General features: G+C 37.8%; 6 protein-coding genes and 1 pseudogene across 8 annotated transcripts; 5 read left to right on the top strand and 2 right to left on the bottom strand.

The window, feature by feature from the left end:
- The first annotated feature begins 32,725 nt into the window (after positions 1-32,725).
- On the top strand, positions 32,726-34,036 carry LOC113350607 (L-type lectin-domain containing receptor kinase S.6-like). Its single transcript, XM_026594746.1, has one exon. The coding sequence runs from the start codon at positions 32,726-32,728 to the stop codon at positions 34,034-34,036; it is 1,311 nt and encodes a 436-aa protein (XP_026450531.1).
- A 577-nt stretch (positions 34,037-34,613) lies between these two features.
- On the top strand, positions 34,614-40,498 carry LOC113300183 (translation initiation factor IF3-1, mitochondrial-like). 2 transcript variants are annotated; one of them, XM_026549385.1, is made up of 8 exons: positions 34,614-34,938; positions 35,021-35,111; positions 36,059-36,117; positions 37,135-37,239; positions 37,990-38,046; positions 38,945-39,013; positions 39,292-39,354; positions 39,523-40,498. In XM_026549385.1, the coding sequence occupies exons 1-8, from the start codon at positions 34,732-34,734 to the stop codon at positions 40,342-40,344; spliced, it is 1,473 nt and encodes a 490-aa protein (XP_026405170.1). In that variant the 5' UTR covers positions 34,614-34,731; the 3' UTR covers positions 40,345-40,498. The 2 variants fall into 2 exon arrangements, with proteins under 2 accessions (XP_026405170.1, XP_026405164.1); XM_026549379.1 differs by having other exon boundaries at positions 34,615-34,938; positions 36,047-36,117.
- A 218-nt stretch (positions 40,499-40,716) lies between these two features.
- LOC113300199 (uncharacterized protein C57A10.07-like) lies at positions 40,717-44,106 on the top strand. The gene is made up of 3 exons (XM_026549407.1): positions 40,717-41,704; positions 43,181-43,305; positions 43,533-44,106. Exons 1-3 carry the CDS (start codon positions 41,110-41,112, stop codon positions 43,848-43,850), a joined length of 1,038 nt encoding a protein of 345 aa, XP_026405192.1. The 5' UTR covers positions 40,717-41,109; the 3' UTR covers positions 43,851-44,106.
- A 287-nt stretch (positions 44,107-44,393) lies between these two features.
- On the top strand, positions 44,394-45,851 carry LOC113300207 (annotated as a pseudogene).
- A 49-nt stretch (positions 45,852-45,900) lies between these two features.
- LOC113300193 (tRNA (guanine(10)-N2)-methyltransferase homolog) lies at positions 45,901-50,091 on the bottom strand. Its single transcript, XM_026549396.1, has 6 exons — positions 49,881-50,091; positions 49,002-49,213; positions 47,343-47,663; positions 47,156-47,230; positions 46,799-46,873; positions 45,901-46,640 (listed from the first exon to the last, which is right to left on the bottom strand). Exons 1-6 carry the CDS (start codon positions 50,089-50,091, stop codon positions 46,086-46,088), a joined length of 1,449 nt encoding a protein of 482 aa, XP_026405181.1. The 3' UTR covers positions 45,901-46,085.
- A 417-nt stretch (positions 50,092-50,508) lies between these two features.
- LOC113332717 (endoglucanase 21-like) lies at positions 50,509-52,952 on the top strand. 2 transcript variants are annotated; one of them, XM_026579231.1, is made up of 6 exons: positions 50,509-50,870; positions 50,965-51,227; positions 51,361-51,825; positions 51,943-52,075; positions 52,236-52,408; positions 52,494-52,952. In XM_026579231.1, the coding sequence occupies exons 1-6, from the start codon at positions 50,531-50,533 to the stop codon at positions 52,830-52,832; spliced, it is 1,713 nt and encodes a 570-aa protein (XP_026435016.1). In that variant the 5' UTR covers positions 50,509-50,530; the 3' UTR covers positions 52,833-52,952. The 2 variants fall into 2 exon arrangements, with proteins under 2 accessions (XP_026435016.1, XP_026435020.1); XM_026579235.1 differs by having other exon boundaries at positions 50,965-51,278; positions 52,236-52,544.
- Positions 52,953-53,057: 105 nt separating this feature from the next.
- Positions 53,058-54,899, bottom strand: LOC113350601 (glycolipid transfer protein 3-like). Its single transcript, XM_026594744.1, has 6 exons — positions 54,674-54,899; positions 54,344-54,399; positions 53,817-53,947; positions 53,560-53,698; positions 53,287-53,442; positions 53,058-53,132 (listed from the first exon to the last, which is right to left on the bottom strand). The coding sequence occupies exons 1-6, from the start codon at positions 54,897-54,899 to the stop codon at positions 53,097-53,099; spliced, it is 744 nt and encodes a 247-aa protein (XP_026450529.1). The 3' UTR covers positions 53,058-53,096.
- Between the last annotated feature and the right edge of the window lie 16,071 nt (positions 54,900-70,970).

Raw genomic sequence — 70,970 nt, 5'->3', positions numbered from 1 at the left:
AATTTTACGACGGCCTCATGGTCATTAATTTTATTAATTATGCTCGGTTCAACGACCAGTATTCTAATTAATATTTTTGGTACGCTGCCAATAATCCATCAGATGAGCAACACATGCTCATACGATCAAATATTCAACAATTCATCACATGAGCAGCACTTGCTCAGATGAGGAATATTTGCTCAATATTGGTTCAACAATCAATATTCAACGATCCATCGAATGAGCAATACTTGTTCACTTCATCGTAAGAACTATACCTCTGTCTCATGACATGTTCAATTCATGAGTTTCAGAACATCATGTTCAACTCAACGACTACATGGACTCATCGTCCCATCAAACCACGAATTCATCAATTGACTAACAAACCACGAGACGTCAATCGTGTCACTTGGGGGGATATCACTTAGGGTTTTGGGCGGTCTACGGCACGTGTGTTCAAACACACGATGGAATGTGAGCAAGTCGTGCAATCAGTTGAAGGAATTCACGAGGTAGTGGGTGGAAAATCGACCAAGTCTCCACACGTTGAGCAACTGGTTTCAAACACGATATCCACTTCCCCACTCCTTGATTCCATCAACTGTCACACTTCATGAAATCATGGTGTCTACAATTCCAGCAATATAAATAAGTCTCTGAATCATGATTGAATCGGCATCAACAGTATCACCAATCTCACGTCTCATCGACAACACGAGATCATCAACTCATCAATTGAGCAACTACTCTCAATTGAGAAATTTCAATCATTCAGAGCTTATCATATTAAGAATTCACACACCCACAATCTTTGATTATCATTGATTCCACACATTTCCCAGCTTCCCTCCTACAGATCAACCCATCTTCTCTTGTGACCGAATTTACTCTGGAACGGTCATTGTCTTGATTTAGGCCGGAGTACTAAAGATTGATCTCTCGATCTAAAGCACCCCCTTTGCATCAGTGCATCTGTGTGAGGTTTAACATTTTGCTCGGTTCGAGGAGTCTCCTCCGTACTGTCGTCTTCTCAATTCCTTAAAAACCAGAAAATCGTCTTTCCCCATCTACACCGATATTCCCAAAGCGCCATTGGCAGTTGTTCGTGCCATGTCCGAGGATTATCGTGTACTGTCCAGCTGAGGATTCGAATTATAGTCTTGTTGGTGCTTTCGGCCTGCCCATTCCCTTGGGGGTAGTAAATGGTGGAGAAGACTTGCTTGATTCCATATTCTTCAAGTAACTCCCGTACTTTCTTGTTGGCGAAAGGAGTGTCGTTGTCGGTGATGATGTGTTTAAGCACGCCGAAACGACAAATGATATATTCCTTAATGAACGCTGTAATTGTGGCTCCAGTGGTCCCTCGTAGAGGGATGGCTTCGACCCATTTGGTAAAATACTCCGTTGCGGTTATTATATACTCATGCTGCTTCGACGATGGCAGGTTGATCTTCCCAATGATGTCGAGTCCCCATCTATAAAACGGCCACGAACTGCTTACCGAATGCAGGGGAGTAGAGGGAGCGTGGACAAGATTTCCATGGATTTGAAATTTGTGGCATCTTTGAACAAAAGTAGCCGCATCATCCTCCATGGTCGGCTAGTAGTACCGCTCGTGTATCTGGAGAAACAAATTATTTTTTCCTTGGTGCTCGCCTTCGTGCATTTCTTTCAGCATTATTGGGATTTCTGCCTCGCCCAGGCATCGTAATTAATCTCCTCCAAAACTTTTTCGATACAAGATTCCTTCATGGAGTATGAATCTCTTGGATCTTTGCTTCACCTTAGTTGTGTCTTTCTTGTTGGTATGGAGCACGTCGTCGCGAAGATAACTGATGTACGGCTTTTACCAGTCCCCGGCGTGGTCAACATTGTAAACTTCCAATTGATGCGGCGGTGCTTGGAAATTGGGGCAGGATTCTTGAAGCAATCGAGATTGAGCCTCCATTTCTGGCCAGTAGTAGCCAAGACGTTGCAGACGGCGATAAAGTGTTACCACCAACGTTTGCCCGCAAATTTCACTATGAATATGACTAAGCTGTTGTTGTGCCTCTTCATCTCCGAGGCATCTTGACAGGGAACCATCTGGGTTCCGGTGGTACAACATCCCGTGAAGCTGTTGTTGTTTTCAAACGGTGAAGGTGACCTCCCCCTTATCCAGTTCTGGTGTCCCTTTAGCACATGTCCGAATTGGGTTACCCCTTATCCATAGTGAGAGTCCGAATAACACTTTCCCCTTGGGTGCAAATAGTAATTTTTCTGGGATATTTTCAGCACTTTTTCAGGGTTCCTCCGGGGTATTTCTGGGGTGCTTCCAACATACTTCTGGGGTGCTTCTGGTACGTTATCTACGGAGGTTCAAATGCCACATTTTGAGCCAATTTCGCCGCAAAAGCTTATTTCTCCAAAAACACCTACAAAGACATAAAATAACCAAATAAGTACAAAATCGAGCACTAACAATATAAACAATTGGGACAAATTAGACACATAAATGCGTCTATCAAATACCCCCAAACTTATTATTTGCTAGTCCCGAGCAAATCAAAACTACAAAATAAAATCCTAACTCACTGTCGCAGGCATCGTCGATTGCATTTAGCGTATGCAATAAGCCTTTAAACCCCTAGGTGGCCCTAGTGGCCGAGTTATAGTCTCGGGAGGGCTTACCAGAGATACACCCACAAAACCTGTACTCCAGACCTTAGCTATCTACGCAGAACCTTGGAAAGCACTAAAGAATCTCCTTGGTTGGTATACTTATTGACTACAGGAAGAAGTACCATGATGCGAAATTCCAATTGTTGTACACGAGTTTGCACTCAAGCATACTAAAATTCATATAAAGTGACAGAGCTCTACTCAGATAGTTGCACTATGGACATCATATTCGGAGTCAAACTAATCACATGGAAAGATTAAGAGATGGATATAGAAAAACATAGATGGTTTTGATGTTTACTAAGTGAACGGCGTTTCCCATATCTGTCTGAAGGCCTCCGCCAAAATGAACCTATCCTAATGGATTGAGATACTAGTCTGACTAATATCAACACACTGGCATATACAAGGGTACCAGTGGTCGATAACCTAACTCTAGGTCAACACAACTGGCATATACAAGGGTACCAGTGGTCGACTTTATTGAATTTATTCCTTTTGGTCAAATGGTCTGGTCTCAATTTCTTTTTCTTTTCTTTTTTTTTCAACTTATTTTTTTTTTATTTTTATTTTTTTTTACTTTTTGGTAACTACCATTTTTTTTCATCTTTTTTTTTTCATCTCTTTTTCTTTTTAAACTTTTTTTTTCATGGTATCTCAATCACTCTAATTCACCCTAGCATTGGTAACAACTTGAATCGTGGGCCCCACCTATCACTTAGAGAAACATAGTTTAAAAACAAAATAAAATAAAAATATAAGTGAAAAGGACTCAACGAGATATGGTGAAACTATCATGTTATTTCTAACACCTGAGCTCTGTGCTTTTATGAATAAACTCTTTAGATGTTTCCATCTAATCAGATTGGTTCCTCAACTCCTACAATCAAAATGCTTCCATCCACTTAGATTAGTTAGTGCAATCCTAAATAGGCATAAATTTCTAAGCTCTGGAGTTCATTTATTCATACTGCAACTAAAAAGTTTCTCCCATACCCCCAAACTTAAATCTAACATTGTCCTCAATGTTCTAAAGATGAAATTAAAAGCATGAACAAGGAGAAACTGTTACCATTTGAAGCAAAAGAGATAAGGAAAGATATTACCATGTTGCATGAGATTGGGTTACCTCCCAAGAAGTGCTAAGTTTAAAGTCTTCAGCCAGACATAGAAAAGGTTTAGTCAACTCGAACCGTATAACAGTAGCCGGAATAACTGTGGGTCTTTAAAACCAAAAAGAGCTGACAAAAGGAAACTGCAGTGAACCAAGAAAATGTACAAGACTAGCATTCCCTTACCTAGTTTCTGGATAACTATCGCTAATTGCGGTTCAAGTTCAGGTTCTATGAAGAGGTCTAAATAGACTATTTTCCTCGGATGCATTTCCTCATAGGTAGGATCCAAATTATTAGGTCCTAGAGTCTGGAAAAACTCAGATAAGAACCTGGAATCACAAAATAACCTAAATAATTTAGGATCCTCTAAGTCAATTAGGTATGACTTACATAGTTGACCACAGTCAGAGTAGTGGTCATTCTGAAGCAAATGTGTCGATTCTAATTTCCTAAAGTACTTAGGCTTAGTCTCAGAACTTAATAAGTGACACATTTGAAATCTATATGTTCCCACAATTGGAAGAAAACTATTTGGTGGGAAAACAAAGTCAATCTGGGTATCATAGCCTGGGCAAACCACATCAACCAGAGGATGGGTTTCTAACGACTGAACTTTTTTCATGACATCATTAGGTTCAGGAAACCTAGTATGAAGATAATCTTGTAAGATGGTTGAGGCATGGATATCAAGTCCTATGTGAGGGGACTTTCTGAGAGTTAAAGGTAAAGCACTAGGAAAGTGATAATCACCCCCAAACTTAGAGTTTTCAGTGTCTCTAGTTAGACTAGCCACAATCTCCCTAATTTCTAGGTCATCAGATTCCTGAAAATGGGCAATTGATTCTTCTAAGTTGTAATCTTGCGGTGTATCCTCATTAATCTCTGCGAGTTCATCTAAGACTATTGTTTCTAAATCTTACGAATCTGAAACAGTATTCTCAGGGTAAAACTGTTCCTCGAAACCATCATCGATTACAGTTTCTAAATCGTTCGACTCGAAAACAGTAGTCTCAAGATAAACTGGTTCCTCTAAACCTTTATCGGATTCGTAAACAGGACATACTACATCGTCTAAAACGGTGGTATTCCTAATCAAATCCTCGTCCTCTTGAATAGGTGAATAATCATAAAAATTATTTGGATTTGAAGTAGAAATAATATAATCATTATAAAGCTCAATTGGATTACTAGCTTCCTGATAACTATTCCTACATATTTCATGTTCTTCATCAATACTATCCTCATCATAATCATCATTATAACATGAAAAAGATCGAACCTCATCAAAACAAGTAGTGCTACCAATTCTAACCTTATTATCTTGATTATGTAAATAACTATCTTCATTCTCAAGGGTATTATTGGATACACTATATTGGCAATTCAAGTAATTTCGAGCAATTCTTTCGTTCATCTCAGCTATCCGCTTGAGGTGGTATTCTAAAGAAGGTTCGCTCATTATTGTAGTTCTTTCGTCTATAATTATACTATTCACCTCATCTAATTTATACGTCGATTGAACTAACTGACGTGATGACTCAGCTAAATTCCTGAGAGTCTCTTCTAGAGAAGGAATAGGAACTGAAGGATCATAATAAGGACTACTTTTCAATAGTTTGATTGTATCCTCTAAATACGAAGAACTAGTATTATAATCTTCTTGCTCGTATGACTGATGCGCGTGCGGATAGTAATTGGGCTCACCATGGTATGAACCATAACCTTGAAAAGGTTGGCGTCCCCAGTCACTATTCTCACTATGGTCATAATACTGATGATGTCCATAATCAAATTCAGGTCGATATTCATTGTATTGGCTTCTATCATACCAGTTCGACATTCTTAATTGCAGGGGAATTCTACGCAATCACAAACAAGTCTGACTCGACCAAATCAAACCTATAGAATCTAGCAAACAAAAAGCATGATGGCTCCACTTAAATTGTTTTCTAGACCATCTTCTATTCCTTCGAAAAGGAATTCGTTACAATTTGAGCACACCCCTCTGGAATCAATCCGAGCTAATGTAAGTTGAATCGAGGCGAGGGAAGCTCATTGGAGCTTTGATACCCAAGGCCTCACCGTTATCATAAGGCGGCGCAGTCACGCATTCAACTCACAGAAACCATCATGAACTTTGAAATGTGCTTAAAGAGCAACCAATATTTTTCGAACGAGTTTCCTATTAAGCTCGTTACCCTATTGTTCTCGTTCTATTCAAAATTTTAGGCTTAGGTTCGCGTTTGGTTTCGTTTTCCTAAGGCGGGCAAGAAGGAAACGGTGATGAAATCCGAGTCCTTATCTTGATTTGGCCAGGCCTTGCCCTTTACTAGGAAATTAAAAACAGTCCAAATTCGTCCTCAATCAATGAATCACCTTAAGGAATACAGTAACTCGCTTACAGGAGATTCGCGAGTGTTTCGATGGACTTACCTCCCGTACCAGACGGGCGATGAACCGTTGTTGTCGACTCGGGCCACGCCTCCTATGCCGTGTGCGAACCCGAGGGGCCGAGACGATATAGTAATCGTCGTCCTTCCCTGCAAACAGTTTGTATTTAATTTTTTTTTAATTTATAACCCTTCCGTAGGGTTTTTAAAAATAATGTCCAAAGTCCAGAATAAAGTCCAAATAAAAATTACAAAAATTATGAAAAATAAAGCCTATTTACAAATTCTAAAAAAAATATATAAAAGTTATATACAAAAAAAAAATAATAATAATAAAAATAAAATTAAATCCTAAAAAAAAATTATGTCTTTTTTTTTCTTCTCTTTTAGCTTTTAGCTTTTAGCTTTAAGCTTTTTGTTCCCAAGTCCTTAGTATTCCACTTGGAACCTGTAAATCAAAGACACAAAAAGAAACGTAAAAAGGAACAAATAATAATAAATAAATAAATAATTAAACCTAAAAACAAATCTATATACAAGTCCCCGGCAGCGGCGCCCTTTTGTTGTAGTAATTCGATTGCGGTAAATACGGATTCGATGCTCGGACTTGAATAGATTTAAAAACAAAAATATATACAAAATTGTCACAGGATCAAGAGGAACCAGGACTCAGGATTTCACCAATTCTTATGCTCATGCGATTCAATTATTAATTCTAGACAATTAAAGCTTATATTGATAACAAATACCGACTCTTACTTTGCCAAAAAGAGATTTTGTAAGTATTATATGTAAATCATAAGCATGATGCATCAAGAATCTCATGGATTAAGCATACATCATCAGACAAAATCACAAATAATCAATAAAAATCATAATTCCATTCATAATAGTGCAAATAGTCATAAAAGAATTAAATAAAATTACTCATGCATAAAGAATGGTTTCCTCCATCATCCCAGTATTGGGGTTTAGCTATTCATATCAATCACACACTCAACGTATTAATTCAAAGCTCAAAGTGTGATTAAAAGAGTCAAAAGTTATAAAATAGTAGTTCTGAGACTCACAAAACGCGTCCAGAAAAGAACGACAACAGAAAATTGCAGCGAACTGCGACACCTCTCTTCTGATGTTGAGCTGCTGAAAATAAGACTGTCCTGGAGAGTCTGTTCTTCGTGTTCTTGAAGCTTTTTAATGGCAACAGCAGCAGCAGGTGAACATTGCTGCTACTCCTTCTTCTTCGCTCCTCCTGGCTCTGTCTCGACCCCAAACTCTTGATAAAACCTTTTCTAACTTCTCTCCACCTCTTATATACTTCACAGCTCAAAGAAATCCCGATAGAATCTCTTTTTTTTCTTCTCTGCCGTTGAAACAATAATCACCTCTGTCAGTGTTTGTACGCGTCTGTTAGCTATAAAATAGCCACCAAACTCTTCCTATGACTTGAACAGGACCAAATACATGATTATCCAGCGTAAAACTCTCCCAAAATCTCCACAAAATCTTTGAAAGTGCACAACAGGACACGTCTCTCTGTTTTAACTTTGATTGCTTCTCCCGGATATTCTAGCCCAATTAAGCCCATGAAATCATCCATACTAGAATTGTATATCCATATCACGTCCATCCCATGAGAATCAGTGATTTAATCTCATTAAAACTCGTCCGAAAATCCAACCCTAAATCTGTCTGGTGAAAGAAAATTTTCCCGCCAAAATTTGTTTTCAAACGGTGAAGGTGACCTCCCCCTTATCCAGTTCTGGTGTCCCTTTAGCACATGTCCGAATTGGGTTACCCCTTATCCATAGTGAGAGTCCGAATAACACTTTCCCCTTGGGTGCAAATAGTAATTTTTCTGGGATATTTTCAGCACTTTTTCAGGGTTCCTCCGGGGTATTTCTGGGGTGCTTCCAACATACTTCTGGGGTGCTTCTGGTACGTTATCTACGGAGGTTCATATGCCACATTTTGAGCCAATTTCGCCGCAAAAGCTTATTTCTCCAAAAACACCTACAAAGACATAAAATAACCAAATAAGTACAAAATCGAGCACTAACAATATAAACAATTGGGACAAATTAGACACATAAATGCGTCTATCAGCAGATAATGCCTAAACTTCTGAATGGAGTGAATCAGAACTAGGCACGCTTTTTCTGCCTTAGGTTATCTGAGTTCAGCATCCCTCAAATTCCGACTGAAGTAGTATATAGGGTGCTCAATTCCTTTATCATCTTCTTGGGCGAGAAGAGCTCCGACTGCAGTATCACTAAAAGAAGTGTAGAGACACAACGGTCTTCCTTGTACATGAGATTTCATGATGGCTGGGGATGACAATATCTGTTGAATCTTCCGAAAATGTTCTTGTTGCAGCGTTGGTCAAATAAAACTTTCCCATTTCTTCAGCAAGGGGGTGAATGAAGCAACAAACTGAGCTAAACCCGATAGAAAACACCGGATGTAGTTTACCTTACTGTTAGAGAATTGCTCGGTCGAACTTGCATGTGTTTCTATCTCAAGAATGTTTGTCAATATTAGTGATCAAAACTATAAGTCTTGATTACTAGCCTATTAGAGCTAAGGTCTTGGATTATGATAGAAAGTGTAGTTGAGCTCAAGACTCCATGGCAATCATCATATAAGACGAAGGACTACTCAAGGAACTGGTGTATCTTCATCGACTAAAAGGTATGTGGAGACTTGAACTTATATGTCATTCAAAAGTCTATTTACTCTATCTCCTACTCTTGAGGCAAAAGTCGTTTTGATATATTTCAGTATACACATTTGCTATTTTGAGCCGATTTTATCTCGCCTATCTATTTCTCGAAATGTGTATTGGTAAGCTTTCGCTTTAGCCGAATTCATCTTTACCAAGTGATGAAAGTCATGTTATGTTTCAATCACTTTGAAAATATCTCTGGCGAAAAATGGTCTGTGAATAACGGCTATATAACGTTCTCTTAGAATGTTTCAATGATTGAAATGAGAGTTTAGATTACATAACCATTGGTGGATGTAAGCATTGTTGTGGAAACACATATATGCATAAGTCCTATTCCTTGAACCAAAGTTTGTTAACTTTGTTGATCAAGTGAAGTTGGAAGTGGCGTGAGCCAAGTCCGCGAACTCAGTCCGCGAACATGCGGAACTTCTCGGCCCGAGATTTTCTGCTGGAGTTTGTGTACTCCTTCCATGAGCTTAAGTCCGCGAACCCAGTTCGCGAACTTGAGCAGGTTATATCTAAATTCGGTTGTTCTTGAACTAATGTTTAAATAAACTAAGGAATGCTTTTGCAAACCGTGGCTATAAATTTCATGAACCGATTCGAGTGAATCAAACCGATTTTTCTTCAATTGTGTCTTGTGTAGTTACATAAGATTTCCTTGCAATTGAACAACTCTCTAACTAGTACATTTGAGTCATTTGAACTAGTTATGGTGAAGAAGAATAAGGTTGATATGAGAGTAATCATATGGCTAACCATTTGGTTGACTTGTTGAACCAACAAATGATAATGTTTGGTACGGTTCATAAACCCAAAATTGGACATTTCATTTGTATGTGACAAGCTAAGTTTTGATCTAACGGTTGAGAAATATTAGCTTGAATCTAATCAGGTTTTCATCTAACGGTGAACATTGAATGCTTTGTTACTAAGCTAACATTGATTGCAAACCCTAATTTGAAAGTGTATATAAGGGAGAACTCTAGCAACTGGGAAACCTAATCCCCACACATTCTGTGTGATACTAGTTGTGCTAACCTAGAGTCGATTCTCCTTTAACCTTTGGTTTCTTCTTCTAAACCAGGTTAACGACTTAAAGACTTTATTGGGATTGTGAAGCCAGACGGATACTACTTTTATCGTAGTTGTGTGATCTGATCTTGCTGTTTCTATTGTACGAGTACAATTGTAATAATTGGCTTGAGATTTCTATCTCCGATAGGCAAGATAAAAAGTAATCAAAAACAAACTTCGTCTCATCGTTTGTGATTCCGCAATATCTTTTTCGCTGCGTCGATTAAGATTATTGTGAGGTGATTGATAATACTGAGTTGTCCTTCGGGAATATAAGTCTGGTATTATTGATTGGTTCATGTTCACCTTGATTTATCAAAAGACCGAACAAAACTCGTAGGTATATTCATGGGAGACGGATTTATCTATTATCGTAGACTTTTCTGTGTGATACAGATTTATTTATTAAATTCTTCAACTTTGGGTCGTAGCAACTCTTAGTTATGGGTGAGATCAGCTAAGGGAATCAAGTGCGCAGTATCCTGCTGGGATTAGAGGCGTAGGAGCATAATTGTACCTTGGATCAGTGTGATATTGATTGGGGTTCAACTACAGTCCAGACCGAAGTTAGTTTGGAGTAGGCTAATGTCTGTAGCGGCTTAATACAGTGTGTGTTCAATCTGGACTAGGTCCCGGGGTTTTTCTGAATTTGCGGTTTCCTTGTTAACAAAATTTCTGGTGTCTGTGTTATTTCAGTTTCCGCATTATATTGTTTTATCTTTATAATTGAAATAATACAGGTTCGCGTTAGATCATCAATTAGAGTAATCCAACCTTTGGTTGTTAATTGTCATTGATTGATCCTCCGATATTGGTCTTTGATACCATCCGAGTTATTCCTTGTATTTGATTAGAACTCGCAGTTCCTGCTTGAGTAAATAAAATCAAGAGAGAGATATAAACTTGTTGATATACTTTTAATTGATTGAGTCTTGTTGATTCTCTTAAAAGTATATTCGAGTTTGTCCATACAGATTACTAAGTGAAATATTGGATGGTGTTGTTAGACCCCCGCTTTTTCAATTGGTATCAGAGCAGGCAAACACATTAAAGACCTTACAAGTCTGTGTTTGTAGCGATCTGATTATGGACGAGTCTATCTCTAATAACGTACCAGTTCAGAAATTACAAGATGATTCTAAAAGCTTGGATTCACCTGAGAGAACTGTCACATCTAAGTCAATATCTAAACATTTTCTTGATGTAAAAACTGTTGATTGGGAAACTCTCCTAGAAGAACAGTTGGATGAACTTTCTGATGAAGGCGATTCACATATTGATAGAGATGTTGATGAGGAAGTATCAGAGTATGTTAAGTTTTTGGATTCGTGGAATATGAAGAAGATTACAACTTCTCATGTCTCACCTCTTCTGACTCCTCTCTGTCGAGAAAAAAAGAAATTGAGAAGATGTTACGGTGTTTATTTTTCGAATCGTTCTAACGAATCGATCCTCAAGGATTCTGAGGAAAACCTACGTATGAAGTCACTTGAATGTGATAATCTTTATCAAAAGTACTTTTTGTTGGAAGAGAAACTTGTAGAATCTGAAGCAAGGTTTAACTCTCCACAAATTAGTTTTGATGACAGAGAAAGTGCTTGCCTCGCTCGAGAAAAACGTCTTGAGGCTGATTTAGTTGCTGCTCTTGATAAAATCAAGATGTTGGAAGATGACTTGAAAAAGTTATATACTAGTTCAAGCAAATTAAGTACTATGCTAGGAGCAAGTAAAAATCATCGTGATACACGAGGATTGGGCTATAAGGGAATAGATGCTCCAAGTATTATCAAAGAGGTAAAATTCGTCAAGGCTAGTGATTCTTCTCAACAAAAGGTTTCCACTGATGGAAAAAGTGAAATACCTTCACCGACAGTTAAGGTTCGAAAGAGCAAAGTATATCAACCTCCAAAGTCAGCACATACAGATCGAGGTAAGAACATTCCTTATGTTTGCCACTATTGCGGAAATAAAGGTCACCTGGAAAAGACATGTCGTTTCTGTATAAGGAATGAGAAACTTCATAATGTTCTTGTTTGGGCATCACAAGAAGTTGTGAAACCAAGATCATACGTTAAGACTAATCCTCTTAACGTTACAGGTTGTAACTGTCCAACTCTTAGGCAAAGGAATCAATGATGTGATAAGCCTAGATTTTCCTATAAACGTCATACGAATCCTTTTCACAATCGTAATGGTTATCAAAAGAATAACTTCGTAAAGACGAAGACAAGATCTGATGCTCCCAATTGGAGAAAGACTAACTTGCAAAAGAATAGTCAATCCAATTCTCTTCCGGAAAATATTGAAGAGAGTAATGGGAAGAAGGTTTCGGTCGTTCCTAAACGCACTCAAAAGTGGATACCAAAGAAAGTCAACGATGTTTTGAGTGTGAAAAGGAATGATCTCCCAGAAAGTTCCATGACTATAGAGAAAGCAGTATCCATGATGCTGGAACTTAAAGAGTTCTTTGGGAAGCTGGATTTGGATGTGAAAGGTTCTAAAAGCAATATGTTTCATGATAATCCAAAAGTCACTTGTGGTGAGCAAGTCATTGTTCACCTCAACACAACTTGAGTGTGTTGTAAGTGTATCCTCACCAAGGAATGCCCTGTTATGTATACGGTGAGGGAAGCACGAAAATTGGGGCGCACAGATTATGCTGGGTAAGGCTGTAGAATTCAAATGGATTCATCTAAAAAGGTATTTCTATAAACTTGAGCAAGATTTTTACTTTTATTTGCTTAGAGAACTTATAATGATTCACATATCTTTCTTATCGTTCTTTTCTACCTAACTTGATCTGTGTTTAAGGTTCTTAAATGTTTAGGTTTGAAAATAATAGTTCGGGATGTTTGGACTTCATGGTACTCTTACCAAGTATGCATACCATCATTCATAATCAAAATCCCGTGGTTTATGTTCGCATACCCAGTTTGCAAACTGCTCCAAGTCATGAAAATTCGTTTGCAAACCCGTATGCATACTTGACTGTAGACGTCGATATTCGGTAAACTTGTTTTGGCCGTAATTTCTTTGTCCAAACTCGGAATGACCTCATTCTTTTTGTACCCTCTTTCTCTTTTGATTCTCTTAAAAATGAAGATGAGAAACCTTGAATTTGGATAAGTTAAGATTGGTATTTGTCCTGTCTCTTGTTTTTGAGTATTTTGCTCCATTTCGTTGCACTTGTTCCACTTCTCTTGAACTTGGGCACTTGGATTCTTTGAGTACTACTCTTCTAAGCTAATTTGTAGCTTTTAAAAGAATGTGGTTGGTGAATCACAAAGAAGGAAGTTCAAGAATGGCAAGTAGTACGCAGTGCTATGGAGTTCTTGAATGTTCACAATCATCCTTTGTGAACTATGGTGCATAGTTATTGACTTTGTATGTTATTCTTTGTTAAGAAAATATTTTTATACGCCTTTGGTAGATATTATTGGTGTAAATCCATGCGAAAAAGATTGATTCTACCCTATAAGGACAAATCATCTTGTTTATGCATTACGAGTTTGTCTTGTTGCCTAGGAAACTTCTTATGAGAATTTTTGAGAAGGATTACTAGAGTTTGGAATAGCCATTGTTGTGATTACACATAGCTATGTCCAACGTTTTTCATCTTCATGTTTTTAGATTTATTGGTCTAAATTCTAAATTTGTTTGGAAGATGATTTTTGCAGTATTAATCTTTATGGTTTTATATATTGCAATATTGTTATGGGATATGTGTGTTTGCACCCGTGAACTATGATTGTCCCATACCTTGTCAAAAGTAAAGTCTTTCGTATGTCGATATTCATGTATTGATAAAAGAATGAATAGACTTTTGACAAATACAAAAGTTAAGCCTATTATGTCAATTATTGATGGAAGATAGGTTAAAATCTTTTGTTTGCAAGGATTATGTCTATTGAATGTCGTTATGCGAATAGTGATGGAAAATAAAATGAATCCTTGTGTATTCCGCAGTATTGATCTTCCCTGATCCATAATTTATGTATTACTGTGAGGCTCCGTAAAGTGTCTTATGTTGAGAATTGAACGACCAAGTTGATTATTCTTATGATTATCTATGTTGTTGTTCCGTGAGGTACTTTATGTCGAGCATATTCAACTAAATTAATCATCTTGTTTGGTTATTTAGTTATGACTCCATAAGTCTTCTTATGTTTGAGCGTTCATGACTGGGTTGATTGTTTTCATGATTAACTTAGGCATTGCTCCATAGACTCTCTTATGTGAGTATGACCAATTAAATTGATTACTTTTGTGATTAGTTTGATTGTGTATTTCGATTAGATTAATTATGGGTTTACTTGTGATTAATCTAATTGAGCGCTCTTAAGTCTCCATAAGTTTACTTGCGTTGAGCATTTTCGGTTAAATTAATCATGAACTTCTTATGGTTAATTTAATATTTTGGATTCAAATTCATACTTGTTTGTGATTTGTTATGTCCAAAGAAATCCTTCTTTTCTTTTGAAATTAATGTCGCTCTTGTTGTTCACTTGGGAATGACATTTTATGGGGGAGAGTTCTTTTTGAACTTGCGCTTTGCCAAATCTTTGTGGGGAGTGCGGCTGTGGAATATTATAGGGGTTATCTTGTATATTTAAACTCCTTGATGAATGCATTTAGCTTCGACTTTATGATTGCATCTAAATAAGATGATGTGTGTTCTTTCTTTTGGTCATGAAATGTCTCTTTCGGAAATTTCATTAGGATCCCGTTCTTGTACCTTTGCCAATTTTATTGACAAAAAGGGGGAGAATTAATATGTAGTTCACACTACAAATATATATGGTTTTCGGATCATTATTTAAGGGGGAGTGGTTTCCATGTGAGATGGAGTATTGACTAAGGGGGAGTGATACATATCACCATAGTATTATTGTTGAAGTTGTGATACAATTGAACTTTGACGTTGTATAATGATACTATGACATTGTATAACAATGATTGAGAACTATTGTTTTCTTGTTGTTATAGCTACGGATTTTCAACAACGATGATGCTAAACTTACGACCTTTGGGATCATTGGAGTACTTGGAAGTGACGAAGATTTCGAGTAATGTTGAAGATTAGGCATGTGGAATAGGAGCTACAAAAGTTAATTTATTTATTTTTTGTATTACATATGTATTAATAGTTTTGCCACTAAAATTGACAAAGGGGGAGATTATTAGAACATTGCTCGGTCGAACTCGCATGCGTTGCTATCTCAAGCATGTTTGTCAATATTAGTGATCAAAACTCTAAGTCTTGATTACTAGCCTATTAAAGCTAAGGTCTTGGATTAGGATAGAAAGTGTAGTTGAGCTCAAGACTCCATGGCAATCATCATACAAGACGAAGGACTACTCAAGGAACTGGTGGATCTTAATCGACTAAAAGGTATGTGGAGACTTGAACTTATCTGTCACTCAAAAGTCTATTTACTCTATCTCCTACTCTTGAGACAAAAGTCGTTTTGATATATAGACTTTCATTATACACATTTGCTATTTCGAGCCGAGTTTATCTCACTTATCTATTTCTCGAAATGTGTGTTGGTAAGCTTTCGCTTTAGCCGAATTCATCTTTACCAAGTGACGAAACTCATGTTATGTTTCAATCACTTTGAAAATTGCTCTGACGAAAAATGGTATGTGAATAACGGCTATATAACGTTCTCTGAGAATGTTTCAACGACTGAAATGAGAGTTTAGATTACATAACCATTGGTGGATATAAGCATTGTTGTGGATACACATATATGCATAAGTCATATTCCTTGAACCAAAGTTTGCTAACTTTGTTGATCAAGTGAAGTTGGAAGTGGTGTGAGAAAAGTCCGCGAACTCAGTCCGCGAACTTCTCGGCCCGAGATTTTCTGCTGGAGTTTGTGTACTCCTTCCATTAGCTTAAGTCCGCGAACCCAGTCTGCGAACTTGAGAAGGTTATATCTAAAGTCGGTTGTTCTTGAACTAATGTTTAAATAAACTAAGGAATGCTTTTGCAAACCGTGGCTATAAAGTTCATGAACCGATTCGAGTGAATCAAACCGATTTTGCTTCAATTGTGTCTTGTGTAGTTACATAAGATTTCCTTGCATTTGAACAACTCTCTAACTAGTTCATTTGAGTCATTTGAACTAGTTATGGTGAAGAAGAATAAGGTTGATATGAGAGTAATCATAAGGCTAACCATTTGGTTGACTTGTTGAACCAACAAATGTTAATGTTTGGGTACAGTTCATAAACCCAAAATTGGATATTTCATTTGTGTGTGACAAGCTAACTTTTCGATCTAACGGTTGAGAAATATTAGCTTGAATCTAATCAGATTTTCATCTAACGGTGAATATTGAATGCTTTGTTACTAAGCTAACATTGATTACAAACCCTAATTTGAAAGTGTATATAAGGGAGAACTCTAGAAACTGGGAAACCTAATCCTCATACATTCTGTGTGATACTAGTTGTTCTAAGCTAGAGTCTATTCTCCTTTAACCTTTGGTTTCTTCTTCTAAACCAGGTTAACGACTTAAAGACTTCATTGGGATTGTGAAGCAAGACCGATACTACTTTTATCGTATTTGTGTGATCTGATCTTGCTTTTTCTATCGTACGAGTACAATTGTAATAATTGGCTTGAGATTTCTATCTCCGATAGGCAAGATAAAAAGTAATCACAAACAAACTTCGTCTCATCGTTTGTGATTCCGCAATATCTTTTTCGCTGCGTCGATTAAGATTATTGTGAGGTGATTGATAATAATGAGTTGTTCTTCGGGAATATAAGTCTGGTATTATTGATTGGTTCATGTTCACCTTGATTTATCAAAAGACCGAACAAAACTCGTAGGTATATTCGTAGAAGACGGATTTATCTATTATCGTAGACTTTTTTGTGTGATATAGATTTGTTTATTAAAGTCTTCGACTTTGGGTCGTAGCAACTCTTAGTTTTGGGTGAGATCAGCTAAGGGAATCAAGTGCGCAGTATCCTGCTGGGATCAGAGGCGTAGGAGCATAATTGTACCTTGGATCAGTGTGAGATTGATTTGGGTTCAACTACAGTCCAGACCGAAGTTAGTTTGGAGTAGGCTAGTATCTGTAGCGGCTTAATACAATGTGTGTTCATTCTGGACTAGGTCCCGGGGTTTTTCTGCATTTGCGGTTTTCTCGTTAACAAAATTTCTGGTGTCTGCGTTATTTCAGTTTCCGCATTATATTGTTTTATTTTTATAATTGAAATAATACAGGTTGTGCGTTAGATCATCAATTAGAGTAATCCAACCTTTGGTTGTTAATTGTCATTGATTGATCCTCGGATATTGGTCTTTGGTACCATCCGAGTTATTCCTTGTATTTGATTAGAACTCGCAGTTCCTGCTTGAGTAAATCAAATCAAGAGAGAGATATAAACTCGTTGATATACTTTTAATTGAATGAGTCTTGTTGATTCTCTTAAAAGTATATTCGAGTTTTTCCATACAGATTGCTAAGTGAAATATTGGGGTGGTGTTGTTAGACCCCCGCTTTTTCACTTACCCATGAAGCTCTGGAGTTCTTTCACATTTTATGGAGGTGGCATCATGAGGATGGCTTGGGTTTTGGATGGGTCGACTTTGATTCCCTCGGAGGTCACCTGGAAACCTAGAAACTTTCCCGAAGAGACGCCAAAGACACACTTCAAAGGATTCATCTTTAGTTTGTATTCACGACACCTTTCAAACACATGTCGTAGAACCTCTGTATGGGCCGCTCGGGTTTTTTATTTAACCACTATGTCATCCACGTAGTATTCAACTTGCTTATGCATCATATTATGGAAAATTACGGTCATGGCGCGTTGGTAGGTGGCTCCAACATCTTTCAAACCGAAAGGTATCACGGTATAGTAAAAATTTCCGAGAGGAGTTCGAAAAGCTGTCTTACTTGCGTCGTGCTCGTACATCTTTATTTGATTATAGCCGTTGTACCCATCCATGAAAGAGAACATGTCGTGACCACTGGTGGCGTCTACCAGCATATCAATGTTAGGAAGAGGAAAATCATCCTTGGGGCAGCATTTGTTCAGATCCCTAAAATCAACACAGCACCTGATTTGGCCGCTCTTCTTCTTCTTTACTGGAACCACATTGGCCAACCAGGTGGGATGGAGAATGGGTTTGATGAAACCAGCGGCTAGTAATTTTTGAATTTCCGTCTTGATCTGTTCTTCCACATCATGTCTGAACTTTCTCGGAGATTGTTTGACCGGTTTGGATCCAGGTATTATATGTAGATGATGAGTGACTAGTTTCTCATCCAAGCCAGTCATTTCCTCATACGTCCACGCGAATACATCTTGATATTCCTTAAGAAGGTCCACTAGTTTTGCACGTTCGTCGGCACATAGAGTTGAGCTGATGGAGACAGGCCGTGGAGATTCCTCACTTCTTATGTTGACCACTTCGAGTTCATCTGTGGTGGAGTTGGTTCCGTCCTGCAGCTGTCGTGGTGCATCCGGCACCTCCTTTTGTGGCTCGCTGCTGTGATTGCATTCTATTGGGCGGAGAGACTGGGTGGTAGTCTCCCCTGCTAATTGCTAACAGCGGCACCGATATACAGTTTTCCCCTTTTCGTCACGGCTAGCAATAAAAGACCGCTCCCGCTTGGTATGAGTATGAGCCGTACTTCCGTTTGATAAGGGGAAATTGGTGTGCTTTTATTTTGGAGGGATGGCACGAGGTTGGTTCTTTTTGTGTAGCGATGCAAGCCTGTTGTCTTCTTCGATTGATGTCCATGTCAGAAGTGGAGTGCAGTGAAATTTGCCTGAAGAGTCCCGCGAATTTTCTTTCGGTTCGAACATCTCCATACCACTGATTGGTGCATAAGGATATGATGACGCGGGAATGCAAATAACTTCTTCATTCAACATGGTCTTTAGGCACTGGTGATATGTTGAAGGAACGACCCTGTTATCGTGGAGCCACGGTCTTCCCAGTATCATGTGGTAGTCTTGCTCCTTTTCGATTACCTCGAACTTTACCTTCGACTGGATTGGTCCTACCGACAGATTCAGGTTGAGGTATCCATACGTTGGTTTGGTTGCCTTCAAAATCCGTCATCATGGTAGGCTGCCGTATAATTTTGCTTGGTCGCACCTTGGCTGTTCTGGGCGTTCTGAGAGTAATAACATTGGAGGATGCCCCCGTGTCGATGAGGGCCCTTTTGAACTATGAATCCTTGATGCGATCAGTGACGTGTAGGGTCCGGTTATGTCCTTCTTATGACCATGTCGTCTTCAGTAAATGTAACGTTGTTGATGGATATCTCTGATATTCTTGGAGTATCCGAGCGTAAAGGAACCAAACACGCGTCTAGGGCTATTTGATTAATCGCAGTAAATGTCTCTGCTCGCTGGTCCTTTGAAAGGTGCATAAGTTCACATAAACTTTCCACCAACTCGACTGCTTCCTGGTTCACCGATTTTTGATTGGTGGTGAAGCTGTTAACCTGAGAACAATTATCCGGGACATCAGTCCCCAGTGCTGGAATTTCCGGGGCGGGTGAACCACTCAAATCTGATGTAAATTTGATAAGAAAGTTGAGTATAATGTTTATCGTCTCCTTCATCATGTCCATGTTCCTTGTGTGGATCTCCTGAACCCGTGCCAATAAGCGTCGTGTTGGGAGAAAATACATCGTCATTCGTCGGAGTCTGAGTGGAATTTGGGATCATGGGCTAAGTTCTAAGACCGACCATCTTCTGGAAATTGGAGTTGCAACCGAGATATTTAATCTCCCACTGTGGTCGCCAATTGTTTGTGGGTGAAAACTGTTTCTGCCGATTTTGGTAATTTTGGGTGTATGGATGAGAAACGAATCTAAACTCTAAACAATGCACTGCACGGGAGTACTTTTGATTCGAGAGATCAATTTGTACAATCCTGGCCTAAACCAAGAAACAACCGTTCCAGGCTTGCTTCAGTCACAAAGTGAAGGAGAAAGGTTGGTCTTAGGGAGGGAAGCGAAGAGAGTGTTGAAACCAGAATCGCTGATTCTGAAGGTGTGGTTGTTTATGACTTGTATCTGAAAGTAGAACTGGCTAGACGAATGGAAAGCTACCAGGTGATTTCTAGATACTGTGTTTTTGCCGACCAAAACTTGTTCTTTGGTGAAAATAGGTGAAGCCTATTTATACAAGTCATATTGAAACGTACCCTAGTCTCGTAGGAAGTGGAAAAGATTGGGTGGTGGGAGAAAAGAGTAACGTGTAACCGTCAGTCATTATGCTTCCATGATGAAGGAAGTAAATTCGTTTACGCCATTAATTTTTTACCACCACTAATTATCCTGCTTCATGACACTTTCTTGTAACGGGCGCATTGCACGCCGCACGATGTAAACCGCCAGACCAATACCCTGATGAGCATCCCCCAGTTTGTGACATGTTTGATGTCTCGAGTTTTTTCGTGGAAAACATGTAGCACTTTGCTACGTGTGGCAAGTCAAAGTCAAGGGACTTACCGCAGGAAAATAACATGTAATGCTATTAGGCTCGTTTTGGCTGGTCGCCTAAAACTTGCCACAGGTTTGTCAGTTCGGTGGTGAACTTCGACGGCTGAGATCGCATCTCATGAAGGAGGGTAGCCGTTGATTATGGCTACCTTGTGTTGGCGCCTGATAATGGCGCGGTGGTGTTTTGGTGTACGCCAGTGGAAATATGGCATGGCTCGTGCATGCCAGTGGCACGGTGATGCAAGTGGCGCCTGGCGTAGCCATGGACACTAGATTTAGGCAGCTGGTCACCTGAAACTTGCTACAAGTCTGTTAGTTCGGCGGCGAACTTGGATGGATGAGATTGCATCTCATGAGGAAGGACGACCATTGATTATGGCCGCATCTAGTTGTATAGCGAAGTGGCGCCATTGGGATAGTGGCGCCTGGCGGAGCCATGGAATAACGTCATGCCAGTGGCGTAGCCATGGCAGCTGTTTTGGCATATTGGTGTTAGACCCAAATATGGCTTCTGGCAACATTGGCCCTGTTGCTAAGTTAATCTTGAGGTCTCGGGAGAGTCACTGGACACAGTTGGCATGACAACTTTTAGCCAAATTAGGGTTTGGCGCATCACAACTCTATTTAGAACGTGTGGCATGACTGCGGCATGGCGACGTGGCTGGCATAGTTAGCACATGTCAGTGGCACGAAGTAGCGTCTGGCATAGCCATGGCCGCCAGACTTTGGCACATCGTTGTTGGACCCACATGTGGCGTGGCAACATTGGCCTTGCTGCCACATCAATCCCAACGCTTTTGGGAAATGTTACTTGGCTTGGTTGGCATAGCAATTTTGCCTAAATTAGGGTTTGGCATGTCGAAACCCTAATTGGTGTGTGTGGCATGCGGCCGCGGCATGTCGACACTTTTTTGTGCAAACGGTGCCATAGCTATGCCAAAGGAACTATGGCAAGGCCGTAGTGTGGAAACGGCCACAAGAGTAAGGATTGTCGTGGGTGGCTATGATATGGCGCCATTCCTAAGGCTTCCTGGGCCCCACACGGCTCGTAGAATGTTGTGGGGCCGAAGTGGCATAATTTGTGTTGCGAAAATTAGGGTTTTGGTTAACGTAGGGTTGTGTTTCTGACTAGAAAACCCTAATTTGAACTTATCATGGCGTTGACCCCGAACAGGAGGTAGGTTAGCACGTAGGGCGCTATTTATGGCATGTTGCCACGAAGTGGCATATTTGGCATGTCGGTGCGGCGGATTGGTATGTTGGCGTGCCGCTCAACTTATTGGCGCAACATGGCACGTTCGACATGTTGGTGCGGCTTTTTGGAAAGCCAATTAATATGTTGTTGTGGCAGGGCGCGTTTGGCTTGCCAATTAGTATAGTGGCGCGGCAGGGTGCGTTTGGCCTTTAATGTATGGTGACGAGTGTAGAGGGACTTGATTGGTCAAGAAAATGGGCCGACCAAACATAAGGCGCGACCGCACCTCTAGTGCTCGTGTGATAGACACATTTATGTGTCTATTTTGTTCTCAATGTTCTGTATTGTTAGACTCGATTAAATACTTATTTTGTTATTTTATATTTTTGTAGATGTTTTTGGAAAAATAAGCTCTTGCGGCGAAATTGGCTCGAAAAGTGGTGTTTTACACCCTAGGATAGAGTACTAAAGACACCCCAGAAATGCACCGGAGGAACCCAGAAAAAGTGTTGGAAACACCCCAGAAAAATTACTAAAGGCACCCCAAGGGACATGTGTTATTCGGACTCCAGCAACGGATAAGGGGGCGACCACTGGATAAGGGGTGACCTTCTTCACAAATTCGAAAAAATATTTTGGCGGGAAAATATTTACTCTTCACTGGCAGATTTTCTCGATTGCATTTAGATGTGATTTTGTGCGATTCAATCGCTGAAACTTTGTGGAAAGATGTAATATATCATAATAGAGCTGGTATGGGTGATTGTTTCGACTGAATTTGGCTGGATAATCACGTGGAAGAAATCAGGGCAACACGGGTTTGAAAATGATATTCACGGATTTTCAGCAAGTTTGATGTGTGCTGCTCGTGTTTGGATGACACTTAGTCATTGAAGATGCGTGTAAAAGCTAAATAAGGTCAGAAGCTGTTTACGCGTGGAGAATCATTTCAGGGAAGAAAATATTCGGAAAATATTTTCTTTTAACACCGAGTAATGGAGGATCATGGAGAGTTAATGAGCGTGATTGCTTGTCGCTGTTGGGTATAAATAGGTTCCCTGGGTGTCCTAGAAGTGGTGTCGAGAGTTTGGGGTCGATAGGAGAGCTCAGGAGCGAGATATCAAGAGTTGATGAAACTCTGTTTCTGCTCCTGCTGATGATGAAGAACACCAAGAACACGAAAAACAGACTCGCATGGACAGTCGTTTATCAACAGTGTCTAAGATGCACAGTCGTGGGTCGCAGTGCAGTCTAAACAGCAGCAGCACTTGTGTTTTATCGTTCATTCTGTGACGCTTTTTGTGCGTCGCATATTACAGTTTTACACCATTTTCTCCTTTTCTCTCCATTGTAAACACCATTTGAGCTATAAAAATATATTTTGAGCGTGTTTTCATCATGAGGAGCTAAAACCCAACACTGGGACGACGAAGGAGGCTGAATTTCATCCTTGGGGTAATTTATTTTATTCTTTTTTATGACTTTTGCATTAATCTAAAATTGAAATATGATTTGAATTAATTGGTTGTTATTTAATTTGATGATGTATGCTTAGCTTAGGTGTTTTGGTACATCATGCTTGGGACTTACAATCGATGTTTTGAGAATCTATCTTGGCAAAATCAGAGTCCATGTTAATTTTATTGAGTTTTAAATTGTCAAAGAATATATGAATGAACCCTGTGTAGTGAATTCGGCCAAATCCTTAGTCCCGGTACCTCTCACCCATTGTTAATATTTTTGTATATATATTTTTATTAAATCTAAAAATTCCATTTCCTTCACAAGTCTGAAACGAATCCTATTTACTACAACCCCATCAAAAATCCTAATCATTTTGGCGCCGCCGATGCGGATTTGTGCTTAGGTAGAATTTTTAGGTTTTTTTTTTTTATTTCATTTGTTCTTTTTACATTTCTTTGGGTGTGTCTTTGTATTACAGGTTTTAAATTGGATACTAAAGACTTGGAATCAAAGCTTAAAGCTAAAAGAGAAGGAAAAACAAAGCAAAAAAAAAAAAAAAAAAAAAAAAAAGCGAAAGAAAAAATTTAAAAAAAAAAAGAGAGAGAGAATTTATTTATTTATTATTATTTTTTTAGAGACCTTCCATTTTTTGTAATTATTATTTTATTTTTTTTCTTTTCTTTTGCACTTTATTTGGACTTTGGACTTGGACAATTATTTTATTTTATTTAAACCCTAAGGAAGGGTACATTAAATATAAAACTGTTTGCAGGGAAGGACGACGATTACAATATCGTCTCGGCCCCTCGGGTTCGCACATGACATAGGAGTCGTGGCCCGAGTCGACTTCAGCGGTTCTGCGCCCGTCTGGTACGGGAGGTAAGCTTTCGAAACACCCGTGAATCCCCTGTCAGCGGGTTTATTGTATGCCTTAAGGTGAATATATGCTGAGGATTTGAATAAGGTTGTTTTAATTTCCTAGTAAAGGGCAAGGCCTGGCCAAATTAAGATAAGGACTCGGATTTCATCACCGTTTCCTTCTTGCCCGCTTCAGGAAAACAAAACCAAACGCGAACCTAAGCTTAAAATTTTGACTAGAACGAGACCTATAGGGTAACGAGCTTAGTAGGAAAGTCGTTCGAAAAATATTGGTTACTCTTTTAGCATACTTCGAAGTTCATGATGGTTTCTGTGAGTTGAATGCGTGATTGCGCTGCCTTGTGATAGCGGTGAGGCCTTGGGTATCAAAGCTCCACTGAGTTTCCCTCGCCTCAATTCAACTTACTTTGACTCGGATTGATTCTAGAGGGGTTTGCTTAAATTGTAACGAATTCCCTTTCGAAGGATTAGAAGTTGGTCTAGAAACAATCTAAGTGGAGCCATCATGCTTGTTGTTTGCTAGATTTTATAGGTTTGATTTAGTCGAGTCAGCCTTGTTTGTGATTGTGTAGAATTCCCTTGCAATTAAGAATGTCGAACTGGTATGATAGAAGCCAATACAATGATTATCGACCTGAATTTGAATATGGACATCATCCTTTCTATGACCATGTTGGGAATAGTGGTTGGGAACGCCATCCTTTTCAAGGTTATGGTTCATACCATAGTGAGCCCAATTACTATCCACACGCGAGTTGGTCTTACGAGCAAGAAAATCAGGAACATTATAGTACTAGTTACGCGTTTTTGGAAAATTACTTAAAAACTACTCCTGATTATGATATTTCTGAACATGTTCCTTCTCTAGAAGAGACCCAACAACGGATTAAAAGGACGTATAAACGTTTAGTTGCAATGAATAGTTTAAAAGAAGAGTGTACACAGTATTCTGAGATGATAAACGAGAGTAGTGAACGTATAAGTGTTATTCTCAGTGAAATTCAGGCACGTCTAGAGGCAGAAAATGAACAGTTAGCTAATGCTGCTCGAAATGATCTAAATTTCCAAAATAGTGTTTCTAATTCTACCCTTGATATCAATAGTGAATATTTGCCTAATTTAGAGGACGAGGTTAGAATAAAAGACACTACTTATTTAGATAGGGTTCAATCATCTTCGTACTATTATGATGAGGATAGTAGTAATGAAGAATCTGAAATGTGTAGGCATAGTGATCAGGAATCTATTAATCCAATTGAGCTTTATAATGATTCTAGTTCAAATCCAAATAATGTTTATGATTATTCACCTATTCAAAAGGACGAGGATTTGATTAGGGATACCACCATTTTAGACGATGTAGTTTTTCCTTTTGATTACGAAGCCGATAATGCTTTAGAGGAACGGGTTTATTCCGAAAATGTTGTTTTAGAGTCTAGCGACTTAGAAACATTAGTCTTAGACGAAGAAAATGAACTTGTATAGCTATTAAATATGAGTAAGGATGCGTCGCTTGAGTATAACCTCGAAGGATCAATTGACTATTTTCAGGATTCCAATGATCTAGAAATTAAGGAAATTATAGCTAGTCTATCTAGAGATACCCAAAAATCTAAGTTTGGGGGTGATTATCATTCTCCTTGTGCCATACCTTTAGCTCTTACAAATATGCCTCATTTTGGACTTGATATCTCTGCCTCGACCATTTTACAAGATTACCTTCATACTCGTTTTCCCGAACCTAATGATGTCCAGGAAGAAGTTCAGTCATTAGAAACCCATCCTCTGGTTGATGTGGTTTTCCCAGGCAATAATACCAAGATTGAATTTGTTTTCCCACCAAATAGTTTGCTTCCAATTGTGGGAACGTATAAATTTCAAATGTGTCACTTATTAAGTTCTGAGACTAAGCCTAAGTACTTTAGGTTGATAGAATTGACACATTTTCTTAAGAATGGCCACTACTCTCATTGTGGTCAGTTATGTAAGTCAAACCTGATTGACTTAGAGGATCCTCAATTATTTAGGTTATTGTTTTGTGCTTCTAAGTTCTTATTTGATTTTTTCCAGACTCTAGGACCTAATGATTCGGATCCCACCTATGAAGAAACACAACCAATGAAAATATTTTATTTAGACCCTTTCATAGAACCTGAACCTGAACCACAATTAGATATAAATATCTTAATCAGGAAACTAGATAAGGGCATGCTATCCTTGTTCACTTTCTTGGGTTATTGTAGTTTCCTTTGGTCAGCTCTTTTTGGTTTTGAAGACCCACAATTATTTCCACTGTTAATTTTTTATTCTATGAGATGACTAATTCCTTCCGATGTCTGGCTGAAGACTTTAAACTTAGCGCTTCTTGGGAGGTAACCCAATCTCATGCAACACGGTAATATATTTCCTTAACTCTTTTGCTTCAAATAGTAACAATTTCTCTCCTTGTTCATGCTTTTAATTTTATCTTTAGAACATTGAGGACAATGTTAGATTTAAGTTTGGGGGTATGCGAGAAACTTTTCAGTTACAGAATAAATAAATAAACTCCAGATCCTAGAAATTTATGCTTATTAAGGTTGTCACTAACCAATCTAAGTGGATGGGAACATCTTGGTTATAGGAGTTGAGGAACCAATCTGATTAGATGGAAACATCGAAAGAGTCTACTCATAAAAGCACATAGCTCAGGTGTTAGTAATAACATGATAGTTTCACCATATCTCGTTGAGTCCTTTTCACTTCTATTCTTATTTTGTTTTGTTTTTAAACTATGTTTCTCTAAGAGAGTAGGTGGGGCCCACGATTCAAGTTGTTACCACTGCTAGGGTGGAATAGAGTGATTGAGATACAAAAAAAAAGACCATACCAATTAGACCAATCGGAATAAACATTAACACTTGTATAGCAATATGTGTGTGTTCTCCCTGTCTCCGTCGCCTAAGCAAGCGTGGAATGCAGGACCCGTGGGAACTATCATGTAATCTGCTGACAAGAAGCATGCGCTTGATTCCAAAAGAACTATTCATGCCGTTAATCAAAAAAAAAAAATTGTTCTATGTAGTCAATTACTGGTTCCCTTGTATATGCCACTGTGTTGATATTAGTCAGACTGGTATCTCAGTCCATTAGGATAGGTTCATCCTAGTAGTGGCCTTCAGACAGATATGGGAAACACCCTTCACCTAGTAAACATCAAAACCATCTACGTTTTTCTATATCCATCTCATTATCTATCTATGTGATTAGTCTTGACTCCGGTTATGATGTCCATAGTGAAACTATTTGAGTAGAGCTCTGTCACTTATATATGAATTTTGGAATTTCGCATCAGGGTACTTCCTCCTATAGTCAATGTTTGTATGCCAACCAAGGAGATTCTTTAGTGACTTCCAAGGTTCTGCGTAGATAGCTAGGTTTTGGAGTAAATGGTTTTGTGTGGGTACACCTCTGATAAACCCACCCGAGATTAACTCGGTCACTTTTCAAAAATAAATTTTTCTCGAGGACTAGCAAATAATAAGTTTGGGGGTATTTGATAGACGCATTTATGTGTCTATTTTGTTCTCAACGTTCTGTATTGTTAGACTCGATTAAATACTTATTGTGTTATTTTATATTTTTGTAGATGTTTTTGGAAAAATAAGCTCTTGCGACGAAATTGGCTCGAAAAGTGGTGTTCTACACCCTAGGATAGAGTACTAAAGACACCCCAGAAATGCACCGGAGGAACCCAGAAAAAGTGTTGGAAACACCCCAGAAAAATTATTAAAGGCACCCCAAGGGAAATGTGTTATTCGGACTCCAGCAAAGGATAAGGGGGCGACCACTGGATAAGGGGTGACCTTCTTCACAAATTCAAAAAAATATTTTTGCGGGAAAATATTTACTCTTCACTGGAAGATTTTCTCGATTGCATTTGGACGTGATTTTGTGCGATTCAATCGCTGAAACTTTGTGGAAAGATGTAATATATCATAACAGAGCTGGTATGGGTGATTGTTTCGACTGAATTTGGTTGGATAATCACGTGGAATAAATCAGGGCAACACGGGTTTGAAAATGATATTCACGGATTTTCAGCAAGTTTGATGTGTGCTGCTCGTGTTTGGATGACACTTAGTCATTGAAGATGCGTGTAGAAGCTAAATAAGGGAGTAACAAAAGCTGTTTACGCGTGGAGAATCATTTCAGGGAAGAAAATATTCGGAAAATATTTTCTTTTAACACCGAGTAATGGAGGATCATGGAGAGTTAATGAGCGTGATTTCTTGTCGCTGTTGGGTATAAATAGGTTCCCTTGGTGTCCTAGAAGTGGTGTCGAGAGTTTGGGGTCGATAGGAGAGCTCAGGAGCGAGAAATCAAGAGTTGATGAAACTCTGTTTCTGCGCCTGCTGATGATGAATAACACCAAGAACACGAAGAACAGACTCGCAGGGGAAGTCGTTTATCAACAGTGTCTAAGATGCACATCCTGGGTCGTAGTGAAGTCTAAACAGCAGCAACACTTGTGTTTTATCGTTCATTCTGTGACGCTTTTTGTGCGTCGCAGATTACAGTTTTACACCATTTTCTCATTTTCTCTCCATTGTAAACACCATTTGAGTTACAAAAATATATTTTGAGCGTGTTTTCATCATGAGGATCTAAAACCCAACACTGGGACGACGAAGGAGGCTGAATTTCATCCTTGGGGTAATTTATTTTATTCTTTTTTATGACTTTTGCATTAATCTAAAATTGAAATATGATTTGAATTAATTGGTTGTTATTTAATTTGATGATGTATGCTTAGCTTAGGTGTTTTGATACATCATGCTTAGGACTTACAGTCGATGTTTTGAGAATCTATCTTGGCAAAATCAGAGTCCATGTTAATTTTATTGAGTTTTAAATTGTCAAAGAATATATGAATGAACCCTGTGTAGTGAATTCGGCCAAATCCTTAGTCCCAGTACCTCTCACCCATTGTTAATATTTTTGTATATATATTTTTATTAAATCTAAAAATTCCATTTCCTTCACAAATCTGAAAAGAACCTATTTTTACCACTATCACAACAACCATTTGAAAATACATCATCGTGGCGCATCCTAAAGTGACCTGATTGGTCGGTAGGAAGGAGGAGGGCCAGCCAAGCATGGGCGTGGCTACACTTCTGGTGTGAGTGTGGCGGCTTTAGAGTGACCTGATTGGTCAATGGGAAGTGGGGCCGACAAGTAAGTGCCCAACCATAACTTATGTGCGCGTGGCGATTTTGAGGCGACCTGATTAGTCGAGGGAAATAGGGTTGGTTTAGGATGGGGCGTGGCCAATAGCAAGTGGCACCAGCTGGCCTAAGGCATGGCCACTCCTCCCTTTGCTGCTACGGCTCCCTGTTTTCTGATTCTGGGCAGGGTTTTGCACCTACTAATCCATGGTGGATGGATTACCCTGTTTGCCTAGGCTTACTTTCGACAAGCAAGGTCTGGTATACTACGCAAGGCGCAAAAGTAATTGGTTGAATTCTATGTGTTGACACAGAGTTCTTTAAAGTTCATTGCCAGAGAGCAGCATGCTTTCTGATTTGAATACCTTATGCAAATACCTCATCCTTGATACTTGGAAATTCGTGCTACTCTGCTGCGAGTGAACACAAATTGTCATGCCATATCAACATTAAAGGTTCATCCGGGGAACATAGCATAGAAAGCATTCAAAGAAACTTATATTAATCGAATGTAGGCAAGGTGCCAAAATTTACAGAATACTTGGGATTGTTTCTACATGCACCATTCTGGGTAAATTTCATAAGAAAATATTGAGTTGCTCAATAAATGTGCCAGTGAAGAGGTGGACACTCATGGCTCCGTTTCCTTACAGAGTGACGTCACATCAGGTGTAAGGTTTTACAATTTTAACCCTAAGCTAAAAACCACCATCAACACCAAGATGTGTGATATTCATACCTTAACCATTTGTTGTAGTGATTTCTTCAGAACCTTCATATGGAGTGGGCTCTGTGAGAGTATTTGGATCTACAACAATGTGCTGATTTACACCACTATCTGCAAACCATTCATCATCAAAAATATCAGCAACAGCTAGCATTGCACTAAGATTAGGCGGAGGTTGTCTTCTTTGATATGAAAAGTTCAATCTCTGATTACATGTAGTAGCAGAATGTCCTTTGAGTTAACAGATCTGACAAGGTTGGATATCAACAGCTCCATAACCTCTACCTGAAGCATTTCTTGAGAAAATAACAGGATTTGGGTATCTACCATAACCTCTTCCTCTGGTATTACCTCTTGAATAACCATTACCTCTATAACCTCCTCTTATAAAATTTGATGTGTTAGTAGCAAATTCTTTAGGCTCATTAGCAGATCTAGTTGCAGATATATAACTATTTCTTCACTAATTGCAACAAATTGTGCAATTCTTGTGCAGTAACAGGGGGTGATATGATTCTAATAGAAGTGGCAAATGATGCATAGTTTGTTGACAAGCCATATAGAATACTTACAACCAATTCATTGTCATACACATGACAACCAGTTGCAGCAAGTTGATCTTGTAATTTCTTAACCTCCACAAGGAAAGAAGAAATAGATCCAGTCATCTTCAAGTTTTGAAGCTTTGTACGTAATTGAATATCATGAGTTGTAGAGGTTTGAGCAAATCTTGCAATAATAGATTTCCATAAACCAGCTGAACTATCAGCTCCAACCACATAATAGATCACAAAATCAGAAATAGTGGATTGAATCCATATAATCAAAGGTGAAATCCTATGCTTGCCAAATTGTGTATTGATAATTAATAACATCATTACTTTTTGCAGTTCTAGTAGCATACACATGAGGAATGGAAATGTACCATCAACATATTTGAGAACTTGAAAATTTTGAAACAATGGTGACATGAGTGATTTCCAAGTAGGAAAATTATCATCCTTAAGCTCGAGAGGAATGATATTAGCTATAGTATTTAGAGGTAAAGTTGAAATACGAATTGGATCCATAATCAGATTTGTAATCTAAATGAATTACTCATGAAAAAAATTGAAAAATTGTAAAGAACAACAAGGAAAAAAATCAAAGAGAGATTAACAAAAAACTCAGTAAAAAGAAGATCGAAATCAAGAAAATTAACAAGAACCTGAAATGAGATCTAGAAACAGGCAAGAACAACCACCAACACGATTGTAGATCTAAGAAAAAGATCACAACAGGCAGAAATGATGAAGATGAATTCTTCAACGGAAGTGATAAAGATCGATAGAACCCTAAGAAAATCATGGATTCCGACCGAGTCTGATACCATAATAAGCTTGAATCGGGTTAATAGTATTCTTGATTAACAGAAGTGATGAATCTCATTACATTTAATTACATTTAATGACAGACTGTGTTAGTGTTTATATACCACACCAATCATCGACATTAACAGACAAAAATAAAAGAGTGTGTAAGACACACGAGTGCAGATTAATTATACATAAAAACTAGGGCTGTTCATGGTCGGTTTTGGTTCGGTTTCTAGCCAAACCAAAACCGAAACCAATATTATTGGTTTCTAAAAATCTAAACCAAACCAATCCATTAACCATTGGTTCGGTTTCCAAATGGTTCCAGTTGGTTTCGGTTTGTCCCAGTGGTTTTTGGTTAACCAATAATTATGTCAAACCAAAAAAAAAATACACAAATTTACCGATAAAAAAATCGTAGTTGCCGATAGTATTGGTTTACACAAATATACAGACAAAAAAAAAATCAAGAATAGTGTAAGCTTACTCTAATTCTAGAGATCAAAAGAAGATATATAATATATCTTAATTTAGTTATTGACAAATAAAAAAGAAGGAAGACGGGAAGAAAAAAGTCGAGTAGCAGCAGCTGTTGTTGGGGGTGGAGAAGGGAGGCGGCTGAGAGAAGGAGAAAGAGGGAGAGTATCATAATGAAATATTAGATTTAGGGTTTTTATTTATCCTCTAAATCAATGGGTAGAATCTAATACTTTTAAATCGACGGTAGAAACTAAGTTTAAAAATTAATCGGTTCCCCAATGGTTTTTGGTTCGGTTTTCAGGTCAAACCAAAACCAAACCAGTAATGTCGGTTTTTCAACTTTTTTTACCAAACCAATCCAAATCTAAATGGTTTGGTTCGGTTTCTTGCTTATTGGTCTGGTTCGGTCGGTTTCCAACGGTTAACCGACACCATGTTCAGCCCTAATAAAAACTGTAACCGAAACAAAGCTGTAACCGAAAACAGAAAAAATGTTATCCTACACTGCGGTATTTGCTTATCCTGCACCACTGCAATAACTCTCTGTCAGTCTGTGTCATTAAGCACCAGCTGGCTAGTTGCCAAGCAAATTGTGAAGAATGACATAGAGGAAATACCAGTAACCACGACTCGCGTATATAAGTATTAATAGTGTTTTTTTTCCCACTTCTTTTCCTGCTTTCCCTCTTCTTCGTGTTAGAACACCCACTCAGAGAGCTTCTGTTCTGTTGCGTCTCAACTTTTCCTATTTCAAGTACTTCTGTAGTTTTCTCCCACTTCTTTTCATGCTCTCGTTTCACTTTTACTTCCTCTCTCAAACTCCTCTGTCTCTCTCATCAGCTCTGTGAAAAAAGAGGTGCCTTCTCGGCTTTGGAAGAAGAAGGTAAAACATCGGCACTACAAGAAAAAGGTATTCCATTAAAAATCAAGATTTCTTGTAAGTTAGTGTAAAAATTTATTCTTGATACAGAATGGGTTTCTCAAAATTGTTCTTCTGTTCATTAATTTTCATTGTCTGCATATCGAGTTTACCAATTCATTCTGTAGCTTATGTTTCCATCAATAACATCACTCTTTTGGGTGATGCTTATTTTCAAGAAAATGGCAGGATTTGCCTTACTCCTTATTCACCATCACCATCACCTTCATCTTCAATTGGTGTGGGTAGAGCTCTTTATAATCATCCAATTAGGTTTCTTGATCCTTCTACGAATTCCAATGCTTCTTTCATTTGTCGTTTTTCTTTTTACATCACCGCATTTTCTGATTCTTCATCTTCATCTTCTCCTCCACTGTTTGGAGATGGTTTAACCTTTATCATTACTTCCAAGAAATACATACTAGGTAGTGGTTTTGGTTATATGGGTCTCTCCAATGAAACTAGTCAAGAAGAGGGGGGAATGTACATTGCAGTGGAATTTGATACTAGTTTTGACCCGAGTCTTGATGATATTAGCGATAATCATATAGGAATTGACATCAATTCAGCTAGGTCATTTGCTTCTGTTGATTCAACTTCGATGGGTTTTGATTTAAAGAATGGTAAAAGAACGACAGTGTGGATTGAATACATAGATTCCAAGAAGATGGTGAAAGTTTGGCTCAGTTATACAAAATCCAGAACTATTAGGCCAATTCTTGCTACTCATATTGATCTTTCTATGTACCTTGAAGAGTTTATGTTCATTGGTTTTTCGGCATCAAATGGAAAGGGATCAGCACAACACGTGGTCGAGAAATGGAGATTCAGGACTTATGGGTTTCCTCATTCCGTTAATTGCTTTGAAGGTGGTTGTTTTATGTGTGTTCCTGATGATGTACTACTAAATGATACTGCTGAGACACCCTCAACAAGAAGCAGGAACAATGCACTCGCTTTTGAATTCGCCAGGGCGAGATTTTTTGTCTCTGTTTGGTTGATTATTGGGGGAATAAGTTGGTTTTTCATGAGAAAGAAAAGAAATGGCACCGGAAATGTGAGTCATCAACGCTATAATACTGAACTGAATCAAGTGCAGGATAGGGTGCCGCAATCCAAGGTTAGAGCACGCAAAACTCCCAGACCGAAATCCAAGAGGGAAGAATTTCGATTTAGCACACCTACTGTTGCACTGACAGATGACGAAGAAAAGAGGCTCCAGGAGTATCTGAATAACTTGAATCAGTGTGAGGCAAATGTGAAATCACTAGAGCTCTCAGTTTCTGCAGCAGAGAAGGTTTTTGATTCTGCTAAGATGAAGAGAGTAGCTGCAGAATCTAACACTTGCAATTCCAAAGCTTGAGGATGCTAAGAAGGATGTTTCTGCTTTACTATCTTCCACAAAGATTAAGCATTACAAAGGAGATGCGGAGAAACAGAAGATAGAATTTTAATCATATGGAATGGCATCTTCACGCGTGATGAATGATTTATCAAAGTCCATGAAGGAGTCGAAGAAATTGGTTCTAAATGAAAAAGAGAGTAGTAATGATGCCTTATGTCGGCTGGTGAGAGAAGAACGTGAAGCGAAGTGTTTCCTGGCTGCCAAAAGAGAAGAGCTTGATAGAGCTAGAGAAGCACTAAAAGAGCTTCTGATTTTGGATTAGATTTTATTTGGTAGTTTTTGTATTTTTTGTGCTTAAAACCTTAGTTGGTTCAATTTTTTTTGATTTTTAATGAGAATGGAATTATTGTTGATGTAGCAGTGATCCAATGTAGAAGAAAAAAATGCATCCTTTTTATTTGATTTTGATGACGATGGTTGATGGATGGTCTCTGTGAAGGCAGGCATCCAGAGTCATGCTCTGCCTTGAAGTATGGCAAGTGTAATGTGAGTGTGCGAAATGAGAAGGCAAGAGAAAGCAGTCATTTTTATTTTATTTTTAAACGGGTCTCGGTGTTTTAGTTTCTCTTTCTCATGTCTGCTTAAAACCCTAGAGAGAAAGTAGGTGTATATAGTGAGTTTTTATTTGAAACATCTCTTATAAAAAGATAAAGATGATTTACTTGTCACGAATTAGGCATTTAAATTCTAAATTTCAACAATTCAAATCAAGATGCTACTCTCAGATTTCCCATGGAGTTTCATCTACATCTTACATCGCTGTAAACAACAAAATCCAAGTTTTTCAGCAACCCAATCCATTCATTAAACCAACTGGCTCTGTATACATCAATATTAGATCTTTTGCCGCCCCAGTTAAGGTAAAGATTGATTTTTTATTTGCCCTTAAAACTGAATTCTTTTTTCCCCTTTTACTTGAAATATTTTGAATTGTATTTTCAGGCTAAATCTAAATCGGGAGCTAAAGATTCTAAAGGAACAAGGCTTAATGAACAAATTACCTCTGATATCATTAGGCTTGTTAGCAACGAAGGTATAGTTCATTTTGGTGTAAATCCTGTATTTATCATATTTCTCTCAGTTCTGTTGTCATTCGTTGTTGTCAATTCGTAGAGAAGTTAAATGAAATGATTAATGATACATATTGTCAGGCGAAATGTTTTGAACCCTATATGATCTAGTCTGGACTGTGGGAGGTTGAGTCGGTTTTGTGGTTCAGATGTTTGACGAAATGTGAGGTAATACAATAGAAAAGACACAAAACAGGAAAATAAGAAATGTCGAATAGTAGAAGATAAACTCATTAGAATGAATGGAGTAAAGTGGTGGTCTCGTTATTGGTAATAATGGCACCATTGGAGTTGTGAAAAGTAGACATGGTACATAGAGTAACAAGTGAAAAGTGGTGACGAGTAGTAGTGAAATACAGGCACGGTTGATCTTTACTTTTTAAGTCTGTAACTCTTTGAGGGGTAATGACTATGAGTCTGAGGATTATTGGGTTTGCTGACTAGTGACTATTGAACTGATTATTGGGTTTGCTTAATTATGTCAAATGAAGAGAATTGTGGGGATATGCCTCTAGATGGGCCAATTAGTTGTGTGTGTCACACTCACACCTTTCGGTAGCAAATTCTTGCCCTTGGATGTCTACCATCGTGTAGTTTTAAGTTTCTATCATGCTCAATCGTTATTGCGTGTTTTTTTTTTGCCCAACTTCGCTATGCTAGTCACAATCTCGTCTTACTTCCTCTTATATTCACAATGTACTCCATTATTGATATCATGCTTCTGTTGTTGTCCAAATCTCTCTTACATGTACTAATTAATTCTAACGGGTGATAAGGTAGAATTACTTTATAGAATTGTTAATTTTTTGAAACAAGTCATGAACTTATTAGATGTTCCTGATGCTTGATTATTGTAGTGGATGACTGCATGATTCATTAATGCTTTTATGATTTGTAGGGGAGCATACAGTTGTTTCAAGGCGTGAGGCACTGGAGCGCGCAAAGAAGCTGAGTCTTGATTTGGTTGAGGTGGGTTCTGTTCGCAAGTTTCCATTTGTCAATGTCAACATACATTAAACAAAGAGTTTTGTTTATACTGTTAGAAAGCGCAGTTATGGGTCAAACGTAACCTACTTATATAGTAATTAGAAAAGTACAACTGATGGGATTTATTACCATGCACTAGCAAACTGAACTACTGAAGATTATACTGACAGAGTGCAGGCATGCATGAAGACATTATCCTCTGAGTTTTTTTGCAACACATGTAGTGTTTCTGGCAGAGTCAACGCATTTGCTTTGTGGCTCTGGTACTTTTCTTTCTTTGTTGAAGTCAACTATGAGTCTGTACTACCTTCAAAAGCTTCTCCACTGTTTCCCCAATCTTTTAAACCTATGCGGACCATTTAGATTTGCATGGTTGTAGTATTTGTGCATGATACAAATGAACCACTCCATAAGCATTCACAAAAGTTGCACTATAGTTGTCTGGTAAAGATCGAGGAATTTCTTCCATGTTCTTAAAATATTAATTTTTAACCCAAGCCGTCTTCTATTTAACGAAGCCAGAGTGCTATATGTTTAAAGGGCAATCAATAAATTGCATGGCTAGCCATGTAAGTGTGCACCGAGAGCCAGTAAATTTTGAGAGCCATTGTCTTGATGCAAATATGAGCTGTATCTCAAGCCTGGATAAGGTTCTTAAGATTTTCTTAGGAGCTCCCGTTGGTTGGGTGACAGGAGTAGCTTCTTGAGCCACCTTAAACAAGTCAGAAATTGAGTCGTCCCTGTGAATCATCTGGAGAAAATTAAACTGAGGGCTTATTTGGCGAGACTTAGTTTTTTTTTTTTTGAAGCATCGGCGAGACTTAGTTGGAGGCTTTGGCAATGGAGTCTTCATTGTGAACCAGCTTGTTGTATTTCATGTTATGTTGCATCTAATGTCATAGTTTCAGCTCGACCATTTATATTCTTGGGAAAACTGCAATATCTACCTTTGGTCAATGACTAATATTTCACTGAAGCCTTCTCCTTTTGTTTTTCCAGGTTGGCCTTGACCAAAAGGAAAAAATACCTGTTTGTAAGATCATGGACTTCCATAGAGAAAAGTACGAAAAACAAGTAAAGGAAAAAGATCGTACTAAAAACAAGGTACGCTACCTTCTGGAGTTCTGGTTTCTATCTATTATCCGTCCTGCAATAAGTGACGAGGAACATGCCTTCCCTTCCGATTTATATTTATTTTTATGTTTGCTGTCCTGTCCTTATAAACAAGTTGAAAAGACGTAACACATAAACTAAATTGAGAATTGATCAGGGGCGGAGCCAGGTTTTGAGAAATAGGTGGGAAAGTTACCAATGACATCATATTTTAGGGGGTGCAATGAGCTAAAATAACCATAATTTGGCTAAAATAGCAAAAATTGGACTTATGAGCCAACTGGGCCCACCCTTCCATGTTGTTCCTCCCCTGGAATTGATCTTGTGTTTGATGTGAGCATAGAATCCAATAACATTTTGTTGTTGTTGTTATGTTTGGGAGTGTTTCGTCAACTCAATGTTTCATTAATTTGGTGAATGCATTACATTTTCAACAAACCCACATTAGAAGATACAAAATTAACTTTGGTTGTGATCCATTGTTTAACCAATTAAGTGACATGTCAAAGCCCCGACAATGTAACGTGTAACTGTTAACCACTATTCGCCAGTTTATTGAAATATTTTCCTCTCTTACTAGGATTTTCCAAGAGCTCAATCTTCTGTAGCTCTGCATACTAAATGCCATGTTCACTTGAAAAATTCGTTTTAGAACGATAGAATCTTTTTAATAAGTAGTCAAGTAAGTCAAATGGATGTGTAATCTCCCAAGTGCATAACTGAATTGACCTGTTGATGCAGTCAGAAGTTACTTTGCGCCAAGGGGACTGCAAAGAAGTTCGTTTTACAGGAAAAATAGTAAGTTTTTTCCATCAACCTACTGTTATTTTATTGCTATTGAAATGGTAGCTTTTTTAAGGCAACCTGGTTATACTAGCAGACAAATAATCTGCTGTTAGTTGGAATATTATAAATTTTAGTTGAGGCAGTGAAGCAAAACCCATATAGAATGATGTGCATTTTATTGCATTTTTACGTTTAATTTAGTGACTACATGTGCAACTGATATTTTCCTGTGACAGTTTCTGTTATCGTTATTGTACACAGCTGTATCTTAAATGCTCCCAACTTGTTGCATTATTGGATTTTTGCATCAAGACCATTCCTTGGGATTTAAGTTAGTTGGGATTACCTTTCAGCTAGCCTTTCAAATTGGAATGATCTGGTTTAGTATTTACTTGTTCGACGAATCTTTGGAACACCCTAATTGTTCATCTGAGCCGTCAAACCGCTATAAGCTACAAGAATATATCTATCAATTCTGTCCATCCTTTTATTAAATCTGGTTTCTGTCCCTAGCATACCTGAATCAATCTTTCCATGATCATTTTCCTTTTAGCTATTGTATGTATAGTCAGGTTTTTAACTGAATCATTTGGTTATTATACCTATGACTTCCATGAACCTTGAATAACAACAACCAAGCCTTTAATGCCAAACAAATTGGGGAAGGCTAGAAATGAAAACCAAGTCGAAGTTACCAAAACCAATGTCCTAAGCAAGCCTTTAGTGCATAAACCTAGCCTTTAGTGCATAAACCTTGAATGATGAATTTTTTTAATTTTCTGGTTCTAAACTTAGTTTTTACATGCAGAATAATATTCTAATCAAAACAGTAGGTTCTAGGAAATATGGTCCATATATGTCTAGGCCTCAACTATTTTGTTGTCTTAAGATAAACTGCTTCTTTTCTCAGGAACTAAAGGACCTTCAAATGAAAGCTAATATGGTTAAGAGATTGATGGAGAAAGGCTATCGGGTGAAGGTACTGTGTTATTTGGATCTTATTTAAGTATAAATGTTGGAGAATATGTTTACAAAATCTCTTTCATTTTCTTTCTTTTAGGACAATTCATCTCTTTGATATTTTATAAAATGTGTCTTCATTCGAGCAATATGGTATCTGCTGTAAGCGTGTAGACTATACTGCAAGTGTTTTTTCCCCAAATATGATCTATACTTGAAAGTTGAAAATGATATTGTATAATAATTGACAATTACTGAGTCACGTCTTATTCAAAGATTCGTTTGATTCTGTAACAGTGTACGGCAACGGGTAAAGAAGATGAAGACTTTGGAGGAAATTTAAGTCGTCTAACAGCTTTGGTACACCACTAAATCCTGTAATTGAATTTCCTGTTCACTTTTACGATTGTGACAGAAAGGGCGCAGCTATCCATGATCACCTTCAGTTCACGCACATCCAAACATGAAATTTCCCTGAGGTATTATATTAGTTTTGTATATTTACAGCAAACCATTTTTCATTTGCAGCTAGAAGATACTGCTGTTGTGGAAAGTGGTCCACTGGTGGAGAAAAAGCAGGCTTATGTAATTGTCAGGCACATTAAGTTTGGGCGCCCCAAGAGCGGTCCTTCCAAGAAAGTTGATGTCAGAAAGGAATCTACCAATTCAACAACCAACAACACTTCAGGCGATATTCAAACTCCGATAAAGATTGATGAAGACTCTGGTTCAGAATCCAACGAAAATTCAGATTCAGAAATACCTTCTCCAATCGAAAGTTTGTGGTCGCCTATTGATAAAAGAAGTGGTAGTGATGTTGCTGGTAGGGAGGCTGGGAAAACTAAAGGTTTTATCGATGGACAAAGAGATGGTGGTATCCCAGTCAGAAAACCGCCATTTGAGGCTGAGAATCGTTATGCCAGAAGAAATGAACCTAGAACTGGCATTCCACCGCCAAGATTATCAACTCCTAACCCGTTTGCCAGTGTCCCAAAATTCTCCCCTTCAGTGCAGCAGAAACCCGAAATGAACAGGATTCCCCCAGGTCCAATGGACTCCAGGCGCCCAGCCAGACCTCAACTTCCACCTTCGCCACCATTGGTGGAAAAGAGGGAAAACGGTGCTTCAACATTAAGAGCACATTCTCGCCAAGGTATTCCGACCTCTCCACCCCCAACATCGGCGCCAGCACCAAAATACGGAATTTTCAGTAGTCAGAAACCTAATAATCCTCCTAACATGCACAATCCAACCACAGGAAGGACTGTAGAGGTAGATTCATCTAATCAAAAAGCTGAGAGTGAGCAAAAGTCCAACGAACGGAAATATGGAATATTCAGCCGCAAGTAGAATGTGTGACAGTTTTGATATTGTATTCAGCAAGATTGAGAAATTTACTAGTTGAAGGCATTACTCTCATGTCAATAGAACAATTTGATAATCTTGATTAAACCAAGAAATGTTTCAAGTTAATGAAAAGTAAAAAATAAAAAAAATTAGAATATACATTTTTCTTAAACATGTTTGCAACGACCTAGCTCTCTTCTATCCTTGTTAGGCCTTCTGATTTATATTCTATGAACATTCTGGTGGGTGAAAAATGTAGAAGCACCAAAGAAAGGGGAGATCCGAAACGAACATTACAAGTCCGTCACTCGATCTTGACCTGAGGTCCTTTCTTGACTGACAAAAAAGAAAGAAAAAAAAGTCTCTTGTTGCACTTAGGTTAAAGGTTATTGATGGTTTGTGCGACAAAATAAGTCAGATACGTGAGAATACATTACATTTCATCACAAATTCGGAAATTCCTTTCCTGTGATCCATTTCTATACTTCCTTCTTCTGATTCTCTTTTTCATCCCCTGAACTGCTCTCAGGTTCTCAAAGTCACGATCTGATCAATCTAACTTGAAAAGTTCTATCTGGGTGAACCATCTTTTAAGTCTCTCATATTTCTCCTAAAGCACATCTTCTTTCATTCAAATTTTGATCTGGGTATGTTAAATTTTACCCCTTTTCGTTATATCCGAAAACAAATTGATGAATTGATCTATCTTCTAAATCACCATCTGTACTCTTGAGCTATTATAATTTCGTTATATTCTAATGTTATGTCATGATGAACATCTTCTCGCATGGGAGTCCTAAATCCTTTCATGCTTACCCTAGTAGTGATTTCGATTTAGAATCAGGAAGTTATAGAAAAACACGAAAGCCTAAAACTTTACTATCTAACTCCAGAAAAATGTTGAAATCCTTAGGAAATCGCTTACATTACTATTACAAATTACATCCCATTCTTTTCTTTTTCATTTCGTTATCGTTTGGGGTCACTGTTTTAATAGTTCTCTCTGTATACGAAAGTCAATACCGTGGAATATTAACTAGTCAGAGGAAATTTGATTTAGGTTCTTCTAGTTCTAATCCGTTCTCGAAATATCAAAATTTAGTAATGGTTGCTGGGCATTCAGTTTATATAAGTAATAATTGTGGGAAATTGGATTCCGAGGATTCATGGTATTTAGAATCATATCAGAAGCATCCTGGACAGGCTGCTTCGTTTTTGAGTCATATAAAAGAAGGGGTTGAGATTGCGGCCAGAGATGAAGGTGCATTGCTTTTGTTTAGTGGTGGTGAGACTAGGAGAGATGCTGGTCCTAGAAGTGAAGCTCAGAGTTATTGGGCAGTTGCTGAATCACAAGGATGGTTTGGTAAGTTATTGAGCATTTAATTTCTTTAGTCTTTGGCCATGTGAAGTACTACATTTAAGTTATGAGAATCCCTGATTCCTCTTGTGTTTGCCTTAAATACTTGAAGTACTTGTACACAGAAAACCGTATAAAATCCTTAAGGAATCATTGGTTTAGTTACTAGGTTACTAGGTTAGTTGTTGATTGGAGATTCTTATTAGTTACTTGTTATGTGAATGGATCTAACATCTAAAGTCTATGAAGCTGGTAAGTAATGATGGGCTTCTGATCCTCTAATTTGATGAACATGATATGTATTCTCTGAAAGGTTCTAGTCTGATTGTATTTTGTTGGACCGGTGGTGATAAAACCATGGTGTTTTTTGTGCACTTCCTGAGATAAGGGTCCGAGTAACCTGATGAACCAGGTCATCATCATCTCAGGTTATCTGACAGTAACTAAGCTAGCCTGGGTCGGATGCAATTACCTTGTAATAGTAAGGAAGCAAATCTTGTGTGAGCAAAGCTCATTGTCCTCTCAAGACAGGTCCTTGTTTGTTTCATGATCAACTGTGATGGTTTTTGCTGCTTGGGTAATTGATTTCTTTTCTGAACTTCAACAGTGGTAAATATACTTTAGGACACCACATCCATCAATACCACAGTACCGTCTGATTTGTAGAATTGCAAGCTGCATGGTCATTGTAACCACTTGCACCATCTTTTCAACTACAATTACCTCACAACCATAATTTATTGCTGCTGCATCAACACCATGACAGTCCCACCTTTAGCTCCACATACTTACTGTAGTTGCTATTTTTAGGATCATAAGCATCATCAAACCTCTTGATAAAGGTATCATAACGTCAACACTTCCATATTCCAACAGTACTGCAACATCACTCAATGGGTTTGTACCACAAAATAATCACATTAGGTCTCATCACCGTCACCTCACTTCTATGCTCTGGTATTTACTTTATTGAGTTGTTACTCGTCATACTAATGTGTACTTCACCAGATAATCTTTCTCTGCTTCAAGTACTGATAAATATGAACACTAATAAGCTGTTCAGAACCTTGGCGAACACCATCTTGAGTGTACTAGCTCAAGAAGCTCTATGGTAGTGTTATGTTTTTAGAGGTTCCACTGTGCATGTGTTCGTACAGATACTTTTCTTGGGTTTCTTATTTTGGTTTGAACACTTGGAAGCAAATGAGTTCATCGAGGCAAATTTTGTCATATCTTCGAATCTGGTGAGTGCTTTGGGCCCTAGTTATGTCTGCAAAAATTGAATAAGACATAAACCATAAACATTGACCTTTAGATTCATATACCCTTCCATTCCATAGTTTTGTGGCTTTAGAAATAGAAAGAAACTTATCTTTGGTTTGTGTGTTGAACTTGTGATGTGAATAATCTTTAGGTTGTACAGAAAAACGATATGCTATTTGAGTTTAGATATTTCTCTATATGAATTGTTTACTTTTACAGGAAACAAAGAGGATGTGAGATCGAGGGCACTCACAGAAGAACATGCTAGGGACAGCTTTGAAAACCTTCTATTTAGTGTGTGTCGGTTCCGGGAACTTACTGGCATTTATCCACATAACATCACTGTGAGACTTCCATTTCTTTTACATTATTCTTCTTTCTGTTATTTCTCTTTTACCTCCATTCTTTTTACAAAGAGAGAGGTGCAACAAAATTCCTGTTACCTCCATTACGTAATGTATATGTTTACATTTTTTGGTCCCATCAACCTAAAAGTTTTTGTAGTCATCATTGCTTTTAGTTACAGTTCTTCTTGGAAATTAACCATCTGTAACTTGTGGACGAAATGCAGGTGGTGGGTTATGATTTTAAGGAGGAAAGGTTTGCCCAGCTCCATCGTTCTGCGATAGGCTTTCCTGAGGAGCGATTCTTTTACAAGGGTACCCCAGTCTCATCTACTTCCAAGGAATCAGCGATCAAAGGTGAAGCTTTAGTCAGGACACTATTTCAAGATGACCCATATGGATGTTTAGGTCCTCTTCGACGTAAGAAGCTTGGTCGAGATCCATTCCACCGCTCTATTCCATACCCTAATGGGTGTCCTGAACTAGAAGGGTTATTCAGATACTGTGGTGCATCTACTTACCCTGGCACCCTTCCTTGGCCTTGATACCTGTAATAACCCTACTGTTATCTAAAAAGTTTATTTTCTATTTATAGTTTAAAAATATCTATAAACCCACTTCTTTTACTAGGAAAAAAAAATAGTAGTAATATTTACAAATGGTCAAGGTGCGTTGACCAACATTTTGACAGCTAAATGATATCCAAAATGGATTTGGTTCAGCAGAGGACATGAATACATGATGCAACTCTATTGGAAGTCTCACTTGTATTCTTAAATTTTAAGATTTTCACTTAACCAAGAGATACTCTGATCCTCGTAGGATAACGTTTTCTGCTTGGGATCTTTCTTTCTCACATGAACATAATTTTGGCTTCAACCAGTAGATGCTCGGATGAGATAATGTTTTCCGCTTCTTATCTTTCTTTCTCACATAAGACAGCAATGTAAAACTCAACAGCGATATTTCCAGGTCCATGAAGAAATCATAGGGCATGGCAGAGATGATCTACCAAGATCCAATGTGTTTTATTTTCTTGTCGCCAAATTGTACTTGGAAGGAAGCAGGTAATTCAACGAAATGAGAGTGTGAGATCCACACGGCTCTATGGTAGTCAACATTAAATATTAGAGAGTGAGTGAGAGACCAGCATCAAATATAAAATTCTACTAAAACCATATAAACTAATCTTCACTTATACAAGCAGTGGGAGGAAAATGAATGATTCTTCGTCCGAGGTTCAGGCAAAAGAAGATAAGTATCGGTCTTACTTGTATGGAGAAGGAGAGAGACACCAAATGGAGATATGGTGTTCCTAACTACGATGTAGTTAACAAGCTCTTTGAAGACGGCAGAACTAAGGTACAGACCACTTCATAGAATTCATTAGTTGATTCACTCATGGGAGATGGAGATGTTCCACTTCATAGAATCGGATTTTTACTGTGTTTTCCATGTTTTGATTTGTTAGGTGTGGCCTGCTGGTTCTGTTGAAGAACAGGTGCAAAACCTTGTCAAAACATGGGAGATGGAGATGTTTCACAAAGTACGCTTAGAAGATTTCAAAACCATTGATCCATCAAACTACATGTTCAGTCTCAATGGTGAATATCAAACTTACCCTCTTCATCTTTTTTGTTTTAGTTATTTGTTGATGGACTGTTCATCAACCTAGACAGTTTAATTCAGTCGCAGAAATTATCATCCCCATGTAGTCGAGTTGTTAGCATGTCACTACATGAAGAATTTGAGGTTGAAAATATCCTAAAAGACTTGTGAAATCTAACAGGAAGAAAACTAATATCTTTGGAGGAAAAGCGCAAGCAAGGTGGAGGCTACAACTCGCTATTGCAGACCTCGTTGCCTGAGAAATATCGCCTCTATAACCCAGCGGAGGAAACAACAGATTCTGCTCATGTAGCGTTCACAACAACGTTTCCTCGTGGGTTTGCCGTTGAGATTATGCAGGTGTACTCTGGACCATCGGTTATTGTTTACAAATTCAGACCCTGGGGATTCCAAGAGGGTCCTTTTAAAGGACATGCTCCAACTAGAGAAAAGGTTGAATTCTATGGCATGGGCATCTTTACGGTAATTAAACTCCTCTTTGTCGCATCTTTATTTGAATTTCAAGTATTCAGGGACAAAATTCATGGTTTCACTAATGCTCGTATTTGTTGAAACAGTTGGATGAACGAAAGAAAATCGTGAAGGTTGAATTCTTCTTTGACAGAGTAGAACTACTTGGTGCTCTTGTCAAAGGTGACCATACCTCGGATAACTCTGTTAATGAGACTGCGTCAGGTTGTCCCTTCCTGAAGAATACAGGATAAACAGCTTCGGGGACAATATGTGAAATGAACAGAGGAATAAATCGGACATGAATATTGGGGGTTGCCATCACAGTTTCAACAAATGAATTGTATTTTCTCGTTTCCTTTTCTCCAATGAATCAATGATGTATTTTCCTTTCCATGAAATGAATAAGATGCAAGGACATGTGAATCTGGGGTGTTTCACAATGTTATCGTTTGAGGTGTTAAAAATGATGAAAAGTGGCCGTCTATTTATCCGCCTAACTGAAACAAAAATGTGGGTTTTGTTTATCCGCTTAACTTTCCCATTGTTGTGGCATCATCTTAAAACTGCTTGATTCAGATAATACACGTTCAAAATTTCATACAGTACATAATTTTCTCTCGGATGATTAAAAATCTTCATAGAAATGGGCTAAGCTAACAAAGTTGAGTTAAGCAGCTAAATGATAATCAGCAGTTCAACTACACATACTTTCCTCTATACTTCCGGCTTGGATCACTATTTGACTTGGACTCCTTAACCACGTCAGTCTGCAAGTCATTAGGGCAGAAAACAGCAGAATGAAGGTTGCCCTCTTCTAACCATTTGAGGTGATTTTCTTTAAAATCAAGATGCATCTTTGTAGCTTCCTCTGCAACCTCTTTGGTGTAAGATCCGGTCTTTACCATTGTCAATAGAAATCTGCTGTAACGAAAACTCAGGATCTGTTCACTAACAGCAAGCAGGGAGAAACATGGGTGCTCAGGGAAAGAGGGTTCAGAGGAGGCATCTTCACTCAGTACTGGATAGAAAAATACAAGCCTCCCACCCATGACTAACATCTGCGCAGCAAGGTCAAGCAAATCATGAACACACTCTGCTAAGCTGTAAGGGGCCGTCGATGGTATGTGACCTATTCTCTTATCATCTGGAACAGTATATGGAGCAACAACACCCTTGAGTAGTTTCCTCCCACCAGATTTACGGCCTCCCGCACGAACACCATATGGAGGATCGCAGATAATTGCATCAAACATCTGTGGAGAAATAATAGAAAACAGCAGTAGTGAGATTACATGACGATGTGCAGCAGTAATATACTGCTCAGTAAATTCAAAGCCTCCATTGAAGTTTACCAAGGGAATAGCAAATTAACAGTAAGCAACTTCAAGGAAAATAAAATAAAAAATCCTACCTCTTTTAGCCCTGGACGCCATGGAGGAAGGTTATTATCAGCCCTCAGCAGACCAACTGGCATGGGCAAACCGTACTGCAAAAACAAATGATGATACAGTAAGCCTTTCAATTCACTGGCAAACAACTTCTATTGAATTTGCTACTCCTAGTTAAAAAAACATTTGAATATGATAAAGGCACTTTTCCCATTTAAGGAAACTTAATCAGACTAGTGCAGAGTCCTTTCTAATCTCTCGATGAATATAGCTGTAAATATGATAAAAATTCTCATCAGAGTATGTACAGCATGAATGCAGCCAGAATAGATGTTATAAAGCTTAAATGATTTATCAATCCGTGCAAAGAAAGGACTCACCTGCTTGAAATTGCTCCAAACATTACAATCAGGACCACGCCCATCACGCACTACTCTGATGTCAATGTCGGCCCCCTGAACAATTCCTTATCAATTATGTTCACAGCAAGGTACTGGAATAATCACCATACTAACAGTTCCAAAATAATCTATGACCCACAGATCAAGATAAGATTGTAGTACAAACCATTGTTATCGCTCCGAAATGTGCAGCTGCAACAAGGATGCTACCTGTGCCAACGAATGGATCATAGACAAGTTTTCCCGGTGCAGCCAAAGCTTGGTTGGCCATAAGAAAAGCCATTTCTGCATCCATGGCTGTGGGACCTAAGTAATTTCGGCTTTTCAACTGATACATTGGCAAGAGCTTCCGATCTGCAGTTCCAATTTCCCGTCCAAAGAAGATTTTTTTTTCAGCAACAGGTGGAAGCCCGTTGTTCTTTGATCCATAGTTGTCTGTTTCCATGACCCAGAACTTGTGATCAGGTTTCTTTAAATTGACTTTGCCCTGTAAGAATACATAAGGTAAGAAACTGAACTAATTGATATACTGTAGATTGTGAATTTATGAGAATATACATCGAGTTAACCTGAAAAGGGGGAGTTGGATTACATCACATGCCAATCATGTAAGACACTTTCCTAGGTTAGATACATTTTGAGAAACTTGGTCAGCAGAAAGATTCCAGTACAAAAAGAAGACAAAATTCAAACCAGAAAATTACTGAAGAGGGAGGAATAGGTTCTCGCCCTTGATAACATCTAGAGAACAAAACAATGAATAAAAGTGTGGCGTTTACATGTTTTCACATCAAGCAGTTTCTATGTATCTGAGACCGGCTCTCATATTTGATATTTCTATCTAAATGCCTCCACTTATACATATCCAGAAAATTGTAAGCCACCGCAGAGCTGATGCCCATCATCAAATTACAACAGTATGCATTAGAGAATCCCTGCTTGTCCAAACACTGTAGTACCAAGTGTAAGAATGTAACATTCACATTAGTTTAGGTCTCAGAGTAACCCCCCAAATCACAACTACTTTTATGGGTTTCTTCTTCAGAAATGACTTGGCAGTTTCATATCTCAAAGGACCCAATATCTATTTACATACAAGACAAACTCTCCAAGTAATTCTGGACTCAGAATTCTATTTCCTAAGGGGAACACTAGAGTACTATTTCCTAAAAATGGTGTGCTAGTTGGTACATATAGTGGATGAGAGATTTCTGCCTGAAGAGAATTGACAGAGGGAATAGGATGAAGGGAGATGCAACACCTAAGGTAAAATACCATCGAAAGGTAAAGTAATAAACATTTTCTCATCAAAGAAATAGAGAGATCCAACGCCTAGGGTAATGAAACCTTGACAGGTAACGTTGGAAGCGTCTACTCACCGATGTAATAGAGAGATACCATGCCTAGAGTGATCTACCTTGAAATGGAGAGTTCCAATGGTCTTTCTGTAATCAAATAAACATCACGTTCCTATTGAGCAGTTTACAATTCTATTATTTTTCTTGTTTTGCAACTGGTTGTTTATCTTATTGGGGTCTAGGCTCATCAGCATAAAACATCAAAGACATAAGAAGTTGAGCTTTCCCTAATGTATTGGAACCTAGTATCTGGAAAATGTGTTACAAAGTCAGATGCAGCCTATTGTTCATTGTTGATTAAAGAAGGTTACTTCTGTAGCATGCTAGAAAGACTAAACAGTGGTAGCGTTGCGGATTATGGACACAACATTTATAAGCTTATAACTGAAGTTCCTCGGTATATATATCACGCAATTACCTCATTAATCTAGTTCATAACTGCAACTATAAAATGATAGAAGGAAAACCTTAAAGGGTATGAATGCGAATTTCAGAATACGCTCATTTTGCTCTTGAAAGGTGAGAGAGTTGCCAAAGCTGTCAATGATTATCCTGAAAGTACTGTCTGAAGTCATGTACGGGGCTTTCAGGTCATCTGGGTAACTTTTGATAGCCTCTTCCAACTCTTCATAGCTGCCTCCTTCACCCCAAAGTTCATAGATTCCCTTCACCAAAATACCTGCACTTGGACAAGTAAAATGAGAAAATCTGGTTTAATTTGCTTAAAGAATATTTAAGGTGCCGGGATAACGCAAGTAATGGACACAATAAATTACTATAACACCCAAATTTGCGAGTCAACTGGAACCCTGCTAGTGAGTGAACTTATACAGCTGAACGCTACTGTGCAGGCCTTATTTCATGTAGAATGCATGCCATGGTTAATTAATATTTTATCCGCTTCAGCATATAACAGTATCATCTCTAAGCAAAGCACAAGTACAACGTCACTCTAAGTAAACAGACAACTGGGGGAATCCCTTATGCAGCAATCACCAAGAACTAAACCCTAATAAACACAAATCGAGAATTATTTTCATCTAAACCTCGCATTAGATGGAATTTCTAAGAATATCGATTTATCTACTCCGAACTCCAGTGTTTACACTATGCATAGTTCATCAGAACTTAATATTTTCAATAGTGAAAGTAGAAAAACCCTAGCTTTGACAGACTTTGTTTTATCTCCACTTTTCTGTATACAATTGTTTTAGCATAAATTTCCACACTTTCTGTTCTGGGTTTTTTCTATTCATGTATAACTAAATTTATACAGCTTAAACCCTTACAAAACCTGACCTAATAACTTTTCCATAAACTTGAAAAATACATCAAAAGGTACTTACTTCGTTTGGCGACGTTTGAGGCGATTTGTTCAGAAGGAAGATTGACGAAATGGTAAGGACAATCAGGGTGATGATGTAGAGGAAGTTTCCATTCTAAAGAATGAAAACTTTCTTCTTCGCCTTCAAAAGCACCGAAAAGCTTCGCAAGAGCCTCTACTTCAGCTTTCCTGTAATCCAGTAATCTATGGAAGAATACACACAGATACCACATCTCTCTCTGTCTCTCTCTCTATCTCGATCCCTCACTTGGGGCGTTAGTGAGTTAACAGTTTCAGGAAGAAGAAGAAGATGATGAAGTGGGAAAGATGAGAAGCAAGGTTAATGCTAGAAACCCAGTAGGCCAAAACCCTGATAAAGGTCAAGGTCAAGTCAAAGTTGGAGGTCAAGGTCAAGTTGTCAACATATGTCACCGCGGATAATCTAGTAGTATCTTAAGTGCAGTCCAGTATTACTATCTACCAACGACTACCAAACATGACAAAGACACAAATTTTGGAAGCTCTTCGACAATGGTATCTAAGAAAATAAAAACTGCACATATGAAGACAAAAAATACATGAGAGTGTATATTGTTATCTGTTGGCCAATTCATTTTCGCATCTCCTTCCTTGAACATGACAACATCTGATGATATTGAAGGGAAGTCTTCTATGTATGTTCATACAGTTTCAGAAGCTTGTCGGCTTCTTCCATCATCTAGTCAGTGGAACTCTATTGAACTTGAGTTTCATAAGTTTCACTCATCAACGATTTCAATACACAATGATAATACACCTTCTGGTTACTCTAAATCTTATGATTGCAATCTATTTATTAGCGATAAATCGCATTTCAAACGTTTCATTTATGTGTGCGTGGCTCTAGTATTCATCATTCTCGCTACAGTTCTATTAGTGCACTTCTTGCCTCTCAATCATACTCATCAAGCTTCTTCTAGTAACTTGACGGCTCCATTGAAACAAGCTCTTCTATTTTTTGATGCTCAAAAGTGTAATCTGCATTTCTAGCACTTTGTACATATATTTCATTATGCGATCTGGAGTCTGACAACATTTAATTTGCTGACTATCTTTCCTTGTTGCAGCTGGAATTTTGCCGAGAAACAACTACTCCATAGATTTTCGGGGGAATTCAGGTTTGCAGGATGGAAATTTTGGCGATCCCCATGTGGATCTTGTTGGAGGTTATTATGATTCCGGTAACAATATGAAATTTACTTTTCCCACCGCGTATACCACTACTTTGTTGAGCTGGACTGTGATTGAGTACCATCAGAAGTATAGTGATATCGGCGAGCTTGAACATGTCAAAAGTATCATCAAACGGGGAAGTGATTATTTGCTCAAGGTGTTTGTTCTTCCAAATTCTACTTCTGATCCGACCATACTTTATTCCCAAGTAAGCAGTGGATTAGTGAAGTCTTAAATTTATCCCGTTTATTAGTACAACTCTGACAACTTTCTTTGTTGAATAATTTAAGGTTGGGAGTACAAGTACAGGTAAAGTTAATGATGACGATTGTTGGCAAAGACCTGAAGATATGAAATATCAGAGGCCTATTTCTATTTGCAAAAGCAATTCTTCGGATTTAGCAGGGGAAATTATAGCAGCATTATCGGCAACTTCATTAGTTTTCAAAGGCAAAAACAGGAGTTACTCAATCCAGCTTATCAAAGCAGCGGAGAAGTTGTTTGAGCTTGTAATTAGAAACCCAAATAAGCAAGGAACTTATACAACGGATGATGCTTGTGGCAAAGAAGCAAGGCAGTTTTACAACTCTTCTGGATACTTGGATGAAATAGTTTGGGGTGGAACTTGGCTTTTCTTTGCCACCGGGAATGTTTCTCATCTTAAATACGCAACTGATAAGGTTGTATTAGCAATGAATGCCGAAGAGGTTGATGATGGAGTGTTTTATTGGAATAACAAGCTCCCAGCTAGTGCGGTAATAATCTTGTGTAGTTTACTAGCCCCTTCGGTTTATGGGTGCATAATTTGACTTCCATTTGTCATGAGGAATGAAGTGACAAGCTTTTCTCATTTTCTGAACCTTTGGCTTTAGGTTTTGTTAACACGTCTTAAGTACTTTCGAGATCCTGGTTATCCGTATGAAGAAACGCTAGACTCGGCCACCAACATGACAGACTTACTCATGTGTTCATACCTTTCTTCTCAAAGATTCACATTTACTCCAGGTAAAGTTGCTTGAGGTTGAAATTCAACCATGTAGGAGAAAAAATGTTGCATTATGATGAGTGTACTTAATAAGGTAGTCAGAATCATGTAGGCAGGACTTAAGGCTTATGTGCAAGAGGATAATTTTGTTTGAGGTTATAATATTGCACATGTATACAGGTGGATTGATTCTCTTAAGACCTGAATCTAGTTCCCGACTTCAGTATGCTGCAACAGCATCTTTTCTTACCAAATTGTACAGTGATTACATAAAGCTCACACAGAGCTCGGGTCGACGTTGTAGTACCAATTCCTTCTCCATAGAAAAGTTGCATAAATTTTCCATCTCTCAGGCAAGTACATAAATATAGTTCATTTCACGAGTTTTTCCGTAGATTCTTATTCGTTTGTTAGTTTCATTTTTTGGGTTTATTTTAGGTGACTTACATATTGGGAAACAACCCGCAAAATATGAGCTACTTGGTTGGGCATGGAGACAATTTTCCTACACACATTCACCACAGGGGTGCTTCGATCCCATGGGATAATCAACAACACACTTGTGCAGAAGGAAACAGATGGTTATACTCAAAGGATCCAAATCCTAATGTTCTTGTAGGAAGCATGATTGGTGGCCCAGACCAAGATGACCACTTTTTGGATTCAAGGGATAAACCAGAGTACACTGAACCAAGCATATCAGGAAATGCTGGTCTAGTTGCTGCACTAATCGCACTTCACGACCTTCCTAAACATTCTTCTGGTTTGAAAGGCTAAGGGAGGAATAGATCAGATGGGCATCTTTTCAAATATCAAAAGCGAATAGCTGGCTGGCTTTTAGCATTATAAACGGATTAACTAGTCAAAGAACAATTTGAAGTTTATTCTTTGTTACAATGTGTGTACATAAATGTTTAAGATAGCTGCCTTGAACAGATTACACAAATTCTACTAATTTGAAAAGAACCAAAAAAAAAAAAAAAAAAACTTAGGCAGGTAGATCGAGAAACGTAAGAGGTTCTATACTTATATTTCCTTCTATTAGGTCGTCTTTAACTTGTGGCAATTGAACTTCATCTGCAAGGACAGATGCAACAAAAGGTTCAGTAAATAATGAAGGACGATCAGTTATACTACCTCCGTTTTTTAAAAAGAGATACTATCACTTATTTAAAAACGGAGGGAGTATGTTTTATTAAAATGTGAAGATTGGTGTAAATTTTTTTTTTACCAGAATGGAGTGGATTTGATCTAAAAGAGGCAACAGAACTGCAGTTAAGCTCTTTATTTCTTGTGTTAACAAGTCACTACTGTCTTTCTGATCTTGATCTGCCACTAGCAAGTTGATGAAGAAGGTTTTCCTTTCTGGTACCAGCTTGAGAGCTACCTGTTATGCAACAAATTTGATTGAATATGCGCTCACCAGCTTTCAAATCTCATTATTGACACCATGACAAGTTAACTAATGAAAATCTGAAACAAGGCGTGGCATAATATTCTGTACTCTGTAAGCAGCAGAAGAAATCCATCCATGCCACGGTTTCAACAAGATGTTGTAGGATTCCTCTACGGCTTGTTTCATGCTTTGCCCACCTTGATCCTTCACTAATTTGTCTAACAAAGCTACGGCAAAGTCCAGCGACCTATCAATTCCCAAGAATAACATAATAAATGGATGATCCCATAAACGTGGGTGAGAAGTGTTAAGTAAAATAATGCGACATTTTACTGAAAAGATTTGACGTGCAAGATAATGCTTACCTAGTGAGCCAAATCAAGGCTCTAGTACAGCTGCTAACCTTTCTTGCACTCCTTTCAGTTGCCTCTTTCTTCAAAATTTCAACAACATTTCCGAATCTTGAAGGATCCGACTCAAGAAACATTTCCAATCTCTGTAAATTATATCGAGACCTTTTGAATTAATTAAGTTCTATATATATCCGAATTCCATGCTGTATTGAAACACACATGGTTCCTGTCTTTTGCTTACGGACATGATCAGAAACTATTATCTATATGCTTATCAGTAGTATTTCGTTTATCCATCATTTGGTCCATGAAAGTTTTTGGACAATAAATTAATGCGTCGGAGTCTTATAACAAAAAAGGACAGCATTATCATATATGTGGTGATACGAACAAGGTTACATCTATATGCACCTCTATTCTCATGACATTACTATATGATAATGTAGTCAGACTGATCATCCTATCCTGCTGAAACAACAAACAACTGCTAGCTGTGATTTTAATTACTATTTTAATAATTGAATTATGTACGTACGTACCTCAATATTTTGATGCACATCTTGTCTCAAAACCAACATTGAAGTTCCTACTTTATCTGCAAAGAAAATGTAAATCAAATTAACTCTCATGGATTCATCAAGACTCGAAAGAAAAAAAGTGTAAAATGAACTTAAAATGAATCCAAAACACATGAGCAAATTTGTCGCACCCTTCCCCGGCCGGCATTTTATCCAGACGCTGGAAAAAATGCTTGTAAAGTGATAAATTTGAGGAGGAAAGATTAAAAGTGTTAATGCAATGTCGGGTACATTATGTAGTTAGAGATCAGGTGTATGCATAGAGAAAGAGAGAGAGAGAGGGAGACCAACCAAGTGTTAGAAGAAGGAGCAAGTTGCAAGCACGTAAAAAATGCTTGGTAGAGATATAATCTTGATCGTGAGCAGCATTGGCAGGAATAGGAGGAGCACCAGTGCTAGAAGGGGTTTTATGATCTTGAGAACTAACATCTTCCTGTTGATCACTATTACTAGGTGTAACCCTTACTGTTAGACATAGCTCTTCAATGATGCTCCTTATTTCAGAACCGTTCTCCATTATCCCTCTCTTTGAAATATCCCCTCTCTGTCTCTCTGTCTCTAGATCTCTTTATTGCTCAATTCTTTCTGCCCCTCTTCCTTCTTACATATATATATATATATATAGTGATGGATAATTAATCAATGATTCCTCCCAAGAGGTCATCCTAGGTGTTTACTAAATACAGATAGAATTCTTTCTCTTTAAGTTCTCAATATCCAATGTGTAAATTCTCTTTTTATTGGTTTAGTCAACCCAATGGATGCAAAGTCTAGAGAGAGAAGTTTACACTGGGCCGGTTACCACTTCCTTGGTTACAACTTAGAAGTAGTTGATCATCATTTGTGATTGTGACATGTTATTTGATTTTCTTAATTTCTTTTTTTATAACGGAAATTTCTTACTACCTCGGTTTCAAAATAACAGACATGTTTATGTGTATTTTTTTTTTGTATAAACCTGCCTATTATTTTGAAACAGAAGAAATATTACTTTATGTATTTTTTTGTATAAAACTGGAGATCCAATGCATATTCAGCATTTGTGCAAAATACCTAAGGATTTCCATTCACATGCCCAGTGGAAAATAAGAGATACAGCCTTAGTTATGCTTATTGGTACTAACAATCTGTAAATAATTAAACATATGGAAGGCACAACAACAACTGACTAAGGTCTCAAACTGTCTTACATGATCAAGCCAATTATCCATCGAAGATTGGCTGTTTAATTGTGGCTTACATTTGAAAGTGAATTTGTTATTTTATACCAACTTATTACTCTTGTTTAATAGGGGAACCAGAAATGATGGCTGGTACGAGGGGACCAAAGTTTGTTATGCATGAAAAAAGAATGATATTAATAACCTTCATTCTTGATGTGGGATATACATTTCATCTTCAATTACCTAAATACACTGATGGGTTACAGTCACCCACCTCAGTGTATAAACTTAAGGTTTTGGGGGAAAATTTTTATTGGGCATTATTTAAATAATCCTAAAGATATTCGGCTTACCCAACTTAAAATGTACGCTCATCTTCTAAAAAACTTTTCTTCAAAAGAGATTATTGAAATACTCTCCTTCATATAGTCTTTCTTTTTTCTATCACACATGACATCTCTTTTCACTTTGTTAAATTAGTCAACTAGGTATGTACAGAAAATCAATCTCAAATACCAATAGGATCTGGCCTTGAGTAGCAAAGGGATTAATAATGAACATAGAGTTATGTTCACATATTCAATATTTCCTGGCATGTTAACTTTCAAATTTCACTTGTACAAACACCGAAATCTGTTAATCAAGAAAGAACAAATAGAGAATTCGAAATATGCAAATGAAAAGTGGTTCAGATTCGTTTTTGGGACCGGACCTAAGAAGATCAGTTCTAGGACCGGTTCTAATGCGATCGATCATGAATCCTTCTTTGAATAGGAAACCTAGATTCGAGTTCAAACTATCTTTTAATCATGTTTATGAAATTGCTTACTAACATGTTTTCAAAGCACAAATTCACATAAAAAGTTCAACATGAACTAGTAACAAGTAAAATATTAGTTTTATGCTGAAATCTCGTAAGCACGGAAAACTATACTTCATAACTCAATACAATAAGTTGCGGAAACAACTAATGTATATCATTCCTTCGATGCTTTGATCATAGATAATGATCAAGTCACTTGTATCCTAAATCCATGTAAACAAACTTCACATGTTATGTTTTTTAATGAATAAGACCGTAAGAACTAGATAAAAATGGGACACTCGTCCAATAGTTATTAACCTCAGTTTGAAGGATGATGTCTTCATTTGTTCTTCAATACGTCTTCAAGTATTCAAAAGATAACTAGAGTTCTCAATATTTTTATGTCCAAGTTTAACCTAACGAAAATGAATCTAGTAACTAATTCAAGTAGTGAGTCCTGGAACTAAACTTATAACCAAACTTGATATATCAACGATTGATGGGTTCAACCAAACTGTATTCAAACACTCTCTCTATCTCTCTCTGGTTTCACGATTCTTAAAATTTTAAAACTCCGAGCAAGTTGTTTCATGTTCATCTTCTTCCCCTAGATGCAAGTTGTTGAACTGAAACTAGTACCTGAGAGATTAGTTTCCAAGAAGAAGTTGGAGTCGGATGTAGATGTGGAATTTCTTAATCAATCATCATATCAAAATTCTCTCAATCTTACACATCCAACTGTGATGAGTTTCATCTACAAGGTTCAGTTGTTCCAGGACCACAAGCTCAAGTTGTTAGTACCGATAAATTTATTTTTTTTGGTTGAAAATAGAGAGTTAACAAAGGATTCAGGACCAATTTTTTTTGAGCGACATTGATCAAAAGTGGAATCAACTTTCTTAAGTTGGGTCAAAAATACAGAGCTCATGAAATAAGTTGGCTCCAAAAGTGGAATCAACTTGCTCAAGTTGTCTTCAAAAGCTAGAGTCCAGGAACAATTTCCTCCAAAAGTAAAGTCAACTTTCTTAAGTGAATCCAAAGACCAAGTTAGCTTCAAAAGTGGAGTCAACTTACTCAAGTAGATTCCAAAAATGGGGTCAACTTGATCAATTTGTCTTGATAAGTGGAGTCGACTAGCTAAGATGTTGTCACCAAATACAGTCACTTTGGAGTCAACAAGTACAAGTTGTCTCCAAATATGAAGTGAACAAAGCATAAGCGTCTCCAAGTATTTTGGAGTCCAGGAACCATGTTGGTTCAAATATGGAGTCAACAAGAGTAAGTTGTCTCCATAAATTTCATCTTCTTCGACTAGGTATATGACGAACTTCGGTTTGAATCAAAATCAATCAATAAAGTAGCTTAACTTGTATTGATCCAACATAAATATCTTTAAAAAAAACAGAAATTACAAACCTAAAATCAGATCTAAAACAAAATCGATCAAATGAATTAAGTATAACATTCTAATTCTCTGAATATGAAATACTTAGTTTTTCGATTTCTTATTTCAAATTTGAATACGGAGAAAAAAAGACGAATTAGAATACTTAAAAGGTTTAATTTGAACAACTAAATCATAACCTTAGTTTTTGATTGATTTCAGTTTGATCTTCAAAAATTCCTCACTTAGTTTGAAGCGAAGGTGGGAAAGAGAACAAAATAGGATGTCAATTGTTTTAGTTGTAAGAATCAATTGAAAATTTGGAAAGACCAATTATAATTAGAAGAGCAAATTTGGTATTGGAAAAAAACAAATTAAATCCTTTTAAAATACATCCCACTTAAATGACACCCCTTGAGGGTATCATCCAAAGTCCCTCAAAGTAAACGGTATTTGTTTATCAAGGGAGGATCCCTTCACAATTTTATTCCCACACTTTGGCAGTCATATTTGTGAATAAAAACCAAACGATAACGTATTTGAATCTAATGTTTTTGGGTTATGTTCCTCTTACAAAGATCTACGTTCCTACAAAATATGAGCACATTCCGAGACGTATAACACCACCATATACTACATTAAGAATGACCATTGAAAATCAACGGATTTTTAACCATTGAAATTAAGATTGATAAACTGTGAGGTTTATTATCTCGGAATGCACTCATATTTTGTAAGTATGTAGAGCTTTGCAAGATTAACATATCCCAAAATATTACCTTCAAATCCGGTATTATTTGGTTTATATTTGCAAGAAAATTGTCTAAATTGTAAGCTAGTATGACAATAAGAGTGTGAAGGGATCTTCCCTCTTGTTTATTTCCTACTTATTTTAACTTTTTTAATAAGTAGACAAACCACATGTCCATTGAGGAATTATATGGCTCGAATCTTTAATATTCTCTTATTTATCACTTGTGTTTACTATTTAGGCAGAATATCGTCGCCTATTGTTATAAGAAACTGCCAAAACGGAAGAAGGGGGAAAGTGAGGGAGAAAACATGTATAGAAATCGAAACAATTTCAGAAACGAATGAGACTAAACAGGGAGAAGGAACCGAGAAGGAGGTATCAGTAACAACAGGTTTTATTATGGGACAACTCATGATGTTCATACCGATTTATCATGTGCCTCTCCATCTAGCATTGGGTAGACAAAGAAAGACGATCGAACAATTCTCAATCATGGTCCTTGTAGATCGAATCATCCGTATAGGATAAAAAAAAAGAAACTCCATATATTTGATATCTTTCTCTTTAAATGAGATCTCAATTTCAGATACGGTTCCCTTATTCGAAAAAAAAACGATTGCTTAACTATAATATTGATTTTGGAATATGCATTTCTAGTGGGAACTGCGTCGAGTATTTTCCAACAAACTGTTTATTAATGACTGAAGAATATGAACTTTCTACACAATAAAGGTCATATTCATAGCATTTCGCACTTCTCGAAAAATATAATATGTTTCGCTATTCTGGGTGGTTATTCTATTCTAATTAATGAATCTCGTTCTTAATTCTTGGGTGAAAGAATTCCTCTCTAACTTAAGTGACATAATAAAAGCTTTTTCTATTCTTATATTAACTGATTTATGTATCGCATTCATTGTTATTTGACACAGACCTGTTCTAAAATAGTCGAGGTATTTCAAATTGTTTGTTAACATGGACAAAGTCAAGAAAACCCCCTGAAATGATTTCACTCATTTGTATATATAGCAAGGTAAGGAGACTTTTTCCTAATTTGTTTAGTGGGGATCTAACCAACCGCTCGAATCCATTTTTTATTCATAGTTGGAAGTTCTTCCAACATGATAGACATTATTTTCGAGAAAAGAAAAAAAGTCTTTTCAATATTCCTTGAGTTCAAGGAGACATTATTAATCATGTAACAAAGTATAAAATATGACGACTAGAGAAAAGCCGGCTATCAGAATCGAACCGATGACCATTGCATTTGATATTAGTCTCACAAATCGATGCAAGTTCATCATGTTACCTTGCTTGCCTTAAAACCTTTTAGCTATATTTTCGAGACAAATCGGATGTTGTTGGTTGGCTTCAAGCTCAAAATTAGCCAGCTTTTGTAGTTAGTTTTTTTATGTCCTAATGTAAATTTTATTTACCAAAAAAAAAGTTAAAAAAATAAATAACCTCTTTAAAACACAAAGGGACAACGTGGTGTGTAAGTTAGTGTAAGAATAAAAGCGTGAACGTCCCGCTTGTTCATTTTCAACTTATTTTAATTTGTTAATAAGAAGACAAACCACATAGTCATTGCATTGGTCTCAAAAATCGATGCAAGTGTATTGCCATGTTTGCCTTAAAGCCTTTTAGCTATATTTTCGAGACAAATTAGATGTTGTTGGTTGGATTCAAGGAGAAGGTTGTGTCGAGGTTCTGGCAAGCCGGCATAAAATCTGTTATATATTTATGAGATGGAATCCTTCCACCTCTATCCTACCGCGGACATGCTCAGGGATAAAAGGCTTTCGGGTTCTCGGTTGGTTGGCTTCAAGCTCGGAATTAGCCAGCTTTTCCAGTTAACGTTTTTTGTGTCCTAATGTAAGTCTTATTTACCAAAAGATAAAATAAAATAATAAACTACCTCTTTTAAACACATAAGGGGACGGTGTATTATGTAAGTTAGTGTGAAAATAAAAGTGCGAAGGGATCTTCCCGCTTGTTTATTTCCCGCTTATTTTAACTTGGTTAATAAGAATATTAACCACATAGCCATTTCATTGCATTGGTCTCGAAAACCGATGCAAGTTCAACATGTTACCTTGCTTGTCTTAAAACCTTTTAGCTATATTTTCGAGACAAATTGGATGTTGTTGGTTGGCTTCAAACTCAAAGTCAGTCAGTTTCTATAATTAATTTTTTTTGTGTGTCCGAACGTAAGTCTTACTTATAAAAAATAAATGAAAAATAAATTACCTCTTTGAAACACAAACAGGACTACGTGGTGTACAAATTAGTATGAGAATAAAAATGTGAAGGGGTCTTTCTTTTTTTGTTTATTTTCCACTTATTTTAACTTTGTTAATAAGAAGACAAACCAAGTATCCATTGTATTTGTCTCAAAAATCGATGCAAGTTCAACATGTTACCTTGCTTGTTTAAAAAAAAATAGCTATATTTTCGAGACAAATCAGATGTTGGTGGTTGATTTCAAGCTCAAAATTAACCAGCTTTTAAAGAACAATTAATTGGGGGATAAAAAAAGGAATTGGGGGATATTGATTACTTCCCCCAACCCATGGTGTGTGCTAAGGGGTGATTTTTGGGTATGAAAATACTAAAATACCCTTTGATTAATTAAAAAAATATTATGAAAAGACCATTATGCCCTTTCTCCTAAAACATTAAAATCAAAAACCAAATTCATATATCCCCTATTTCAGTACCGGCACTGACCTAGGGTTAGGTTTTGAAAAAAAAATTCATCGTTCTTCATCCGTTCTTCGTCGATTCAAAAATTTCTTCGTCGACTAACCTACCTGAATCATAAACAATGCCTCCACGAAAGAAAACGAATGCCCAATCGAACTCAAAATCGATTGCTCAATGAAAACAGGAACAAAGAATTGCTAAGATTGCTCAAGAGCAAGAAGAAGAACAAGCAGCGGATTCTGACAATCAACTTATCGCAACCATGGCCTCTCTGAGAAGGTAAGTGATTTTAAACTACTTTATGAGTGTTTTAATCGATTTATAGCAATGGGTTTAGGTTAGAATCGCAAACCCTAACTGAAATAGTTGAGTTTCGGTGATTACCGGCACTGAAATATGTATAAATACGGTGTCGTTTTTACCTTCCGGCATTCAATCTAGGATGAATGCAATGCCGGTTTCACTCCGCAGATTCACCAGAAACTGAATTTCGATACCGGCATAGAATTTGGGTCGAATTCCCTGCCGGTTCTTGGTACCGGCAGTCATTTATAACTATTAGTGTATGCCGATAGTGGTCTAAAAACATACAGGAGAGTTTATGAATTTGTCACCAGTACCGGTATAGACTTTTGGTTGCATTGTATGCCGGTTTATAGTACCGGCATTCTTTTGTAAAAATTCGAGCATGTCGGTAGTGGACTTAAAACATACAGGAGATTTTATAATTTGTCACCAGTACCGGCATAGATATTTAGACTGATTCGAATGCCGACACCAGGTTACGGCATGGAATTGATTTATTTCGAGCATGCCGGTAGTGGACTTAAAACATACAGGAAAACTTAAGAATTTGTCACCTAAACCGGCATAGATTTTTAGGTTGATTCGAATGCCGGCACCAGGTTACGACATGGAATTGATTTATTTCGAGCATGCTGGTAGTGGAATTAAAACATACAGGAGAATTACATATGATTATCGGCATTGTCGACGGTCATTGTTTGATGCCGGAACGGACAACCGGCGTGCTTTGTTTCAGTAAGTCAATGCCGGTATAAAAACTGAAAGTGAGTTGTCTCACATTCATATCGTGTGATTTTATGATATAGGTGAAAAGCCAAGGAGGCTAACAAAAGAAAAACTAAAGATGTGGTCACTAAGAGAAGAAGGAAGGACGGTCTTGATACTGCTCAATCTCTCCCTCCTAGAGGGAAAGATGAAGGTCGTAAAAAGCGTTTGGGGGCTGAGACAAGAGGGATAATTTGGGAGAGTAGTGGTGACCGTAGTCGAGCTGTAATCCGTGACCACGATGATCAAGATGAGCAAGATGAAGAGGAAAGTGAGAATGAAGATAATGTGGTTCCTCCAAGTCAATTAGCAAGCCAAAGCGAAGTTGGTGGGCCAAGTCAACAACCAAAACAAGGCAATGGCAAGAAGGGCAATGGCAAAGTGAAAGTTAAAGGTTCCCACCTTCCTCATATTAATGACATGATACCTGACCTTGAACGTGGTAGAATTTGGGGTGAAGCTCCGGAACCGAAAACACTATTTGGATACAAGCACTCGTGGGCTCGTACTATCTATCAAACCTATGTAAGTATTTTTTTATCTTGTGCATATGTATTGTTGTGTATTTATGTAAAATATCTTAATTGTATTTTCTCCTAATTGTAGGATCATACGAAGGCTGTGCGTCTTTTCCGAAACCAAGCCGCGGATTGTTGGAAATTGTCCGAGGAATGTGAAGAGGTCCAACAAATAGTAATGGAATCTGGTCTATATGCTTTGGTTGAAAATTATGTGAAGCCTGATTCCGTGACTGTCAATTGCTTCGTCGAAAGGTATCATGGTGAAACCGATACCATGCACTTCCCTTTTGGGGAGATGACCTTCATCCCTGATGATGCTCAGAACATTCTAGGCTTGAATGTTACCGGAAAATCAATTGCAGAGTTGAGTCTCTGGACCTAGAATGGTCGATGTTGCACGCTCTGACTAAAAAGTTGTTGGGTTGGGACTACAAAACTTATGTGGAGAGCTTTTATGAATCCAAGTCTGGTAGGACAAATACAATCAAGTTGACGCTGCTTAAGAAGAAGTTTGAAAATGCAAAGCAAAGAAGTTTGGAGGATGGATGGGACCCTGAAGAAATTCGTTATACTGCCGATGCATACCTGTTATACATCTTGGGCACTAGGGTATTCCCTGACACTAATGGCAACAGGGTTAGTGCGAACTACCTTCAGTACTTGGATCCATCGGAAGATGTCTATGGTTATTCTTGGGGAACCGCGGTAATGGCACATTTGATGATGGAGATGAGAAGGGCCTCTAAGGCTAAAACCAACCAATTTGTCGGGAATTTCACTCTACTGCAGGTAATTTTTTTTTTAAACTTATGTTATTATGTATATTGTTCACATGTACCCTTATCGTGAACTTAGAAACAAAACTTATTGCTTCACCTTGGAATATGTGTGGGTTTATGTACATTTACCCACCTTGTTCAAGGACTGGACCTCCTTGAAGATCAAAGACCTTCCCGAACCCGATACGCCTATGGCTAGGAAATACGAGTTCAACAACACTCTGAAGCCCGGTAACATAGGTCGACTGATCGATATGAGGTTGGATTTGGACGCGATGAGTACCCAAGATTTTGTCTTCGACCCTTACAAGGAGGTTAGAGGGAACCTCCAAGGTTTGAGGTATGCTAACGTTGCATTCTACCATGGGTCGTTGTTCCACCCAAAAGGATACGTTATGGACAATCCTACACGTGTGATGCGCCAACTTGGATTCAAGCAATTATCACATATCAAGACGGACTCTTTTCAATGTTTTGTTCTTCACCTTTCTCGGTGCTATTCAACTCCTAATCGGTTGCATGTAGAGTATGATCCAAAACCGGATCCAACAGATTGGAGGGATAGGTAACCACGTCGTTTGGTAGATATTAGTCAGTGGGATAAGTGGGAGCTTGCGGAAAACGATGATGAGGTTGATGCCAACTACATGGACCTGCAATGGTCACATCCTTTTGTCGTCCGCCCGGATGATGTCCAAGTTCCACCCCAGAAACACCCTCCCGTTCCAACTCCCGCACCGCCACCACCTACGATCGCCCAACTTAATAAGACCGTTGGATTGTGATAGACACATTTTTGTGTCTAAGTTGTCCTCAATTTTCTGTATTGTTGGTACTCGATTTCGTATTTATTATGGTGTTTTATGTGTTTGTAGGAAATAAATGATGAAATTTTCAAAATTGTTGTAGTGATAGTGGTAAAAAGATTCGTTTCAGACTTGTGAAGGAAATGGAATTTTTAGATTTAATAAAAATATATATACAAAAATATTAACAATGGGCGAGAGGTACTGGGACTAAGGATTTGGCCGAATTCACTACACAGGGTTCAGTCATATATTCTTTGACAATTTAAAACTCAATAAAATTAACATGGACTCTGATTTTGCCAAGATAGATTCTCAAAACATCGATTATAAGTCCTAAGCATGATGTATCAAAACACCTAAGCTAAGCATACATCATCAAATTAAATAACAACCAATTAATTCAAATCATATTTCAATTTTAAATTAATGCAAAAGTCATAAAAAAAAAATTTACCTGTGTATGAAATTCACCCTCCTCCATCGTCCCAGTGTTGGGTTTAGCTCATCATGATAAAAACACGCTCAAAATATTTATTTATTGCTCAAATGGTGTTTACAATGAAGAGAAGAAGAGAAAATGGTGTAAACAGCTAATGTGCGACCCACAGGAAGCGTCACAAAAGAACGATAAAAGAGGAGTGCTATTGTCGTTGTGGTTCTAAGACCCACACCTATGACCCACGCTGACCTGTCGTTGTCACTGTTGAAGAACGACGGTTCCTGGACGTCCATTCTTCATGTTCTTCGCGTTCTTCAGCAGCAGCAGCAGGAACCGATTTTCTGCAACGCGTGATTTCTGCTTCCTGAGCTCTCCTCTCAACCCCAAACTCTCGACACCCTTTCTACTCAACCCCAGCAACCTATTTATAGCCAACAGACCCATCGAATCTCGCTCATTCACTCCATATAATTCTCTTTAACTCGGCAGTAAAGAAAATATTTCAGGGAATATTTTCTTTCCTGTTTCATCTTCTCACGCATTTTCAAGCCTCCAAATTACCATATTTAACTCCTTTACGCTCCAACAGGCTGTGAGGGTCTTCCATGCACGCACAAAACACGTTGAATCTTCTCCAAATCACGTGAAACCCGTGATATACACGAACTGCCCTGTTTTCAACCCGTGAATTGTTTAGCTGATTCTAGCCAATTCTGGTCGAACCAAACGCCCACAGTGTGTTTAATAGGCCATATCACAACTATCTACCAAAAATCAGCCATTGAATCTCCCTAGAAAACGTTCAACAATTCGATCAAAAATCTGCAGAAGTGTTCTCCATTTTCCCGCCAGAAACAAAATTCAAATGGAGAAGATGACCTCCCCCTAATCCTGTACTGGGGTGCGAATAGAAAATTCCTTTTGGGGTGACTTGGGGTGCCCCTTAGTAATTGAGGTGCCCCTTATCCAACGGTGAGATTCCGAATAACACGTGTCCTCCGAGGCTTTTACCAACTTTTCGAGCCGAATTTTCCAAAAAAATGTTTATTTTCCAAAGGTGCCTACAAACACATAAAACACCAAAATTAGTACAAACTCGAGTGCCAACAACATATAGTATTGAGATCAAATTAAACACAAAAATGTGTCTATCAATAAACATTTTTGGAAAATTCGGCTCGAAAAGTTAATCAGGGCACCCCCGGAGGACATTTGCTATACGGACCCCCACTTTTGCTAAGGGGCACCATTATTCTCAGCACTCACGACTATATGTAGCCCAAATTAATCCACAACACCCATCTTCTCCGTTTGAAACTGGTTTCTGGCGGGAAAATATATTTTTAGAAAACAGATTTTCAGTTCGTGATTTGGAGGGGTTATAGTGTGATTCAATGGCTAAAATTTTATGGGAAGACTTGATTGAGCATAACAGACGTGGTATGGTTGATTGTTTCGGTTAAATTGGCTAGATAACTCGCAAGAAAAAAAACAGGGCAACACATCAACGGGAGAAGTGTTTCACGGGATTGGACGTGTTCTCCTGTGCATGGCGTGAGATAGAAGTGTGTATAAATACATCTGTGGCGTGTACATGAAGAATTGGAGCGTGCTGGAAGAATTTTAACGCGTGGTGAAGATAAAAATGGAAATTTTGTCCTTAGAGAATAATGATGATGAATGAAGATTATTTGGGAGATATGGCGTGATTAAATGAGGCTTATGAGTATAAATAGATGGCTCTAGGTCCAAAGACGGGGATGGAGAGTTGGGGAAGAGAATAGAGAGCTACAGAGAGGAGATTGGACGAGTTGCAGAGAATATTTTTCTACTGCTGTATAACACGAAGAACACGAAGAACAGACTACCAAAGACAGTCGTTTTCCAACAGTAACAACGACGCTTATCCGTGGGTCGTATAGCTACAGTGGTTGCGACATATAGTGACAGTCGTAGAAGCTACAGCGTCAGTAACAGTTTATTGTTGTATCTGTAACAATTATAATTGTTACAAAGGCCCTGTTTTATACCTTTTCTCCTTGTAAACACCTTTTTGAGCAATGAAAAATTCCTTTGAGTGTGTTTTCACCATGCGGAGCTAGACCCCATCACTGGGACAACGGAGGAAGCAACTTTTCATGATTGTGGTAAATGAATTAATTTTTTTATTGACTTTTTGCATAGATTTAATTGTTTTATGATTTCTATTAATTATTTGTTATTTTGTTAGATGCCGCATGCTTAGTTCTAAATACTTCAGATGCGTCATGCTTTTAACTTACAAATAATATTTTACGAAATCTATTTTTGGCAAAGAACTAGAGTCACAACTTCTTTTGTTTGAGCTATGTTTTCTAGATTTAATGACTGAACCATAACAATATGAAAAGTAGTGGAATCCCGCGTCTCAGCGTCTCTTCATCTTGTGACAAATTGTGTATATATATTTTTCCTTATTTTCTTTATTAAGTCTTAAAACAAATTCTCAACAAATCTGAGTGAACGAATCATCTTACTACAACTCAATTAAAAAAAACCATCAGATTGCTAGTAAGTATTGTTAATTACTTAGTCGTTCAATGTACACATAATCTTATATTACCATATATATACTAATTATGTGTTGTATGTATGAAACTAGCGGCGTCGGCTTGGCAAGTTGAGGAAGCAGTTATGTTGCAAGTACGATGAAGGAGCGGGGCTATCCAATGAAGAAGTGAAGGAAGTCGTGGAGAAGCTTGATAAAATTGAAGAAACCGACCCTAGTGCAAGGGAGTTGTGGCCCAAGTCGACTTCAACGGTTCATGCCCCGTCTGTAACGGGAGGTAAGAATTCTAAACACCCGTGAATCCCCTGTCAGCGGGTTTACTGGATAATTTTGTATGCATATATGTTGAGGACCTGAAATCGGATTTAATTTTCTAGTAAAGGGCAAGGCCTGGCCAAATCAATATAAGGACTCGGATTTCATCACCGTTTCCTTCTTGCCCGTCTTAGGAACACGTAACCTACGCGAACCTAAGCTTAAAATACTGACTAGAACGAGACCGATAGGGTAACGAGCTTAATAGGAAAGTCATTCGAAAAATATTGGCTAACCTACTCTTTTAAGCATACTTCAAAGTTCATGATGGTTTCTGTGAGTTGAATGCGTGACTGCGCCGCCTTGTAATGCGGTGAGGCATTGGGTACCAAAGCTCCACGCAGCTTCCCTCGCCTCTATTCAACTTACTTTGACCGGATTGATTCCAGAGGGGTTTGCTTAAATTGTAACGAATTCCCTTTCGAAGGATTAGAAGCTGGTCTAGAAACAATCTAAGTGGAGCCATCATGCTTTTTGTTTGCTAGATAAATTAGGCTTGTTGTGGTTGAGTCAGCCTTCTTTGTGTTTGTTTAGAATTCCCTTGCAGTTATGATGTTAAACTGGTATTATAATAGCCATCACAATGAATATGATTATCCAACTGAACAATATGGACATTACTCTTACCATATTGTGAATAGTGGTTGGGAACGCCAACCTTTGGAAGGATATGGGTCATACCCTGGTGAGCCCAATTACTATCCACACATGCATCAGTCTTACGAGCAAGAATATTATAATACTAGTTCTTTGTCTCTAGAGGATACAATCAAACTATTGAAAAGTAGTCCTTTTTATGATCCCTCTGTTCCTATTCCTCCTTTAGAAGAGTCCCTGAGGAAGTTAGCTGAGTTGACGCGTAAGTTAGCTAAGATGAATAGTATAATTATAGACGAAAGAACTACAATAATGAGTGAACCTTCTTTAGAAGACCACCTCAAGCGGATAGCTGAGACGAACGAAAGAATTGCTCGAAATTACTTGAATTGCCAATATAGTGTATCCAATAATACCCTTGAGAATGAAGATAGTTATTTACATAATCAAGATAACGAGGTTAGAATTGGTAACACTACTTGTTTTGATGAGGTTCGATCTTTTTCATGTTATTATGATGAGGATAGTGTTGATGGAGAATCATACTTATGTAGGAATAGTGATCAGGAAATGGTTACTCCAATTGAGCTTTACAATGATAATATTATTTCTAGTTCAAATCCAAATAATTTTAATAATTATTCACCTATTCAAAAGGACGAGGATTTGACTAGAGATACCCTCGTTTTAGACGATGTAGTACTTTCTGTTTACAAAGCCGATAATGATTTAGAGGAACGAGTTTATTCTGAGAATAATGTTTTAGAGTCTAGCGATTTAGAAACAATATTCTTAGACGAATACCATAAACTCGTAGAGATGAGCGAGGATGAACAATACTTAGAAGAATCAATTGACCATTTTCAGGAATATGATGACCTAGAAATTAGGGAAGTTGTGACTAGTATTTCTAGAGATACAGAAAACTCTAAGTTTGGGGGTAATTCTCCGTGTGCTTTAACTATTAGAAAGTTCCCTCGTGTAGGACTTGACATTTGTGCCTCAACCATCTTACAAGATTATCTTCATGCACATTTTACCGAACCTAATGATGTTCAGAAAGAAGCTCAGTTGTTAGAAACCCATCCTATGGTTGATGTGGTTTACCCAGGCGATGATACCCAAATTGACTTTGTTTTCCCGCCAAAAACTTTTCTTCCAATTGTGGGAACTTATGATTTTCAGATGTGTCGGTTATTAAGTTTTGAGACTGAACCTAATTACTTTAGGAGAATAGGGTCGACACATTTTCTTAAGGAAGACCACCTCTTTCATTGTGGTCAGCTGTGTGAGTCAAATCTGATTGACTTAGAGGATCCCCAGTTATTCAGGCTTTTGTTATGCGCTTCTAAGTTCTTACTTGAGTATTTCCAGACTCTTCAGCCTGATATTCAGAATTCCTTTGAGGAAATCCAACCAATGAAAGCTTTTTATCTAGACCCTGTTATAGAACCTGAACCTGAACCACAGCTAGATGTAGTTGTCTTAAACAGGAAACTAGAAAAGGGTGTGCTCTATTTGCTAATTTTCTTGGGATGTTGCGGATTCCTTTTACTTGTGATAGCCCTATTTAGTTTTGGTGATCCACAATTATTCCGGCTATTACTTTATGATTCTATGAGGTGACTAATTCTTCCATTGTCTGGCTGAAGACTTTAAACTTAGCACTTCTTGGGAGGTAACCCAATATTCTTGCGACACGGTAATATTCTTCTTTATTTCTTTTCCCTCAAGTGGTAATAGTTTCTCCTTGTTCATGTTTTTAATTTTATCTTTAGAACATTGAGGACAACGTTAGATTTAAGTTTGGGGGTAAGGGTCTAGCGTCACATAGTTTCCGGTTAGCTAAGTTTACATATTTTTTCTCACCGAAAAGATGGAAATTGGAATTGCTAGGGATAACATTCTATTGAGACATTAGAGAAAAAGACATTGAGATCTTTGAAATTCAGGAGAGAACTTGTTCCTTTTAGAGGGTAACCGTGATGGACGTACCTAACCATCCATGATGGAAAGGCAAGTAGGTCAGAAGAAAATGCCAGAAAGACAAAGAAACCTCACAATGCAGTCTTAGTTACTGGATTACGACTCTCTCTCAGTAGAAACTTATCATCATCAACAAGCAACGCGACATCAAAATCTATGAAGAAAGTTGAAGACGTTTAAGGTTTAGAAGCAACAATAGAAAAGAATAATTCAAAAAGTTATAAGAGCAAATGATATAAGTTGTTGAAGTTCATGATACCAAGACATCACAAGTTGCGAAGATCCAAGTTCTAAAGTCCTTCTCTCATGGCCATTTAAATTTTTGTCTTGTTATTTTTGTGTTGAAAAAAAAAGGTGAATAAAAAAAAGGTGAATAAAAAAAAATGAAAAAAAAAAAAATTGGAAAATGAAAAAAATCATCGTTACGTTTTGTTCAATAAAGCCATACGGAAGTAGAAATCTATAAGGAAGTTTCAAGCATGAAATTAAGGAGAAAAGTTAAATTGTCAAGGTTCTACGTGGTTCGAGAGTTTATCATCAACAGTTGAAGTCGAAGAAGACGTTGTTTCTATTGAGCACTATGAGAGAGTCGAAGAAAGATACATTTGGTTCTTTGTTAGTCCGCTTTCAATCTGGCACAAAATCTTTCTAGCATTGGTTTAACTCATCACACGTAATTAGTCCAGCTGTGTAGCAGATGTCCCTCTCATT

This window comes from Papaver somniferum, chromosome 1 (genome assembly GCF_003573695.1).
Source record: "Papaver somniferum cultivar HN1 chromosome 1, ASM357369v1, whole genome shotgun sequence".
Classification (NCBI taxonomy): Eukaryota; Viridiplantae; Streptophyta; class Magnoliopsida; order Ranunculales; family Papaveraceae; genus Papaver; species Papaver somniferum.
This window is presented reverse-complemented; position numbering and strand designations above follow the sequence as displayed.

Bases quoted from the DNA above. Each gene is read 5' to 3' on its own strand.
- LOC113350607 (XM_026594746.1), top strand. From the start codon at position 32,726: ATGGGTTTCTCAAAATTGTTCTTCTGTTCATTAATTTTCATTGTCTGC.
- LOC113300183 (XM_026549379.1), top strand. From the start codon at position 34,732: ATGATTTACTTGTCACGAATTAGGCATTTAAATTCTAAATTTCAACAA. The intron at 37,240-37,989 runs GTACGCTACCTT...CTGTTGATGCAG, and splicing joins AAGATCGTACTAAAAACAAG to TCAGAAGTTACTTTGCGCCA. The intron at 39,014-39,291 runs GTACTGTGTTAT...ATTCTGTAACAG, and splicing joins AGAAAGGCTATCGGGTGAAG to TGTACGGCAACGGGTAAAGA.
- LOC113300199 (XM_026549407.1), top strand. From the start codon at position 41,110: ATGATGAACATCTTCTCGCATGGGAGTCCTAAATCCTTTCATGCTTAC. The intron at 41,705-43,180 runs GTAAGTTATTGA...TTACTTTTACAG, and splicing joins TGAATCACAAGGATGGTTTG to GAAACAAAGAGGATGTGAGA. The intron at 43,306-43,532 runs GTGAGACTTCCA...GACGAAATGCAG, and splicing joins TTTATCCACATAACATCACT to GTGGTGGGTTATGATTTTAA.
- LOC113300193 (XM_026549396.1), bottom strand. From the start codon at position 50,091: ATGTGGTATCTGTGTGTATTCTTCCATAGATTACTGGATTACAGGAAA. The intron at 47,664-49,001 runs GTTTTCCTTCTA...GTATTCTTACAG, and splicing joins TCGCATTCATACCCTTTAAG to GGCAAAGTCAATTTAAAGAA. The intron at 47,231-47,342 runs GTTTGTACTACA...GGAATTGTTCAG, and splicing joins ATTTCGGAGCGATAACAATG to GGGGCCGACATTGACATCAG.
- LOC113332717 (XM_026579231.1), top strand. From the start codon at position 50,531: ATGTATGTTCATACAGTTTCAGAAGCTTGTCGGCTTCTTCCATCATCT. The intron at 50,871-50,964 runs GTAATCTGCATT...TCCTTGTTGCAG, and splicing joins ATTTTTTGATGCTCAAAAGT to CTGGAATTTTGCCGAGAAAC. The intron at 51,826-51,942 runs GTAATAATCTTG...CTTTGGCTTTAG, and splicing joins ACAAGCTCCCAGCTAGTGCG to GTTTTGTTAACACGTCTTAA.
- LOC113350601 (XM_026594744.1), bottom strand. From the start codon at position 54,899: ATGGAGAACGGTTCTGAAATAAGGAGCATCATTGAAGAGCTATGTCTA. The intron at 53,948-54,343 runs GTACGTACGTAC...TATAATTTACAG, and splicing joins ATGTGCATCAAAATATTGAG to AGATTGGAAATGTTTCTTGA. The intron at 53,133-53,286 runs GTAAAAAAAAAA...CTGTCCTTGCAG, and splicing joins ATCAAATCCACTCCATTCTG to ATGAAGTTCAATTGCCACAA.